The sequence below is a fragment of the Triturus cristatus genome, chromosome 2_1 (genome assembly GCF_964204655.1).
Source record: "Triturus cristatus chromosome 2_1, aTriCri1.1, whole genome shotgun sequence".
NCBI lineage: Eukaryota > Metazoa > Chordata > Amphibia > Caudata > Salamandridae > Triturus > Triturus cristatus.
This window is the reverse complement of record NC_140581.1, coordinates 721216767-721288855: the sequence shown is the minus strand read 5'-3', so window position 1 is coordinate 721288855 and position 72089 is coordinate 721216767. Positions and strand designations below refer to the sequence as shown.

The 72089-nt window shown below is 41.7% G+C and overlaps 1 protein-coding gene across 1 annotated transcript; it reads right to left on the bottom strand.

The window, feature by feature from the left end:
- Positions 1-25203: 25203 nt before the first annotated feature.
- On the bottom strand, positions 25204-64990 carry LOC146865799 (uncharacterized). Its single transcript, XM_085640195.1, has 3 exons — positions 64881-64990; positions 56380-60034; positions 25204-25812 (listed from the first exon to the last, which is right to left on the bottom strand). Exons 2-3 carry the CDS (start codon positions 59989-59991, stop codon positions 25204-25206), a joined length of 4221 nt encoding a protein of 1406 aa, XP_085496321.1. The 5' UTR covers positions 59992-60034; positions 64881-64990.
- Between the last annotated feature and the right edge of the window lie 7099 nt (positions 64991-72089).

Here is a 72089-nt window from a genome sequence, read left to right as displayed (position 1 = left end):
CATTGAACCATCTGGGGAGTCACTAATTGCTAGTTTACCCCTTGGAGAGCCGCAGGTGAGCTCTTCCATCACTACCCTCCTCCCTTTTCTTACGCCTAGGGGACATTTACAGGCGTTGTCCCAGCTTAGCTGGGAGACACCTGTTGAAGGCTTTCAAACTCCTTTTTCTGTGGTATCACCTGTCGGCGATAAGGACATTGCCATGGATTATACTCCCATTATAGGAGCATTGGCTTTAGGGCAGGGAGAGACTCCCAGCATTCCTCTGAAGGTAGTAAGCTGGAACATTGCCGGCCTAGCTCGGAATATAAGCATCCCAGACTGGAACATATTTATCGAATCTTTTGCGATTTGGTTGTTCCAGGAAACCTGGTGCATGGATCCACAACATAAGCTGGGATACACTACTTATTTTGCACCAGCAGTTCGACCGAACGGAGGCAAAGGGCGCCCCTCCGGAGGCCTGCTAATATGGGTAAGCATTTCCCTGCGGTATTCTATTAAATGTACAGCCACTAATTCCCCGGACCTTTTGAGACTATCAGTAAGAGGCCCGTCTGGTGGAGGAGTGCTTGAAATATTCAATATCTATGTTAGAAGCACTAGATGTGGTTTATCTATTCTTGCCCCATCTGGCATCTATGAGGAACTTAAGCGCTGTGGTCCAGACTCCCTTGTCTTATTAGCTGGGGATTTTAACTGCACATTCGAACCTCTTGCTGTGGACGATGTGCTGGGCATTAGTGACGATGATGCAAGGAGAGGCATCCCTCCGTTGTCAATTACTCCTATTAGAAGATGGACCCAAAATGCAATTGACCTCAATGCTCTTTGTTTGGAGCATGGTCTCAGAGCAACTAACGGTAGATCCAAATCAGACCAAATGGGGGCACATACGTTTAACAGAATAGGGCATTCCTCTAGGATTGACTACATTATGCTGAATTTTCGGTTGTGGTCTTTCCTGGTGGACATGGAGGTTCGGCCTTCTATTGATAGCGACCACAACCCTCTAACCCTGTCTCTGTCCCCACTGTGGAAGGGTTGGTCTCCTCTCCTAACCCCGCATGTGTGGAAAACAACCCATGAAGTGTGCCCCTCTAACTGTGGTAGGCGCCTGAAATGGAAAAATATCATTGGTAATGAGGCCAAGATGCTGGAGGTACAATCTGTAATGGCTAATATTATACCTTGCCTAGACTCCCCCTCATTCAGTGTGCAAGAGGTACCTGCAGTTTTTAAATGAACCACAAAGGCTATAGGCGAATTATTCATAGCCCCCACTGGGGGGAAGAGGGTCAATAAGAGTGGTGGCAGGAAGGGCCCTGCTGGGTGGTTTTCAGCTGCATGTCGTATGGCCAAACGGGAACTTCTAAAGGCAGTAAAATCCAAGAATAGAGTTCTGATTTGTACCGTTAGGGGCAAATACAGGAGGGTATTAACAAAGGCAAAGACAGAATGGGAAGACCAGTTTTGGTGTGACCTGAAGGCCGCTAGTCTAAGGAAGGATGCAAAGGGATTTTGGGACCTACTCAGAACTAGAGAGAGACCTGTGGACACAATGATTACCTGTAACGTACCTGAGTGCGCGTGGGTTAATCACTTTTCCCAACTCTATTCAATGGCCCAGGACCAGGGGGAAAGTTTGAGAATATGCCACCCTCATGCACCTTCTCAGTCTATGGACGAGCTTGTGTTCACATCTAAGGAAGTGGTGGAAGCGATTAATACCCTTGCGCCCAATAAAGCTGCTGGCCCGGATGGCATCCCAGGAGATTTGCTACGCATCAACCCAGACGAATGGGGAAAACTTATCTCCACCCTACTGAATTCCAGTCTTGAAGGGGCATCCCTTCCGACTTCATGGAAGGGTGCCAAGGTCGTTCCAATTTTTAAGAAAGGCTGTCGCAACGACCCAGCTAACTATCGCCCAATAAGCCTCTTAGATACTTCACAAAAAGTGGCTGGAAAAGTGGTTTTGGCAAGGATACTGCAATGGGTAGAGGAAAAGGGTATTCTCTCAGACTTTCAGGCTGGTTTTAGAACAGGAACGGGGACAATAGAGCAATCCTTTCGTCTTCTGATGCTATACTGGAAAGTGGTTCTACTGGGCAAAGGCAGTCTGTATCTTGCTTTTATAGATTTGCGGACTGCCTTTGACCTAGTTCCCCGTAGCCAACTATGGAGTGTGCTCAGCGAACAGGGTATACCACCTTATTTGCTGAGCTTGTTGATAAACCTCCATTCTGATAATTTTGCCCAGATTAGGTGGGGAAATCAGGGGCAAAAAACAGCACGTATACCTGTAAATAGAGGGGTACGCCAGGGATGTGTCCTTGCCCCCACTCTGTTCTCATTGTATGTCAACGGAGTGGTGGAGCACCTGCTACAACACCCTGCAGATGCACCATCCCTGGCCGGTAGAAGAATACCCACCCTTCTATTTGCAGATGATACCCTTCTGATTTATAAAACCCCGGTGGGTTTGCAGAGTCTATTAACTAACTTTAAGTCTTTTTGCGATACGAGAGGATTAGCTATTAATACAGCTAAGACCAAGTATTTGGTCCTTAACCCCCCAAAAAGGTTGGCCAAACCACCGTCTTTGGACTCAGCTACCCTCGAGAGAGTGTCAGAGTTTGACTACCTCGGTATTCGCCTCTGCGACTCCATGAGCTGGAAGTGTCACCATCAAAAGATGTTGCTGACCCATAAGAGGGTGGTGGGTGCCTTGCTTAAGGAACATCGTGCCTCATCCCTGAAACCTATTGCTCCTGTCCTAGATATATAGAGGGCAAGGGGGGTTAGCGCCGCTCTCTATGGGGCTGAACTTTGGGGGGTCTATAAGGTGGACCATTTGTCCCGTTCTGAAAATAAATTCCATAAAGATCTTATGGGGCTCCCTTATAGCACTCCAACTCTCCCACTGCTTTTGGATCTGGGCACACGGCCAATTAGTGATCAGGCTAGGCTCCGCCCTCTCCTCCTATGGGCGAGAATTTGGAGAACACCAGAATTATCCAGTTACGCGGATGGCCTAACCGAGGTGTTGGGGTCACCAGGCTGGTCCAAGATCCATTGGCTGAGGGAGGTCAAGCGTCTCCTCTTCTGCCTTGGTCTTGGCGAGGCCTGGATTAATAGAACCGCACCTCCTAAGTCTGAGCTGAAAAAGATTTATTGGAGCTGGGTGGCGGGCATCAGAAGCAGTAATGTCAATCTGTGCAGGTCCACTTTGGACTTCCTTTTGGTCAAAGAAATTCACTTCTGTGAACCTTACCTGGACGTCATCTCCAATCGTAAAGACAGGGCCCTATATTTTCAATTCAGAATAGGTTTACTCCCTGTTGGAGAACTAACATCCAGGTGGAAGGTTCCATCTCAAACAACTTCCCTTTGCCCATTTTGTGATAAAAGGTCTGAGTCTGTTCCCCATTTTTTGTTTGAATGTCCGGCTTATGCAGCCCCCCGGAGTAGGTGGTTAAAACCACTTTGCAGAGAACTTGGAACCAGACATTGTATAGAAGCCCTACGAATATTAAAAAATGACCCAAGGCCCCTCTTTGCTTGTGGTTTAGCCAAGTTCCTAGGATGGGCTTGGCGCATCAGGTCATCTAGGCTTTTGTATGTTGTTTAATCTGTTTTTTATCCAATATTCGTACCTGTTTTTAGCTAATTTATTGGCATCAGTAGCAGTATGAAATGTTTGTTTATCTCTCCATGCACTGATTCCTTTTTATCTTCTTATTGTACAATGTTGTAGTTTTGCTTTTTAAGATATATTCATATCGAAATAAAGCCTTTTTGACTGACTGATATGTATCTACATAATCAGGATTGCAATCTATGGGGGCCCTTTTAAGAATAGGAAGAATGGGACTATTACACATATTGGAGGTTGTCTCTTCCACCACTCCAGATCGGATCAGATCCTGAATAATGGACAACAAGGCTCGTTCACCTGCAGGGACAATTTTGTATTGCGGTATTTTCGGTAACCGAGCATTTTGCTTCAAGGTAATTGAAATTGGGGTTATCCTCAACAAACCCACATCAGTGTCTCCGGTAGCCCAAAGGGTTCTTGGAATCCTTGCGAATTCAGGGGGTAAGGTGTCTGTCTTGGAAAAATACTGCACCGAAGGTGGTTGGACAGTCAAATAGACACCATCTGGGGAACAATATATACGAGCATACAATTTTTTCAATAAGTCTATGCCTAATAAATTCTCTCCACATTGCGATGTTAAAAGGAATGGTGAATCAATAGAAATAGGGCCCAAGGTAAAAGAAAGAGGTCGGGAAATGGGGCTCACCACCGGAGTTCCAGAGAAACCTACGGACACATTATCCTGGCCAGACAGAGCAGCCCCAGGGACAAGGGCATGTGAAACCGAACTGTTCATAGCTCCTGTGTCAACTAGAAACTTACCCGATGCGCCCATTAAATGTGCACTAACATAAGGTCCGTTCTGATCTATAGGAATTGACACACGTCCCCTACTCTGCCTTTGGCTGTCCTATGCGCGAGGATAGTGTGTCAATGCATCGCTGCCACATTCTTCATTGAAGTACTGCTTTCCCTGACCATGATCAAAATAGTTCTGACTACTCCCACCTTGTTCGGGCTCCTCCTGTCGTGTATGTCCACCTCGACTACCACCACCGCGTCCTCTCCCTTGGCCTCGTGTATTGTTGTTTTGCGCATATAACAACGGACACTGGGAATGCCAATGCCCTTCCTGTTTACAAAATGCGCATTGGTTTATGCCTAAATCAGTTCATCCTCCACCCGGGACTTGGCCCGCCCCTCGTGGAGCATAGCTCGGCCCTCCCCGACACCTTCCGCGGCCTCTCTCAACCTGCTGTAACAGGACCCGCGTTTTCAAATCCTTTGCTTTCTTTTCCGTCTTATCCTTACTTTCATTCTCTCGGTGCTCATAATATTGAGCCATACTTAATATAATCGAAGGAGTAGACGTTGTCCAAGTACTTTCTGCGGCCTGGAGTCGGGTCGAGATTTCGGGCAGTAAATTAGTCACAAACCTATTGACAAACAGGCGTATACCACCCTCCTTGGATACGTCCTGGCCACTGAAGTCAATGAAAACACCTTCAAATTTAGTGAAAAAATCCGACACACTCTCATCTTTCTTCTGTCGGCATGCAGTCAATTTATCCCAATCCACTTTCCTAGGCGGGATGAGCGAATGCATGTATGTAATTATTTTGTCAGGTAACGTTAATATTTCAGCCCTGGGCTTATCTCCAGGTTTTCGGTCTTTATCCCAATCTTTCAATTGATCCCATGTTCCCCCAAATTCAGTCACATGGTCTTGGTCATGTACCTGACGCCAGATATCCACTGGTACTAATAAGGCAAAGAACAATTCTATATCGGCCAATGTCATTACCGCCGATGAGGCGGCTTCAGTAAGTTCTTTATAATATGGCGTAGGATTTTTCCTAGGGTCAGGCAAATGAGCCTTTAATGACAGCACTTCACTACGTTTCCACGGGGTGTACACCCACTGCTCCTGAAAGCGAGCATCAACTTGCGGACGGGTAACCACTCCCGTAGCATCTCTTATTTCGGTAATTTCTGGATGATAGATGGGGTGGACCTCACGCATTGGAAAATGCGTGGAATCCGCAGGACCAGCAGTTTCAAGTCGGGTTCTATAACTAACCAATGTACTAATATTTTTGAACACCTCGTCTGGGGTTAATTGAAATTTGTGCGCATGATCATGAATGGTATACAATATTGCCGGAGCCTTCCCCCTCGCATGAACTTGTTCTCATAGTGATATCAGGCATGCAGCCATATGGTCTAACGCATGCTGTTGCATCAAGGCTCAAAATTTTTCATAGTGCTCCATATGTCGGGCACAGTGTAAATAGGGTGTCGCATCCATTGCGATGCTTGTAACGCCACAACCTCTCTTTCCTCCAGTGTTATGGCTGACCGGGTAAATAGTTTCTTGCCTTCAAGAAGACCGGGGGAGCGTATCGGAGTGGAAGCAGCTGGTAAGGGAGTTGCGGTTGCCGAGGAAGAGGTCAACATTGGGGGAGAATGGGCTGACCCCGGCGACAGCTGAAGGACAACAAATTGGGCAATAAAGTCATAATCTCTGTAACAGACGAGGACAACCGGGACAAATTGGTTTGGGGTGCAAGAAGGGAAGGGGCTGGAGGTGCCGACGCAGTAGGAGCTACCGTCGTCACAGCTGAGACTTGCGCAGGGGCCGCTGGATCTGCAACGGCTGATACCGGGGCAACCGGTGCTGCCGGGTATAACCGTTGTGGGACATATGGGGGTGGCGGGCGTAAGTCCAATAAATCTCCGATTTCATCTTCGGCGTCGGGCCGAGTCACGTAACTTTTATCGGTCTGTAATCTGAACTCACGATTCACACATTCAATCCCTTCTTCTGTTCGGGCTCTGTCGTAGGAAATAGCCTTCTGAGTAACTGTTTGCCCTGCCTTAACTCTAGCTAGTTTCTCTTCTCTCATTCGCCTCCGCTTAGATTCCTTCTGCCAGGTGTTTAATGCATCAAACATAGACTGCCTACTGCATCTGGAAAATAACTGGTCCTGTAAAAAGGCAATTTTCTTTTCATCAAAGGAACCCGTTTGGGGCCATTGCAATTCTTTATTACCTCTGGTATACTTATGCCACAAAGTATTAAACAATAGAGGAGTTATTCCATGTTTTATGTGCATGAAATGGTTGGGACTGCCCTCCGGTGGGGCAGGCTGGCTTTCGGCCAGACGGGAGCCACCAGTCCGACAACAACAACCAAAACAATTCAATTTACTGAAACACGGCATTGTTAGTTAACAGACAAACACCAATAACGTACAAACAAATTCTTGTATCACATATAACACAGATTGATTGTTCCTATATAACGTTTTCTGCAGTTCAACCTCCACCTACTTATTCAAACTTGATGCATCCAAACAAACGAACCGAGCCCGTCGACTCCCGTTCGTGGAGAATTATTCAAAATACCGGACCGACAGAATCACAACGAGCAGTCTTCCAAAAAGACTGGCAAGAGGCATTCAGACAGGTGCGACCACGGACTGGACTACAGACCATCCTATGACCTCCTTGGTTCACCACAGAGACCGTTCTGGTGTGGTGCAAGCATCCATCACCTCAGGCATGTCTCATGGCTACCCAATTACAGTCACAGGCTTTTCTGAATACAATCCGGCCGTGTGTTACACACAGGTAACAACTAGGCATCTGAGCAGTGTCTCCAAATCACAAAAGATCCCCGGAGTCTCTACAGTCAGCCCCTACCGGACCACCCTGCAAGACCTCCGTAATCCTCCTGGGGTACTCATGACCCCCAAATCAAAACACAGTTAACTGTTCCAAATGCACCGCTCAAAAGCGTGTGTCAAACAAACAAATTACTCACCGGGTGCACCCTGATACGGACGTTCGTTCTCCGCTGCCAACTTCTTGGGACCAACACGGTCAGCTCCTGGGTTAAGCCCGTAGGACCCCGGTGAAGGGCTACCAGCAGCAGAGGACACCCTGATCGGGAACGCGGAGTGGAAGCGTCAAAAGTCAGAAAAAATAAAATCCCTCCTCTCCACCAACCCGACCAGGACGCCCTCAATCCTGCCACCCGAATACGGGGGAGGAAAATACCCTATCACGGGGTCCCACCAGAGTTGCCAACTGAAGTACTCGAATAAATATCCCAAGGGCCACACTTACCAGTGACCCGCAATATATATATAATAATGGTCATTCGGAAACGGAGAAGGTTAAAAAGCTTTATTGGCCAAAGCGAACTCTATATAGAGGAGCCTCATCGATCCACACCCATCAGGTGCACCGAGGAAGACTGCTGGCTCCTTGACAAAACCATACTTATATACATAACAGATCCAGCATTCAAAGCCATACAAGTGGAAAAGTACCAGTTAGTCCATGGGCTCCTGAATGAGCTCATACAGTGTTAAGTTTCAGTTTTACACAAAGAGTTGCTATCTATACAGAGGAGGTCGGCAGGGTGACTCCCTTTTCATCCCAGGGCCTGAAGGAATTTGCTTGATACTCCCTGCAGCAGATGTGACCTTGGGCCTCGGCCGTAAATACAACTAACCTGTCCCAGGGCTGGTACAAACTAAATCATGAAGATGGTAGGCAAAGGAAACCACGTGATCTGACACATGGTCTATCGCAAACCAAGATGGCTACAGTATGGTTTTCGGCCCTTTTTGTCGTGTAGGAAGAAACGAAACAAAACGCTTCTCCTAGAACATATCAATAGGCGTTTATGCGCTCAGAATACTATCATAGATACATTGTGCTAACTTTAGATGGCGCAAATAAACCGAACGAATGATTTTTATCCTTCACAACACTGCACTACCCTAAACCCTACAACACTACCCCCAGCATGAAACACTACCCCAAGCACGACCCCCTACACTACCCAAAGACCACTCCACTACCCTAAACCCTAAAACACTACCCCCAGCACGACCCCCTACACTACCCAAACACCACTGCACTACCCTAATCCCTAAAACACTACCCCAGCACAACCCACTAAACTACCCAAACACCACTGCACTACCCTAAACCCTAAAACACTACCCCCAGCACGACCCCCTACACTACCCAAACACCACTGCACTGCCCTAAACCCTAAAACACTACCCCTAGCATGACCCCCTACACTACCCAAACACCACTGCACTAGCCTAAACCCTAAAACATTACCCCAACACGGCCCCCTTCACTACCCAAACACCACTGCACTACCCTAAACCCTAAAACTACCCCCAGCACGACCCCCTATACTATCCAAACACCACTGCACTACCCTAATCCCTAAAACACTACCCCAGCACGACCCCCTACACTACCCAAACACCACTGCACTAGCCTAAACCCTAAAACACTACCCCAACACGGTCCCCTTCACTACCCAAACACCACTGCACTACCCTAAACCTTAAAACACTACCCCCACACGACCCCCTACACTACCCAAACACCACTGCACTGCCCTAAACCCTAAACCACTACCCCCAGCATGACCCCCTACACTACACGAACACCACTGCACTGCCCTAAACCCTAAAACACTACCCCAGCATGACCCCCTACACTACCCAGACATCACTGCACTGCCCTAAACCCTAAAACACTACTCCCAGCACGACCCCCTACACTGCCCGAACACTACTGCACTGCATTAAACCCTAAAACACCACCCCCAGCATGACCCCCTACACTGTCCGAACACCACTGCACTGCCCTAAACCCTAAAACACCACCCACCTGCACGACCCCCTACACTGCCCGAACACCACTGCACTGCCCTAAACCCTGAAGCACCACCCCCCTGCATGACCCCCTACAATGCCCGAACACCACTGCACTGCCCTAAACCTTGAAACACCACCCCCAACACGACCCCCTGCACTGCCCGAACACCACTGCACTGCCCTAAACCCTGAAACACTACCCCAGCACGATACCCTACACCGCCTGAACACCACTGCACTTCCCTAAACCCTAAGACACCACCCCCAGCACGACCCCTACACTGCCAGAACACCACTGCTCTAAACCTTAAAACACGATCCCCAGCACGACCCCCTACACTGCCCAAACAAAAGTTTCTATGGTTTTCAAAATGGCCGTCTGAAATTTTGAGTCAGTGTATCGAAGGTTATATTAGGGTGTGAGAAGATGCACTAATTTATCACATGGATGATATCATCAGTGATATCATCAGTGATGTCATTTGAGATGTCATCAGTGATGTCATCAGTGATGTCACTGACCATGTCATGAGTGATGTAATATGTGACGTCATCAGCAGTGCATTGCGGGGGTGCGAGTTATAGTTAGCTGAACTAACTATAATGGGGGAATTTCTAGGGTTTTGTACGAGGGAAATGTCCAGCTAACTATAACGCCCCTGAAACCTATGGTTTTTTCAGTGAATTTCTAAGGTTTTTTAAAGGCCAATTCCTAACTATAACTATAACGTGCATGAAACCTATAGTTTTTCAGTGAATTTCAAAGGTTTTCTAAATGCTAATTCCTATCTATAACTTATCTCTAAAGTTATGATGTTTAATCATTTTCATTGGATTTCTACATTTTTCTATTTCAGTGTGTCAATTCCTTTAATTATGTTTTTTTTAAATACTTTTTTATCACCATTTTTTAACTTATTTTTTCAATTAATTCTTTTAAAAATTAAAAAATATTATTTGTTTTTATTGTTTTTTTTTTTAAATTTTGTAAATATTTTTTAAAATATTTTGTAAACTATATTTGCAAAACTTTATTTGTAAGTTTTTTTCCCAATTTTTTTAGGATCCGCGCACCCTAAGTGCAACGTTCTCGATCCCTACACGAAAGCATCTGCGTACGGTATGCGTTGGGTACGTGTTTGGTGCGCGATTGCAATGCGACCGGTACGCGACTCCAAGCCTATACGGGTCACGTACTATGCACGTTACGCGACGCTTGCGCGCTTCCGCGATGCGTCATGTGCGTGTATGATACGGTGGGTGCGCGAATCCCGCAAAGTATTTTACATTTAAAAAAACATATATATATATGTATTTCATGTGAATATTAATTGAAGACAAACTCTAAACTACTCATAAAAGTAATATATTTTTACTTCTAATCCTATATTTCTTATTCCTTTTAAATTCAATTTCGCGGATGCGCGCTGGGTGCGTGCTGCGTATGCGCACGGTGCGCGGATCCCATGTGACCTGAAAAAAGAGATTTGATTGGTTCATTACACTTCCTGTTCTAACTATTGAAAGACCCCACCCATTTCAATCATTCGTCTTTGACCTTCTTTGGAGGAGCATCTCTTTGCAGAGAAGAAGCTTTTTTGACTAAGTTTTCACTTAGCTCAAACTTTTTTTTTTACAAACAATGGCTTCAGGGCAGCAGGCATCTCCAGGATCTCCTCATTCATCTGAGGATGATTTTTTGGAAGAGCCACCATGCCCACCACGTTTTCATCTGTGGTGTGGAAATTTTTCACCTATCCTGAGGGGCAAACAAAAACCAATGCCACCTTGGTGACCTGCAAGATCTGCCAGAGGGTGCTGTCCCGTGGGGATCCAAACAAAAAATATTCCTGCGGAATTGCCAGCATGATGAAGCATCTGAAGACCCTTCATCCGGTGAACCTTGCTCGGGAAGAATGCCGCAGAATGAGAGTTGTTCCTGCTCCTCCAGATCCATCACAGCCAAGCACTTCAAGGGTGGATCCTTCTGTACAAAATTTGGACATCCGTCCACAGTTTCAATACCTGAAAGTGCTCTGCATAAAATGCAATGCTGTTTTATGCTATGGGGAGCAGTCAATCGATCTAATATGCCGAAAGCAAGAGAGTCACCATTGCTAGTTTTTTTTGTTTTTTTCCCTGAAGTTCATTGTTTTGTTCCTCCAGTTCTGTTTTTTCCTTTTTTTTTCAAGAAAAACCAAAATAAATTAAAAATTGTTAAAAAAAAACACAAACAAATATAAAAGAAAAAAGAAGTAAAAAAAAAGTTCTTCTAAGAACTAACTTTCCTGGTTTAAAAAAAGAGCTATATTTGTTTGTTAGTGTGTGAAAGTTTAGATGAATGTATGTGTAGTATGTAATTGACTGAATGAATGCATTAGTAGCGTATGGTGAATGTAAAAGTGCAGAACTATGAGGAAGTGCTGCAGCATCACACAGTAAGCTCTTGAACTGAAGTGTGCTGTAGTACTTCCGAAGCACAGGGATGCAACATATGTATATAAATATGTTGCAAGTCTATGCCTCTCTCTGCACGGCTGCTTAAATTGCAGCCATGTGGTGACACAGGCACCCTTGCACCATAGTGCAAGGATATCTGTCTCATGTTTGTTTTTGTGCAGAAAGATACACCTTCCTGCACAAAAACAATCAGAAAACACATTTTTCTCCTTCAATGCATGCTGAACATTTTAGCATGCATTGAAGAATAAAAAATGAGGAGAAATGAAAACAATTCTCCTTGTTGTGCTTTCGTACACCAATTGGAGAATGGTGCAGCATTCACACACATATCGAGATTTATGATTTCTGATAAATCTGGAGATGTGTCTTGTTCTATGAGTATTCAGTGCAATCATGCACAACAACACTTATAGAACACCCTTTCAACGCAAAGTGGTGTGTATGATGAGGTTGTATTTACATGGAGTAGAAAAAGTACACAGAGTGCCTTTTCCTCTCTTTGTAAATATGAAAGAGTGTCTTGTGCAATAACTATGTTACAAAAAGTGACATATTTCTGTTTTAAAATTGCTTGCGAATGATAGAAGGTAAGCACAGAGTTTTGTCTGCAAAGATGCTCAAAGAAGAATGATTGAAATTATTGTGGTCCTTCAATAGGTACAATGGGAAATATTATGACCACTCAAATCAGTATTTTTGGAGGTCACATGATATCCGATAACCGAGAGATTTCAAAACTACATAGGTATAAACAGAGTGTTTTTAAAAACTTGTTCAATCTTTGTAGCTTCTAACAGATATGCCCATTCTGCATATTAATACTTAGTTAAACTTACCTTCACAGTAATAGACATTAAAAATGGTATACATTTTGTTTCAGATTTTTTTGCAATGTAAATATATGTAAATTGCTTATTTTAGAATTAGGATCTGTGAAAGAAAAGAAAAAATAGTTATAACATGTAATAATACATTTTTTACAACACAGCATAATTTCAACAAAGTAATTTGTTTTCCTTTTCTTGCTGTTCTCAGAATATATTGAATTTCACTAGAAATAGTGATTTCAATCGTACTCATCAATTAACAGCGGGCAACAAAAAAACAATCAAAAAGATTGTTTAAAAAAAAACAACATGCTATTCTCAGTAAAATACCAGAAAATACAAATCACACATATATGAAATGCTTATGCCTAACAACATTTTATAACTTTAACTTATAAAAACTGTAAATGTTGTCGCTTTAAAATACTCACAGAGTCAATGAGCACAAAAAAGTCCATAATTCAAACATATACCTTTCCTTGAGGCCAATTGGTATTTTTGCACTTCCTTTTATGTAAATTGCCAATGGGGGATTTACTCTGTGAGGGCAAAATGGCTTCCTTTACATTTCTACAAGATAAATATGCTTTGGCTTCCTGTGATTTTTTTAAGTATTTACAGTTACGCAGCTACATAGACCGCCTCATGAGTAATTCCTCTAATGCACTAAGTAAGAATGCCCTCATGGAGGCAATTCTAAAGAGGAACCGTCTGAGCATCCTTGATCAAATCCTTTTAAAAGGTCTCCCTGACGATCTTTTGTCTCAGACGGCTAAAGTGGGAGGTAAATTTGGAAAGGCAAATATAGATATCTCCTATGACCTGGACCTCTCTAATTCTGTATTAATTTCTGGCAGCTTACGCTCACAAAGTTACATGGCTATGTATGATTTATATTTTACTCCAGCTAAGATTTTTAAATGGGGAGGTGGTGGCGTTCAGGGTTGTCCAAGATGCGGTTTGGAGGCAGCCAATGATGTTCATATGTTCTTTTCATGTGCTAAACTGCATAGCTTTCTCTATGACATTCAAGTGTTTATTAATAATTCACTTAACATCCAGGCAGAACTTTCTTCTGAATTAGTAATTATGGGGTGTGTGACGGATCCAAGCTTGGATAGATCATTTTTTGAATCTGCCTTTCTTTGCATTGCAATGTCTGTAATTCGCTTATGTATAACTTCTGAATGGATCAACCATTCACCCCCGTCTTTTTTGAATTGGAGAGCGAGAATTCTTGCCCTCTATAATTTGGAATCAGCAGTTCTTTTAAAAAGCGGGAGAAAGAGGCGGGATAAGGGTTTAAAGATTTGGGCCCCTCTCTCGGCTTGGCACAACAAGTAATACCGTTTGGGCCTACTGTAACTTTTTGTTGAGACTGTATGCTTTTTGTGTTCTGGACTGTGATTTCCTATTTTGTCTTGAGAACCACGTTTGTCTAGGTTATGTGCTCTTCTTCTTGCTTTTTGTCATGTTAAGCGAAAATTAATAAAAAAAAAAAAAAAAAAAAGTAAATTGTCCAATGGTAGTCCTATTAAATTATAATAATAAATTCCTCAGAGAGTGAATTATCTTCCGAAAACTTTGACTTTAAAAATATTAGGTAGGAATTTGGTAATTCTCTAGGCAAACGTTGTTTGAAAACCAACTGGGAATCATTACAAAGGGTCCAGCCTTTGTCACATTTTAGATAGGCAGTGTAATGTCCAGATGTGATGGAAGGACCATCATGGAAAATGTTTGCAATTGCTACAAAAGTCCTTCCTGATATTGATAGTTGTGTTGCTGCAAATTGCTTTATGAAAGTATCCAATATTCTTCCATCAGCTGTACAACGTTGCAGCATTAAAATGATGTATTGTCCATATTTTGTTAAAAATAATGTGGATATCATTTCTGATTTACATTGGCTACACTCCATGTTTTGATTTGCACCTTTAACTAATTTATCGAAAGACACTGATTTACAGTCTGGTAATGTTAAATACAGAAATCTTTCAGTGACTACATTAGTGGTACATGTATACATGCAATTTTCACAATGATGTTCCCATTTGTAAGAAAGGCCAAAAATATTTTCTATTTCTACACCTTCATTTTAAAAAATGGTAAGCATATACATTAAAAATTCCTGAGCATCTTGTTGGATTTTTTGTGTAAATTGTGTAGAACCAGAACACACATCCAAAAGATTACAAACATCTGAAACAGATTGTATTTTACTTGTATCTGTTGTCAATTTTTCATAAACAGAATGCAACAGAGAACAAAATCTTTTTTGCCGATTCGGCATTATTTGTTCTTGCAAACCTTCAAGATAAAAAACAACATTGACCACTACATTAGCATAGCAGTTGACACCTGAACTATTTTTAAACTGATAACCAACAATCTCTTCAACAGTGTCCGATTTCTTTTTACTTGCAATCACAACATTATCTTGTTCTTTTCCCTTCTCGACACCTTCAGAACAGATATTCTCAAACCTTCTTTTTCGACCAACCACACGCTTTTCAAATACAGGATATTGACCTAAATTTGGAGCATACACCCTCCTTAACCTATTATACTCTTTTACACAGTTTGCACCTGCAGTAACCTTTGTCTCATCAAAATAAATCAAAAACAAACCAGATAATGTTCTGACTCGCGACAAAGCAACATATGCCATACCCTCTTTAAATACGGTAGATCCAATGTTCACCAATGCACTGTCTACACTAAATCCTTGAGATTTATGAATAGTCACTGCATATGCCAGAGAAAATGGAAATTGTTTCCTACGGACATATAAATCTTTAACATGCAAAAAACGAACTGAACAACGACCAATTTCTTTAACTTCTTCAATCTGATCAAATTTAATTTTTAAAAATTAAATTCCTTCTTTTTTCTGATAATTAACAAAATCCGCCACTTTACCCATTGCGCCATTAACTAAACCTTTTTCTACATCCAAATTACGCCTTACAATTACCCGACAGTTTACACATGCATAGTGTCTTTTCTAAACCAGCTGTTTTAGATATTTTTTTTCCAAAGAATCCAGTTTTGTTTTCAACTTTCCCGTCGAAATAGTAGTGATTCCTTCATGCTCTATTTTGTCGATGGTTTCCATTTTTATAATTTCTTCATTTTCCAGTTTCAATAGTTCTTCGTTGAATATGGAACACTCGCGCAGTGTTGGCATTAAGCAGATCACTGATTTATTTTCTGCAATTTTCATGTACACTTTTGCAGGAACTACATTTTCATTTGGAAACACATTGCAAAGTAATCGACTCTCCAAAGCTTGTTTGCCATGTTTCTGTAAGAATTCCAATTCTTATATCTTGAAGAATACTTCCATATTCAGCATCATTTGCCTGTCGAATATTTGTTGTCAGATCTTTGTATTCAAAATAAGTCCAAATGTTCACATTACCAACACTACCAAGAGACTTTCTGGTATCTTCATGTGCAAGTGTTTTAAATACCGGTTGTCCTTTTACCGGAGTCAGTTGCAGTAGATCTCCAAAAACGATGACGTGTTTTCCTCCAAATAACACGTCATACTCTGTTTTAAGAATTTGCTGCATTCTTAAATGCACAAAGGCAACCATCAAGTTTGAGACCATGCTCACCTCATCAATAATGAGAAGTTTCATTTTCTTCAGGACTCTTGAAACTTCACAACAAGCTTCTCCAGATAGCTTGTGGTATTCCAATTTGTTCTCATGCTCTACTGGTAGCATTAGTAAACGATGTAAAGTAATTCCTTTAAAGTTATGTGCTGCCAACCCAGTTGGAGCAGTGACAATACAAGACAAATGCGACTCAGTTGTTTTCTGCAGATAACTTGCAATTACTTTAATTAAGAAACTTTTTCCTGGTCCAGCTTGACCACTCACATACATTCGGATAGGTTGAAATGATGTACATGAGCACCCTTTCTTTTCATGAAGTAATCCATGGTCAATGTGCTCTTTCACTTGTTGATATATTTGTTTCTGTTCAACATTTAGTTGTTCTTCCAAGTTTCCTAACTGTATTACATCTTCTTGAGCTTGATACATTGCTGTTACCACCTCATTCATGGCAGTCGCTGCTTCATTTTCAACAATTATTGTCCAAGTGGATCTTGACTCAGTGCAGCAGAACTTTGACTGTCTTGAGAACTGTCTCTAGCAATCTCAGCTGCAATTGTAGCTTCTTGATCAATTTCATCATTCAACATTTTTACATAATTTGCAAAAGCACTGCATTGTATGCTATCTTTACAAGCATTAAATGAATCTTCATATCTCTGAAAATCTCCAAGTAATTCCAATTCTGAACGCCACGGTTTGAACATTTGCAAAAGGGCTAAATAGTAAAATTCCCTTTTGTCAGCAGTGTCGCAACTCAGTTTCCTGTGATTACATTTCCTTTCCTTTGTTTCACCAGACATCCTTCGGAACCAATCACTGTATATTTTCCATCATTGATGTTCTCTGTAGTATTCCGTTTCAAAGTGTAGTTTTTCAGCACTTCATAGAGACACATGTTCTCAAGATGATGACTTCTGTTTGGGTAATATGTGTCCAACATATTCGTTTTCAAAATATCTGTACTTTCTGGTTCTTTTTCTGATAAATATTACATTTCTTGAACAGATTTCAGTACCCGATGTAGCATTCCTGCAAGGCCTAGACTCACCCAAATGATTCTTCTACTTTTATAGACTTGCAGATGATAACCGATCTGAACATTCATATGCTCCAATTTCAAGATGCGATAACATCTTCAAACTGAAACTGTATAATTTCTTACTTAGAGTCTTCTCGTGAGAAATTTCTTCCCACATTTCTTTCAATTCAGTCTTTTCTGATTTAGTAATGTAGGACGTTACATATCGAGCAACAGCAATGGAATTGTCCGCAACATACTGAATATCCATGTTAGCGTTCCACATGGATAAAATAACTGGATTGTAGTCATATTTCGCTTCTTCTTAAGTTATAGGGATTTTTCGGAGACTTTCTTGTGTATGGTATGTCGCATAGCTGACATAAAACTGTTCACTCTTCCTTTGGATAATACAGGATGTGGAAATCCAAAACGAAATTTAGTATAGAACTTATCCTTTGACTTGTACTTTCGTCAACAGTATTTTCCACACCTATGGCTTTGGAATCGTAAGACTTGTTGTTTTAAGTTTTTATCTTCTCTGCTATTGGGTACAGCACATGTGGCATAATCTTCAATGAAAGACAAAACAGTTTCATCTGAATCTGTTCCAAATTTGGGGGCGTCCTTGATCCATAACAACATATGTATATGAGGAGCACCTCTTGCTTGATACTCCTTTCTCCAAAAGAAATCCACAACTTCTCCAAGAGGAGGATTCTTTTTATTGCAGATGAAAGACATCATAGCTTCAAATCTATGATTGAAATATCTGCATGCATTAACAGGATCCAAGGAGCACAATTCTCCAGGTGTCTTGTATTCAATATTTTTTATATTGGAATTTGCCTCTCAAAGAAATTCAAGTAAATCATCCCAAGCATACTCAGCACAGCTTAGTGTAACAAACCATGCAGAAGTTCCGTAGCATACATTTCAGTTCTCCATGACGACGGTACCAATATTCATTAGTCCCAAGCTGACATGCCATCAGATTAATCAACTGAGATTCTAAATGATCATCTCTCTGATGCACTTTATCCATAAAATCCTTTGCAGTTACATTTTGCAGATGCATTCCAGTTTTTAAAATGTGATTTACTGCATATGAAAGTCCTGACAAATCACTTTCAAACAGAAGATGAAAGATATAAGGGATACATTGTCGAAATCTTGGCTCTTCTGCATATAATCTTGTTGTCCGATATTCAGATGCAGGAATCTGCACAGGACGTTCATCATATCGTCCACCTTTTCCTGTTGGAAACAACTGCGGGAAACAACGATCTTCCAAGCTCTCTTCCCATACACTCATGGGACTTCCTGTTGCTTTTTTTATTTGAAACAACTCACAATCGTATTCCCCATCACCTCTTTGGAATGAAGTGGATGTACACTCTAATGTTCATAGATTTCTTCACACCTGGACATGTCCACTTTTTCAATTTGTCCACTTAATGTTTCAGAATCTTCTGCTAAATCTATTTCTTCTTCTCCTACAAACACAGTACTTTACTTTTTCTACCATCCACTAACTCTTGCCAGATTTTCTTCATCTTAGTAGGAACACCATTAACTGGAAGAACTAGTGGCTCATTTTCAGCATGGTCTACACCAATAGTTTCAATATTTTTCCTTAAATATAACGGTAAATACACAACTCTTCCTATCAATCCTCTTTGCAACTCTGATGGAGGTAATTTACCTGTTTTAGGCTCCATACGAACAATAGCCTGAAACGGGTGAACACATTGAATGAGAATAGACTCATACGTATTTAAATCTATCAGCTCTGGAGGAATAGCAACCAACTCTAGATTATTATGAACATCTCTAGCAGGCATTTTATTCTCATCTAATTTGTTATAACAATATTTGCAAATACGCTGCTCAGATCCCAAATCAAAACAATCCTCTACCAACAAATAAGTTGCAAATTCCATCCACTTATCATTATCTTCTATTTCACTTTTTAAATATAGATTGACACCCCTAGTCTGATTTTTATAGTGACTTCGCCGACAACAAATACAAGAAACATTTGGTCTTTCACCTGAAATTACCTTAAACTTTGTGATTTCATCCCCAAAGTTTTTGCAATTACGGGTTCTACATTGTCTTCAACATTTTGTTTTACTAATGTGTCAGTTTCTGCACTCTCTTGCTGAGGACCAAAGTAACAAAACTCAATACATCACAAACCTTCTTCACATCTGATACTGACCCACGCAAAAGAGCACTGTTCAACTCATTTAACTTTAGTGCTGGACTTTTTGCATAATACAATCTTTTCACTAACTTCCGCATTTGAGTATGATGTACTGCCAGCATTCTGAAATGATGGAAAACACTTTGACAAACTTTCCTAGAAAGACAAGCCCGAGAATGACCTTGCAAACCAGTATTTTTTCTCACTTTGTAAGGGTCTAGTCCTTGCAACACCTTAATCTTTTGTTTAACACTTTTTCTACTATATGCTCGTAAAAAACTACATACAATTTATCAATAGATTCCTGTCGTACACTACAAATACTACTGCAATCCCAAGTGTACACAGGGTGTTTAGGATGTCTCCCTAGAACTTCATCAGCTATCACTTCTTCTGCATTTCTTTCAACCAATTTCTCTTTCTCAATTGGACAACCATCTCTAACCTCATAACCTCTACCCCTGGTGTCAACTGCATACAATAATTTTTTGCTCTGTAAATAACTCTCTTCATTAAAGAAAGGCTCTGAACTGGAACTGTGTTTCCATTCTCCCAAAAAAACATCACAACATTTTTTTCTATTAATTACTCTTTTCCTCCTACTTTTGGCTTTCATTAAATGGATTGGTTTATCTAGTGATTGAATTCTGTTTAATACTAAAATGAGTAGTTTCCTTTTTACTTCAAAAGCCTTTTCAACAATGTTTTCAGTATGCTTCTTCTTTTTATAACATAGAGCTCTCTTTTTATATTTCTTCACATCTTTCAGCAAATTATATACTACTCTCTTGTAAAATATTTTTTTGCGTAATTCCTTATACTGATTTTGCCTTCTTTTACCATACTTTGTCTCCTTTGACTGACCATTTGCTTTTTTGCTATTCCTCTTATTTTGAATTTGTTTTTCTAGTTGAAGCATTCTCAGTGGTTTCAGCATTCTGTACATTCTGTTTGGTCCTACAAACATTTTTAATAAATTGCTTTGTGATCTTTACAGAAGATTTTTTCTTTTTAGCCACATTATCTTGTTCATTCAATACTTGTAGTTGATGTTTCTTCAAGTAATCCTCCTGTCTCTGTTCTTTTCTTTTTCTTCTTTTTTTCTGGCATGATTTCTCTATTTTAACATTGAAAAACAGTATCTGTAAGAAAGAATCACAAATAAATGTATATTAATAACTTTCAAATGTATACTATTCTATTACTGTAGAAACACATTTTATATAAAAACTGACTAAGAAACTATAGCCCTGAAGCACAAGTGTGTCGATGGTTAAAACACTACATGCATAGTGCATACTACTTTGAAGCAGTTCATGCCCTACAGCCTGCCTCACTAAAACACTACATGCTAACTGACTGAATGATTACAGTACTATAAGGAGACACACTAGGTGAGTGACAGGGTGTTTGCTAGAAGTGTATGAATACTGACATGGATATTGATGGTGTGAAAGACACATGTGTAGGTGATTAGAGACCTACATGCATAGTGGACACGTGTTTGAATCCATCCATATGTTAAGGCCTGTCTCAGTCCAATAGTACTTGGATACTGACTGAATATTTTGAGTATTGCAAGGAGAGTGCCAGGATGAATTTATAAGTATTTGTATTTTGGTGCCATAAATACATTAATACATGGTGCTGAATAAGTCACTGGAGAAGTATAAGGGGAGTGACAGAGTGTTTGCGGGAACTGTATGAATACTGTCTGGGATATTGAAGGTGTGAAAGACAAGTGTGTAGGTGGCTAGAGACCTACATGCATAGTGGATCGACGTTTGAAACAGTCCATAGAGTAACACTTGGATCACTGCAAAACTACCTGAGTACTGACTGAATCATTAGAGTACTACAAACAGGGTGACTGGGTGAATCTTTTTAAGTTTTTGGATTCTAGTGCAGTGAATAGATTAGTACTTACTGCCAAATGAGTCAGTGTAGGTGTGCAATTAAAGTGACAGAGTATTTATTGGAGTTTATAGATACTGACAGACAAATTGAAGGTCTGAAAGGCAATTGTGTTGGTAGTTAGAGGCCTCCATGCATAGTGGAAACACGTTTGAATCAATCCATGTGCTAAGGCCTGCCTCACTCTATTAGTACTTAGGTACTGACTGAATGATTAGACTATTGCATAAAGCGTACCTGGGTGAATTTATAAGCGTTTCAGTTTTGGCGCAGTGAATGCATTACTACATGGTGCTGAATAAGTCACTGGAACAGTGCAAGGGGAGTGACAGGATGTTTGCTGGAAGTACATGGATACTGACTGGGGAATTGAAGCTGTTAAAGACAAGTGTATAGAATGTTAGAAGACTGCATGCATACTGCATAGACATTTGAAGCAGTTCATGTGGTAATGCATGGTTCACTACATGAGTACCTGAGAACTGACTGAATAATTAGACTACTGCTAGGAGAGTGCCTGGGTAAAACTTTTACGTTTTTCATTTTTGCCACAGTGAAGAGATTAGTACATGGTACTGGATCAGTCACTGGATGAGTGCAAGATGAGTGACAGGATGTTTATTGAAGTATATAGATACTAACTAGTTAATTAAAGAAGTTAAAGACAAGTGTGTAGGTGACTAGAGGCCTGTATGCATACTGGATAGATGTTTAAACAGTTCATGAGCTAAAACCTCAGACACTGCATGATTACTTCGGTACTGACTGAATCATTACACTACTGCAAGGAGAGTGCCTGGATTAATCTTTTTAAGTTTTTGTGTTTTGGTGCAGTGAATAGATTACTACATAGTTCCAGATGAGTCAGTAGAGGTGTGGAAGTGGACTAAAAGAGTGTTTACTGGAGTTTCTTGATACTGACTAGTTAATTGAAAAAGCGAAAGACAAATGTTTAGGTGACTAGAGGCCTACATGCATACTGGACAGACATTTTAAGCAGTCCATGGGCTAAGGCATGGGTCACTGCATGAGTACCTGGGTACTGACTGAATCATTAGACTACTGCAAGGAGAGTGGCTGGATAAATCTTTTAAGTTTTGGGGTTTTGGCGCAGTGAATAGATTAGTACATGCTGCTGAATGAGTCACTGAAGGTGTGCAAGGAGAGTGACTGGGTGTTTATTGGAGTATATAGATACTGACTGGGCAAATGAAGGTGTGAAAGACAATTCTATAGGTGGTTAGAGGCCTGCATGCATAATGGATAGTCATTTGAAGTAGTCCATGTGCTAAAACCGGGTTCACTACATAAGTACCTGGGTTCTGACTGAATCATTAGAGAAGTACAAGGAGAGTGCCTCAGCGAATTTATAATTATTTGGCGTTTGGCGCAGTAAATGGATTAATACATGGTACTGAATGGGTCACTGGAGAAGTGTAAGGGGAGTAACAGGGTGTTTGTGGAAACTGTATAAATACTGACTGGGATATTGAAGGTGGGAAAGACAAGTGTGTAGGTGGTTAGAGGCCTGCATGCATAGTGGATAGGGGTTTGTTGCAGTCTATGTACTAAGGCCTGCCTCACTCCATTAGTACTTGGATATTAACTGAATGTTTACAGTATTGCAAAGACAGTTCCTGGGTGAATACATAAGCAAGGACTGCCTTCTACTATTACCAAAACTTGAGAACAGGAAAGGTTTTTAAGCAGTTATGCGTATGCAAAGATGTCAAGTACTTAAATGTTATGTTATGTTATGTTATGTTAAAATGCGTTTATATAGCGCTCGGCTACTCTAAAAGAGCGTCCCGGCGCTTTCCACATACAACTACAGTGTATAACAACATAACAATAAGAGCAGAGGCGCAAAAAAAGAAGAAGAGAGTCCGCTTAAACAGAAAGATTAAAAAGCCAAGTCTTCAAATTCTTCCTGAATTGAAGCAGGTTGGAGGTACTGCGCAGTGCCAGTGGGAGCGAGTTCCACAGCTGGGTGGCCTTGTAGCTGAAAGAGCGCCCCCCGATCCGTGCCTTCCTCACGCGTGGAACCACAACCGTGAAGAGGGATTCCGAGCGCAGTGAGCGGGCAGGACGATAAAAGGCCAATCTCTTCTGGAGATAGCCAGCACCCGAGCCGAACAAAGCTTTATGTACCAGTGTCAGGGATTTGAACATAATCCGCTTTCGGATCGGGAGCCAGTGCAGCGTCTGCAGAAGACCAGAAGCCCGTGCGCGTCTATGTAAGCCAAAAATTGCGCGCGCCGCACAGTTCTGTGTCACCTGCAGACGCTGGACCAAATAGTCAGGAAGACCCAAAAAAAGGGCATTAGCATAATCTAGTCTGGATCCGATAAGCGCCTGCACCGTGATCCGTCTATGCTCCGCAGAAAGTAGTGGAAGAAACCTGCGGAGCATTTTCAGAACCCCGAAAAAGGCGCCAGCCAGGCCAAGAACATGAGATCTAAGAGAAAGCTGGTTATCAAGCTTAACGCCGAGATTCTTGGCCACCAAGGAAGACTGCGCTGGGGGACACATGGCAGCCGGCCACCACTGCCGCCACTCGGGATCGATGACACAGCCGAAGAATAGCACCTCCGACTTGCTGGAGTTGGCCTTTAGGCTGTTCCGTTGGAACCAGCCAAAGACCATATCCAGACAGTCCCGTATTCTCTTCCCATCAAATGGCTGATCTTTAGCACATGTGAAAAGGAGTTGCGTGTCGTCAGCGTAGGACACGATCTGGGCTCCGTAAGCCTCCACCGCAGCCGCCAGGGGGGACATAAAGATGTTAAACAATGTCGGGCTCAATACAGACCCCTGGGGAACCCCCACTCCCAATGACGGCATCTCGGCGGAGCTCTGGGACACCCAGACCGTCTGGCGGCGGCCCTCTAGAAAAGATGAAAACCATCTGAACACCGTCCCCCTAAGGCCGATGTCATGAAGCCTGGCAAGGAGCGCCTCATGGGGGACGGTGTCAAAGGCCGCCGACAGGTCCAACATGACTAGCATGGCCTTGCCACCCACATCCAAGGTCTCCCTGATGATCTCAGAGACCTCCACCAACGCCGTTTCCGTGCTAAAATTAGGACGGAACCCGGATTGGGATGGATGGAGCAGTTTATTAGATTCCAAGAAGCTCGACAATACACCATGCACATGCTTCTCGGTGATCTTAGCCAAGGCCGGGAGCAGTGAAATTGGCCTGTAATTAGCCAGAACCTCGGCATCAAGGCCAGGCTTTTTCAGAAGGGGGATCACCATCGCCCTTTTCCAGGTGCGAGGGACACTCCCCTCCCTCAAGGAGGCATTGAGGATCGGGTTAACCAAGGGATTCACCACTGCCGCCATCCCGGCCAAGAATTTGGCAGGGCAGGGGTCCAGTGGGGAGCCAGATTTAAGACTGGCCAGCAGGGCCCGGGACATATCACTGGAAACAGGAGGAAAGTCAGCCAGAACTGCCGTAGGCAGGGACGATGTTCCGAGTCCGGCCCCACGGCCACAGCAACCCTCCGCCACGCTCTCCGAGAAGGAGGCCTGAATTGCCTTGATCTTATCTGTGAAAAAAGTGGCAAGATCACATGCCCACGCGTCCGAAGGAACAGGCTGGGATGAGTAGGAGGAGGGGGCCGTGAACTCCTTCACAATCGTGAAGATCTCCTTACAGGAGTTCGCCGCCACCTCAATCCTCCTAGCAAGATAATCCCGTTTGGCACCCAAAATGTCGCGATGGTAGGCCTTCACCGCCGATCTATAGGTAAGTTTGGCCTCCCCGTCATAGTGAAGGCGCCAGGCCCGCTCGGCAACCTTGCATTGACTGCGAGTCAGACGCAACGCCTCCGTAAACTACGGCGCCGACTGCCGTATCACCGAGGACCGGGGGGTTCCCCTTGGTGCAAGATCGTCTAATCTCTCAGTAAGCCATAGCTGCAGGGCCTCTGTGTCTGTTTCCGGATCCCCCGAGAGGGGGCAGGGATGTTCCGTGAGCGCCTGCTCCAACATATCAGGCGTCACTCTGTGCATCGCTCTCGAGGCCGCTCTGGGCACCGTGGGGGCGCAGACGTCAAACCGCCCATTTTCCAACACGGAAAACCCAATCAAGCTGTGATCCGACCAGAGCACCGGCCGTATTTCGATGTCAACAATAGGGACAGAGGAGAACACTTGATCGAGGGTATGCCCTCTCTCATGTGTAGGCCCTGACACAAACGGTGCCAAGCCAAGCGGAGATGTAATATCCAGCAGTTTAACCCCATTCGGATCATCCGTGACATCGAGATGAAAGTTAAAATCGCCTGCCAGCAAACAGTGCTGTGCAGACAGCGCCAGCTCCGAGATGGCTGTCTGGAGGTCCTCCCAGAAAGAGCCCACCGGGCCAGGAGGCCTATAAACCAACAGACCCTTGAGTGCTTGAACTGGAGACAGTCTAAGCGTGAAGCCGAGGGATTCAGAGCCCTCAATGGAATTAACAGGAAGAACAGAGCAAGAGATGTTCTTCCTCACCACCACAGCAACTCCGCCCCCCCTACCCTTTGCCCTGTCTTGGCGAAAAATGTTATAGGTCGGAGGGATCGCAGAAAAGATGTCCGGATTGGACGCCTCTCCCAGCCAAGTTTCGGTCAGGAGCAGGCAGAGGGGATTATCCCTGACTAGAAGATCGTAGATAAACTGCGCATGTCTCCCTACCGATCTTGTGTTCAACAACAGGCAGAGATGTTTAGTATGTACTTTAGAAGCCCTAGGGGCACAGCAGAGTGACCTAGTGGGCAGCCAGCCACACGCTGGGCAGCGGCGTTTGCCCTTGTGTCGACCGGGGAAAACAGAACGACACAGGCTAGATGTAGTGCGCAATCCTCGAAGCGTGGCTGAGGTATAATGTAACATACTACCCGCTTCCGATCAGAGTCCTCAGCCGCCCCGCCGCCTCCGAGACGCTGACGAGCGCAGACGGGCAGGACTCTGGCACGACTCAGGCTAAGCGAGGGCTACCACCTGCGCGTACCGCTGCGCGGGGGAGGCGACTTTAAGCAGGCTCTCCCGTCACCCAATGCGCGCGAGTCCGATCCAAGATGGCGTCCGCCGCTGAGAGTGATGCCCCAAGCCAAAATGGCAGCCAAGATCGATCCCCGGATCCCGGACCCACCAAAGTGGTGGTGCTTTGAGGCGCAGAGTGCGCTTTTTTTAAATGCAGTGAGGGGCCAGAGGGCACGCGCTACAAACAAGCAGCCGCACGAGGCAATGCAATTAAAAGCAGGGGTAAGTGCAGCAACAAAATACAAACCCAAATACAAAAACTGGACAGTTGTTAAGAACACAGCGCTAGTGCAGCGCGAGCTATGCAAAGTGGTCGGTGGTCAGGGACACCGCCACGCAAGGAGCCGCCTTAAGTAGGCTCTCCCGTCACCCAATGCGCGCGAGTCCGATCCAAGATGGCGTCCGCCGCTGAGAGTGATGCCCCAAGCCAAAATGGCAGCCAAGATCGATCCCCGGATCCCGGACCCACCAAAGTGGTGGTGCTTTGAGGCGCAGAGTGCGCTTTTTTTAAATGCAGTGAGGGGCCAGAGGGCACGCGCTACAAACAAGCAGCCGCACGAGGCAATGCAATTAAAAGCAGGGGTAAGTGCAGCAACAAAATACAAACCCAAATACAAAAACGGGACAGTTGTTAAGAACACAGCGCTAGTGCAGCGCGAGCTATGCAAAGTGGTCGGTGGTCAGGGACACCGCCACGCAAGGAGCCGCCTTAAGTAGGCTCTCCCGTCACCCAATGCGCGCGAGTCCGATCCAAGATGGCGTCCGCCGCTGAGAGTGATGCCCCAAGCCAAAATGGCAGCCAAGATCGATCCCCGGATCCCGGACCCACCAAAGTGGTGGTGCTTTGAGGCGCAGAGTGCGCTTTTTTTAAATGCAGTGAGGGGCCAGAGGGCACGCGCTACAAACAAGCAGCCGCGCGAGGCAATGCAATTAAAAGCAGGGGTAAGTGCAGCAACAAAATACAAACCCAAATACAAAAACGGGACAGTTGTTAAGAACACAGCGCTAGTGCAGCGCGAGCTATGCAAAGTGGTCGGTGGTCAGGGACACCGCCACGCAAGGAGCCGCCTTAAGTAGGCTCTCCCGTCACCCAATGCGCGCGAGTCCGATCCAAGATGGCATCCGCCGCTGAGAGTGATGCCCCAAGCCAAAATGGCAGCCAAGATCGATCCCCGGATCCCGGACCCACCAAAGTGGTGGTGCTTTGAGGCGCAGAGTGCTTCTCTCACAGTGGTTCCCAAATGCACACAGACTCACAGTGTGATTCTAGACAAGCAACACTATCCTAGGAGTTTACCAAACTCATTCACTAGTCTGGAAGGGGTAAGGGTACTGCACACAATCTACATATCTGAGTACTGCACTTTAGTGTCAAAGCCTGACTCATTTTATTAATGCATAAGCAAAGACTGGCTTGTAATGCTAGTAAAACTTGACAACATGACGGGTTTTAAAACAGTTATCTGTCACCAAATACATGATGTTACCAAATGCTTCTCTCACAATGGTTACCCAAATGCACACAGTCACACAATTTGATTCTAGACAAGCAACATTATCCTTAGGAGTTCATCAAAACTCATTCACTACTGTGGAAGAAGTAAGAAGACTGCACACAATCTATATATTTCAGTACTGCACTTAAGTGTCAAACCCTGACTCATTTTATCAATGAATAAGAAAAGACTGGCTTCTAATGCTACTAAAACTTGACAACATGACCGTTTTTAAAACAGTTATCTCTCAGCAAATACACGATGTTACCAAATGCTTCTCTCACAATCCTTACCCAAATGCACAAAGACTCACAGTGTGATTTTAGACAAGCAACACTATCCTAGGAGTTTACCAAAACTCATTCACTAGTCTGGAAGGGGGAAGCGTACTGCACACAATCTACATATTTCAATACTGCACTTTAGTGTCAAAGCCTGACTCATTTTATCAATACATAAGCAATGACTGGTTTCTAATGCTACTAAAACTTGACAACATTACAGGTTTTAAAACAGTTATCTGTCAGCAAATACATGATGTTTCCAAATGCTTCTCTCACAGTGGTTCCCAAATGCACACAGACTCACAGTGTGATTCTAGACAAGCAACACTATCGCTAGGAGTTTACCAAAACTCATTCACTACTGTGGAAGGGGTAAGGGGACTACACAGAATCTGCATATTTAAGTACTACACTCTAGTATCAAAACCTAACTCATTTTATCAATGCATAAGCAAAGACTGGCTTTTAATGCTACTAAAACTAGACAACATGACAAGTTTTAAAACAGTTATCTGTCAGCAAATACACAATGTTACCAAATGCTTATCTCACAATCCTTACCCAAATGCACACAGACTCACAGTGTGATTTTAGACAAGCAACACTATCCTAGGAGTTTACCAAAACTCATTCACTAGTCTGGAAGGGGTAAGGGTACTACACACAATCTACATATTTAAGTACTGCACTTTAGTGTCAAAGCCTGACTCACTTTATCACTGCATAAGCAAAGACTGGCTTTTAATGCTACTAAAACTTGACAACATGACAGGTTTTAAAACAGTTATCTGTCAGCAAATACATGATGTTTCCAAATGCTTCTCTCACAGTGGTTCCTAAATGCACACAAACTCACAGTGTGATTCTAGACAAGCAACACTATCCCTAGGAGTTTACCAAAACTCATTCACTACTCTGGATCGGGTAAGGGTACTGCACACAATCTACATATTTAATTACTACACTTTAGTGTCAAAGCCTGACTTACTTTATCAGTGCACAAGCAAAGACTGGCTTTTAATGCTACTAAAACTTGACAACATGACCAGTTTTAAAAAAATTATCTGCAAGCAAATACATAATTTTACCAAATGCTTCTCTCACAATGCTTACCCAAATACACACAGACTCACAGTGTGATTGTAGACAGCCAACTATCCCTTGTACAAAATACATTTACTAGTCTACAGGATCTTAGGTGATTGTACATATTGCACAAAATCTACTACTACAGATTAGTACCAAAATGTTTCTCTCAAAATGATTTCTAAATGCACACAGACTCACTGTGTGATTCTAGACAAACAACACTATCCCTTGCACTATACCAAAACACATTTCTTAATCTACGAATACTACATTTTAGTGTAGAACCAAGACTCATTTTGCAAATTCATAAACAATGACTGGTTTCTAATTGTACCAAAATATAAAAACAGCACAGTTATCTGTCTGCACACACACTGTCAATAAGATTGTAGACAAAAAAAAGTACTCCCTGCACTTTAGCAGGAGAAACACATTAGTTTGATTATAATCAAAATAGACCACATACATCCCCTCACAATTAAATAACTCACCTTTCAAGTTGTTTTGTAAATTAAGAAGTATATCAGTCACACACCAGATTTTCTTATACATAATCTCTGCACTGTGCATCTGTCAGCAAAACCAAAGAATGGCAAAGTTTCCCTCTCATTTTCCACACATATACATGTAAACATCAAATCACATTCCTTCCCACATAAATTCAAAAGCTAGCACACAATTCTATTGGTTAAACATTTCAACCCTTTCCAAATGACATAAATTTGAACCCTATCCCCAATCTGCCTTCTGCCTGTTACCATAGAAACAGATCATGGAACACTTAACTGAGCACACAGGTCACAAGTTCAGCACACAATGTTGCTAATCAAAACAGCAAGTGTGCTTGACTTTTCAACATATCAGCTTATCATATATAATGTTCCTTTTAATCAGTTTTTGTTAACCAATAAGAATCATGCGTTTAAAAAACAGAAACATGCACCCTACCTTTCAGTGTAGAAGGTTGTCAAACAACCAATGATTTCTTGTCTTTTTTCAAAACTGCATCTTAGCCACCATTTTATAAAAATCTTACTTTTCAAACTGCCATTTCATTTACAGAAACCATCTGAGTGCATCCAGACCTCCCTTCAAGATGCTTAGAGTGTAGATTGTGGGACACAGCTATATTTTCTGGAGCCAAAGGTATGCAGAAAACAAATGCATTCACAAAGACCTAGGTTTGCCAAATATAGACATTAAATGGATTGGACAGAGAGGGTTAAAGCGGCACCAATTGATGCCATTGGTAAAATCGTTTATGCATATCCAACACCCTGACCTCATAATAGTGCACTGTGGTGGCAATGACCTAGGCACTTTGACTGTGGTAGGTCTGGAAATGCTTATGAAGGACACCTTTGCAGAATTGATTACACTTTTTCCCAAAACTGCCTTTGTGTATTCTAACATATGCCTAGGGCAGAAATGGAACTGGTCCAATCATTTTTGTCCACAAATTGAGAAAGCTAGGAAAAATGTGAATAAATCTGTTTCTGCTTTTCTCCGAGACTATAGAATGGGGTCCATTTACAATAACAATCTGCGCTTTCATATGCAAGAGATGTATAGGAGAGATGGAGTACACTTTACTGATGAAGGAAACAGAGTCTTCCTCAACAACTTTAGGCTCTGTATAGGTACTTACTTATAAGTACCAAAAACTCTCAATGAACACAACGGCTCTTTTTGGAGCCACTCAAGAACAAAACACTTAAGCTTGATGTTTATCTCCCAAAAATTTCAGGTTTTTTTCCTTGGATCCGCGCACCCAAGGCGTTAGGAACCATGCACCCAACACAAGAGAAACTGTGCACCCAAGGCGTTAGGATGCGCGACTCCTAATTAGAAATAATAAGAAAATAGCCCCTATCACTAATTTTTATTATCCCCGGGGACCCCATCCCCGGGGTTTATTAAACAACATTGGAGACTGTGGGGGGAGCCCCAATGCCCCCACGGTCCCAGCCGGCTCCCCACGTCCTTCGGGAGCCGGAATTGCTTTTCCACATGGGGAGCTGCTGATATGCAGCTCCCCGTGTGGAAAAGCAATATCGTTTGGATTTTGAAAGAGAGAGTAGGTCTCTCTTTCAAAATCCTAACAAAGTTTGCCTTGGGAGGGTGGGAGACTCCCACCGTCTCATAGCAAACAACAGTGTCCTGGGGGTGGGCACCCCAGGACACTGTAGGAGCCGGCCCTGGGGAGTGGCGGTCCCCAGGGCCCTCAAGGGCTCCAGGAGGTGGGCCACGCAGCCCCCCTCCCCCATTAACTTATAAAGATTATGCCCCCGGGATTTGGTCCACCCGGGGCTAATTATTAATGAAGCGCAGAAGCCCGTGCTTCGGGGTTTTTTTTTCCGGTCGGATCCGCACACCCTGCGTACATTTTGCCGTTTAAAAAAAAAAAAAGGGGGGGCCCCAGGGTGATCTTCTGGGACCCCTAAGCAACACTAGAGTGTCAGAGTATTTCTACCCTGCCCCCTTTATATCTTTCACACACTTATTTCCCTTACTTAACAGCCTCGCTTCTCACTAGATTTAAGCAAGCCTGGCTGAAGATGGCTGAAATGCCAGAAACCAGTCCTTGGAAGCTTGTTTCCAGTCCAGGGAAGGCATGGCTTGACAGTTCAGGCTGGACTGTTCCCATGAGGCACAGGGTCAGACTGATTTGCATATGGCCATGTCTGAAATGGGGTGGCAGAGTGGGCTAAAGAACGGTGATGGATCAAACCCAGATCTGTTGACTGGGTGTGAGTGTTTGATTGGTTCTGATGCTCCGTCCATCACCACACCCTTTTGTACCGCTTTGTGCGCCATAAGTTGGCAGGGTATGCTCAGACGTTGAGTCCCTTGCTCACTTTGCCACTGGATTCAAGCAAGCCTGGCTGAAGACGGCTGAAATGCCAGAAACCGGTCCTAGGAAGCTTGTTTCCGGTCCAGGGAAGTCATGGCTTGGCAGTTCGGGCTGGACTGTTCCCATGAGGCACAGGATCAGACTGATTTGCATATGGCCATGTCTGAACTGGGGTGGCAGAGTGGGCTAAAGAACGGTGATGGATCAAACCCAGATCTGTTTACTGGGTGTGAGTGTTTGATTGGTTCTGATGCTCTGTCCATCACCACCCCCTTTTGTGCCGCTCGCTTTTACCGAGGCACAAAATGACTGCCAACAGTTCCTGGTTTTGAATGTAGACAGACACTTGACAGCCAATTAGCATTCAGCATGTGATCGGGAGGGTGCGCGCTCGGTTCGCAGAGGGTGCGCTTAGGGTGTGCATAGGGTGCGCGGATCCTCCGAGGCCATAGATATATCTATCTTTTTTACTCTAATTTTCTCAGGAACTACTGAACGGATCTACACCATTTATGCAAAAGGCACGAGTCTGAACTGAGGACTGCCTCTTTGCCAAATTTGGTGTAATTCCGTTCAGCAGTTCGGGCTGTAGCTGCGTCAACAGGTCCTATGGGAAATTGCATGGGGCAAACGCATTTTGGGCCCCCCCTTTTTTCTCAGCCCCCACTTGACGAATCACCACAAAACTTTCAGGATAGGGACGGACCGGAGCTGGCCAAAAGTTTGGAAAATTTCACAAAGGTTCGTCAACCGGCGCCAGCCTTATTGGGAATAGAATATTGCGGATTTCCTATGGAAAATAGGTCCTAACTATACCTACCTACTGCCGACCGCCAGTAGGTAATATATATATATGTGATCAAGACTGCCGTGGGCAGTCGAAACGCGTCAGGCTGAGCTGAGCACTTGCTTGAGAATGCACTATGCACTATAATTTGCACCGTCAATAAAAAGAAAACTATCTCCACGAAGTGGTCCGTACCTGCTTTCTTTGGATCCTATCGGATTGTTCCAGGACTTGTGGCTGTTATATATATATATATATATATATATATATATATATATATATATATATATATATATATATATATATATATATATATATTATCTACTGGCGGTCGCCAGTAGATAGTTATAATTAGGACCGTGTTTCCATAGGAAATCCACAACATTCTATTTGAAATAACTTTGGCGCCGGTTGACGAATCCTCGCGAAATTTTCAAAATAGGTGGGGCGCTCCGCTCCGCTTCTACCCTGAAAGTCTCGGGGGGATTCGTCAAGCAGGGGCTGAGAAAAAAGGGGGGTCCCAAAACACATTTTCCCCATGCAATTTTCCATAGGGACCTTTAGTCCAAGGTACAGCCCGAACGGCTGAACAGAATTACTTGAAATTTGGCAAAGAGGTAATCCTCAGGTCAGGCATGTGCCTTTTGCATATATGGTGTCAATCTGTTCAGTAGTTCCTGAGAAAATCAAAAGTAAAATCACATACATATCTGGGCGGAGCCTAACCACACATCTCATCGTGAGATCTGATTGGCTGTCAGTACTTCATCCAAGAAGTGTTGGCAGCCATCTTGGGACCAATATACATGATAGCACCTCATTAAAAAGCATTGCAGTTAATAGAAGGTTTTAAGACTTTAGTTACATTAGAAATCATTTGTTGATGGTACCATACTCATTTTAGGAATTGTGGTGTGTTCTAAGGTGATTTTACCATGTGAAAAAGCCTTCTGCTGTGATATCATGAATCATGTTTGAGAGAAAACTATTTTCTCATGCTTTTCCCACAATAGGTTTGGAAGGTGATCTATAAGCTAAACTGAGAGCATATTTTCTGTAAATTCACATTATCTTTCTCATTCATGTGAGAATGAAGTCTGACCATCTCAGTAAAACATGTACATCCATCAAGGGCAGAGACTGTCGGTTGATGCCTTTGTGTTCTACTGCAGCTTCCCAGAGTGTTCTAAAGAACAACTAGAGCGCTAACAGTCCTACTTATGACAAATGTATTGCACACCTGAAGCCATCTTGATTGGAATAAAGTGGTAACTCTTAAAACATTTAATTTAAAAAGGAACAAAATGAGGGGGTTCATTTTGCCATAGAAAGTATGATTAGTGCTGCAGAAAGAAAAATTAGAGCACATTTTGAGTGACTTCTCAAATCCTCTTCTATTTCATTAAAACATTCTGACATGCAGACTGAAACATGCACTTTCAATACCAGCGGCAGACTTCCCTGGTGAGCAGTAGCTTTACTACAGTCATCTAATAAGCAACTAGAGTGCTAACATTCTAAATTTATGGCAAATGTGTGACACATCTGAATGCCTTCTTGATGGAATCAAAGTAAAAAACTGAAAGTATTTCCTACTGAGGAGACTGTAGTAAATGAGGAAATTAGGAAACTTCTTAACAAATAAGTCTCCCAAAATGGCCACCAGAGACAAACGAGCCCAAATGTAGCACAAATATCACCCAGATGTATCCCAAGTATAGCCCACTGTCAGAATGTCCCAGAGTGTTCTAACGAACAACTAGAGCGCTAACAGTCTTACTTATGACAAAAGTATGACACACCTGAAGCCATCTTGATTGGAATAAAGTGGTAACACTTAAAACATTTAATTTACAAAGGAACAAAATGAGGGGGTTCATTTTGCCATAGAAATTATGATTCATGCTGCAGAAAGAAAAATTAGGGCACATTTTGACTTCTCAAATCCTCTTCTATTTCATAAAAAAATTCTGACATGCAGACTGAAACATGCACTTTGAATACCAGCAGCAGACTTCCCTCGTGAGCAGTAGCTTTACTACAGTGATCTAATGAGCAAATAGAGTGCTAACATTCAGAATTTATGACAATTGTGTGACACATCTGAATGCCTTATTGATTGAACCAAAGTAAAATACTGAAATTATTTCCTACTGAGGAGACTGCAGTAAATGAGGAAATTAGGAAACTTCATAACAAATAAATCTCCCAAGATGGCCACCAGAGACAAAAGTGCCCAAATGCAGCACAAATATCACCCAGGTGTAGCCCACATGTAGCCCAATGACAGAAGTGTGCAAAACACTTATTTTTTGTGTATTTGCAGTTTTATATAGTGCAGACTTGTCAGGTATTGGAGTGCTTTACATGAGCATTGGTTACATCACACAAGATCAAATTCATTTTGGTTGTAGACATGGGGAGATTAAGTGATTTGACCAGAATCACAGAATGTTGAGCTGAAACAGAAACTCCAACCTGGTTCCCCAGTTGCAAAGTGTGCAGCTCTGGAAGTAACACCACATCCTCTCCCCTAAGTGCAACATTTAATCAAGTGGTCAACTGGATAAAAAAACATAAAGATTACAAGTTCTTTGTCGCTATTTGAAAACTCCGAAAATATGTCTTCATTTTAGTTTTTTAGAGCACTAACCATAATTTTGATGCAAATAAGTCCCTCTCATATATGTAATTTCTAAAGGAAATGTTCTAGGTATTACAGTTTTGATTGCATCAAGATGACGTCAGGCGTTCCACACTTTTGTAATAAATATAGAATGTTAGCAATCTAGTTGTTCATTGGGATACTGTTGAGAGGCAGAGGTTAGGGGCACGGACTCTGAAAATTGAAGGCAGGTAGGAGAGTGCAGAGGCAAAAATTTGACCACACTGGGCAGGCAGGAAGGGCAGTGGCAGCACAACAGACTATGGAGGGCAGTGGAAATGGGGGCTAGGGCAACAAACCAACAATACAGGACTGGCTAGCGAGGCTGTGGCAATATAATAGACCATTGTGGGCAGAAGGAGGAGGCAGAGTAGTACAACCATACATGCCAGCTGACCAGTTTCAGCCAGGAAACGTCCAATGTTTTTAAGCTCAAATGGGCTTTATTTGATCTGTCTCCTGTCTACAATCTCCTCTTTTTCAATGTAACTCAAAGGGGAAAATCAATCCCCCAACTTTTGTTTCAAAATCTCCCTCTTACCAAGTTCAAAATGTTCGCAAGTATGGTACATTGGATCATGGTAGGCAGGAGGAAATCTGGTAGGGACATGGACTCGGATAACAGAGTACAGGCGGGACATGGAGAAGTGCACCAAACTGACCCTACAGGGCAGGCATCAGGGTTTGCAGCAGCACAATACACCACACAGGGCATGCGGGACGGGAGTGCAGCACAACAATCCATAGAAAGCAATAGGGAGGGGACAGGACCATGCACATGGACAACAGAGAACAGAGTGGAAAGAGGCAATGGTAGCTAGCTGACCATAATGGACAGACAGGAGAGAAAGCTGCAGCATAACAGACCATAAAGGGCAGGAGGGACGGATCAGGGGCATTACAATGGAGCAGACAAGCCAGGAGGGAGGGAATAGGGGTCTGCACATGGAAACAGAGGGCTGGGGGCAAGGGGGCAGGGCAGGAGCAGCAAGATGACCATGGAGGTCAGGCAGGATGGGCACTAGAAACAAGACACACCATGGAGAGCAACAGTGAGACTATGATGGCATACACACAGACCATGGAGGGAAGGTGGGAGGGGGTCAGGGGCAGCTAGCTGACCACACAGGGAAGGTGGGAGGGGCCATGGCAGCACAGAAGACCATGCATGGCAAGCGGGAGGGTTAGCGGCAGCACAATGGCTATGATGGGCAAGAAGGAGGGTGCAGGGGCATGCATAAATACCATGGAGGATAGAAGGGAGGGTCATGACCTGGGTACAGACAAGAGAGTTCAGGGGAAGGGGCCTCACAACAGACCGCACGGGGCAGGCAGGAGGAGCAGTTGCAGCACAACAGACCAGGGAGGGCAGAAGGGTGTGGCAGTAAAATGAACCATGGAGGACAGGAGGAAGGGGATAGGGGCATGGCATGTGGACAGGCAGGGTGGAGGTGGCAGGGACAGGTTACAGTCATCTCACAATGCTAGGCAGGTGGGAGGGGAGTGCAGCTCAACAGAACACTCAGAGTAGATAGGAGTGGCAGGTCCATGGAACATGGTGGGCAAAAAGGATGGAGCAGGGGCATGCACAAAGAGGGCAGGGGGAAGGAGAATAGGGGCAGCAAGCTAAGCACAGAGGCTAAGCAGGAGGTCAATGATGGGCCATAGAATTGGGCACTGGAGGGCAGGAGGAGTGGACTGGTACATCATGCTAAATGGAGGGCAGTGGCAGCACATCAGACCATGCATGGCAGGAGGGAGGAGGCTAGTCCGTGGATTCAGACAACAGAGGATAGGGAGGAGGTGGATGGGACAGCAAGCTAACTGTTCAGAGAAGGTGGGTATTAGGAACTTTATTTTTTTTTAAATGTGTGTCTGTGCGAACTACTTAAAATATGCAGCATAATTTCACTTTTATTCAGGAAGAAGAGGACTTTTGTGACTGTGACTCCGGGCTCACTTGGCAGAAACACCCCCTGACCCTCCACCCCATCGCAAAATGTAATGCCCGTGAAAAGGGTAGGTGGACGCAGTGTTATATAGAACATAGTCCTGGGAGCACGATTGAAAATGAAAACTAGATATAGTATATGGTATAAACTATGCACCAAAAAGTGTGATATAAGATGAACTGGGGCGTGAAATATAATATGCAATACATTGTGCGCAATGACAGATTCATTGGAGAGCACGAGATAGCACAGGCACTAGCGTGTGCTATGCGATATGCGCCTTGGAGTGTAATATGCACAGGGCAGTGTTGTGTAACCTAACTAGTCTCTAAAGTTGTAATATAAAATATGTGCTGGGGAGTGTAACGTTGCATATGCATTGTGACAAAGATATGGATCCCAGATCCCAGATTGTAATATGTATGGCATAGCACTGTGCGTTATAACATAGGCATCGAGGAAGGCACGTTAGATGGGGCAATATAACCCGTGTGAAGGCAAGTGTGGCATGACATATTCATGGGGTGGTGTAACAGTGCACATGGGCTAGAGAGTGTCATAGCATACGCACTAGCTGGTGAAATACAACACAGAGGTGTAAGGCACTCGGCGGGCACTGGTGGGTGTAACACAGCATTGGGCTCAGCCAGGAGCACGCTGTGACTCTCAAGTGAGGTTCGTCTCCTTTCCAGAGAGTAAAATAAAAAGTATTCCACATCCGGCGGTGGATGTGTGTTTTATTAACCGTGAGGGGAGTTTCTTGCATAGTTTAGTCACATTTTTGTCGAATCCCCTTTGAATGGCTTAGTGTGCGTGTATATTAAATGTGCCCGTCAATAGCTACCCATGTTTGTATAAATAAACGCCAAGGGTGTCTACTTGGAGAGTACCCACTGGCAGGGGCACCGGAATTAGGCACGGTAGGGCGTCAGACATGTCAGAGCTTCACTAGCGGTGTAAATACATTCCATGTGGATTCATTCTATGCATAGTCGCCTTTTAATGAATATCACGCAAATCGTCATGGTGATAGGTACATACGGTTTGTCCAGCATGTCCTAGGTGTTTCTATAAATATATATTTTTTTTTTAAATAATAAAAAACAAAGGCCGGCCCCGGGGTATGGGGTCCCCGGGGCCATAAGTGGCCTGAGGAGGGAGGCAACGCAGCCCCCTACTAAAGAATTAAAAAATGACCCGGGCCGATTAAGGCCTTGGGAGGGCCACATTTATTTTTTTCAACAAAAAAAGTTAGGGTGCAGGCCCTGGGGGATGGGGTCTCCAGGGCCAGTAAATTAGAAAAAGAAGGGGGGCCACACAGCCCTCCTTCTTAAAAAAATAAAATAGATAAAAGACCGGCATCACGCCGGAGGCCACGCCCCCTCCTTGCAGCACTCTGCAAACGCGCCCCCTGGCCAGTTGTAAGTTGGGGAATTAATTCCCCTTCAATACTGAGGGTCCCTGAGGGCCAACTAGCCCAACAGGTATCTCCAGTATGCGCCAGGGAGCTGCGTTGCAGATAGGTGTTCTGAGGCCACGCCCCTCTTTTTCACCTCTATGCAACGCAGCTCTGTGGCGCTTACTGGAGGTACCTAGTGGGCTAGTTTGACCCTAGGTACCCTTAGGATTCAAGGGGACTTAATCTTTCAACTTAGAACGGCCACAGGGCGGGTTTACGCAGTGGTGAAGGGAGGGGACGGGGCCTGAGGTGACGTGTGAAAACACACCCTGTGGTGCATTTTAAGTTGGGGAAATTATTCCCTTTCAATCCTGAGGGACCCTGGGGGCCAACTAGCCCACCAGCTGCTTCCAGTAAGCGCCACTGCTCTGCGTTGCAGAGAGGTGGTCCAGGCCGTGCCACTTTTTACACCTCTCTGCAACGCAGCTCTGTGGCGCTTACTGGAGGTACCTAGTGGGCTAGTTGGACCCTAGGGACCCTCAGGATTCAAATGAACTTAATCTCCCAACAAAAAACGGCCACAGGGCGTGTTTACACAGTGGTGAAGGGAGGGGACGGGGCCTGAGTTAACATGTGCAAACAAGCCCTGGGGTGCGTTTTAAATTGGGGAAATAATTTCCCTTCAATCCTGAGGGACCTTGGGGGCCAACTAGCCCACCAGGTGCTTCCAGTAAGCGCCACTGCGCTGCGTTGCAGAGAGGTGGTCTAGGCCGTGCCCCTTTTTACATCTCTCTGCAACGCAGCTCTGTGGCGCTTACTGGAGGTTCCTAGGGGTCTAGTTGGACCCTAGGGACCCTCAGGATTCAAGGGGACTTAATCTCCCAACTTAAAATGGCCACAGGGCATGTTTACACAGTGGGGAATGAAGGGGACGGGGCCTGAGGTGACGTGTGCAAACACGCCCTCTGGCGCGTTTTAAGAGGTAGTTTTAATCCCCTGCCCTATTATATACTAGGGGCTTACAGAGGAGGTCATGCTAATCACAGGGGGACCCCAAAACATAGTGTGCCCCAGTGTATGTAGGTGTTTTCACTGTATTCTGAGTGTCTTTTAACATAGCACTGGCTCTAGGACTGGTTGGTCAGACTCAGTTTCCACCAGTATCCGTCTGAAAAAGTTGAGGGTACAGGATGATTTTGCAACAAGGCTTCTTTCTGCTCTTCTGTTTGTTCTTTCTGCATGTTATCCTTCTTCCTGCACTTTTCTTCGTCTTTGAGGACTTCTCTTGCTTCTTTCTGCATTTCTTTTTTTTCTTTCTGTGCGTTTTTTCTTCTTTCTTCACATGTCCTATCTCTGTAGGCATAGTTAGAAATTAGCATTTAAAAAACTTTTGAAATTCACTGAAAAAACCATAGGTTTCAGGCACGTTATAGTTAGGAATTAGCATTTAAAAAACCTTAGAAATTCACTGAAAAAAACATAGGTTTCTGGGGCGTTATAGCTAGCTGGACTTTTCACTCGTACAAAACCATTGAAATTCCCCCGTTATAGTTAGTTCAGCTAACTATAACTCGCGCGCCCACAATGCACTGCTGATGACGTCACATATTACATCACTCATGACATGGTCAGTGACATCACTCATGACATCACTGATGACATCTCAAATGACATCACTGATGACATCATCCTTGCTGATAGAGTGACAGACCTCCTCTCCCCCTAATATAACCTTTGATACACACATTCAAAAATAGAAACTAAAATTTTCAAAACAATGGACATACCAATATCAGTTACAACAACCTATTCAGTAATTCTAAGATCCACATACACATCCACTCATTCACCAACAGTCCTATACAGTCACTCATACATGTACTCACTCATCATATGTACTCATACACCTATACATCCTGTTACACAACACCACTCATCCATAGAGTTACTCACACACATAGTCACTCATGCTAATAAAGAATCAAACATCCATTTACTTACATATACAGTTATACACACACCACCACACTTACTTCTACAGAAACTTACACATACTTAGTCTTTTAAACAATCACTTATAGAAACACATACATATTCATACAGGAACTCTTTCAATCTCTCACATATACTCACTTATATACACCAATAGTCACATATACTAGTTTAAAACATATGTAGTTACTCATAAAGACACTATTGAGACAGTCATTCACTCACTAACACACCCATGCACACACTCATCCACCCATACAATCTTGCACACATGCTGTCTTCAACACATACAAATAGTGAATCACTCATTCATGCACCTATGCACTATGTAATACCCCCCACCGAACCATACAGACACTCAGACACTCATACTGATACTCAAAAAACCAACTAATAACCTATATAGACACTCATGTAGCTACTCACCAACCCATGCAGCCACTTATACACAAAGTGAGAGACTGATACAGATATTTACATAATTAAACATTACTCACTAAGCAATGTATTCACTAAGATACACTTAATCAGTCAGTTATACAATCAATTTTTCAAAAACAAATCATCCATTTAGACACTTATATACCCATTTATTCTTCCATCGACCTTGAGATATACATATATAAAACATATGTCATTTTCAGAAAAACACACATTCACTGGATGATGTCATCAGTGATGTCATCTGTGATGTCATTTGAGATGTCACTGACCATGTCATGAGTGATGTAATATGTGACGTCATCAGCAGTGCATTGTGGGCACACGAGTTATAGTTAGCTGAACTAACTATAATGGGGGAATTTCAATGGTTTTGCACGAGGTAAAAGTCCAGCTAACTATAACGCCCCTGAAACCTATGTTTTTTTCAGTGAATATATATATATATATATACACACACATATATATATAAATCCTCCTTTGGCTCCTTGAACTGTCACGGCGCTCTGCTATCTGTGCGTTACCTCGTGACCGAGCCCGGCCGCTGAAAATTACCACACACTTCCCCAAGGGAAATAATTGGTCGCACTCCAGTATTTCCTTTCAAAAAAGCTTTGAATGCTTTGAAAGCATTCAAATCTTTTTTAAAAGGAAATACCGGAGTGCGACCTATTATTTTCCTTGGGGAAGTGTGTGGTAATATATATATATGGCTGCTGCATCCATTTGGGAGTTCCAATAAACATTGCAGTGTGACAAACTTCGGTGGTCCGCGCTCTTCCTTTGCGCCCTGGAAACTGGCAAATCGAGGAGTATGGTTGGATATATATAATATATATATATATATATATATATATATATATATATATATATATATATATATATATATATATATATATATATATATATATATATATATATATATATATATATATATATTTCACAGCTCAAGCATGTGCAATTACAGCACACGTAGGCACTCTCGGGATGGATTTAAATCAGCTTTATTAGTGCAGACGCGTTTCAGCCTGTAGCCATCATCAATGCATAAAGTTGAAATTCTTAAAACACAGCGCGCAAAAGATGACGTTTAAATGATCACTGCTGTTTCCTTATTGGTAAGTTTCTAATGATGGTAATCAAGAGAGGACTGCAAAAGTTATTTCTCGCAATACTGGCTGCCATGTAAGCAAGGTAATTTATTCACAGTATTCATTATATTGCAAATGTCACCTTTATTTTCATATCGAGTTCTTACTTCCAGGAATAAGAGGACACAATTCCTTTACCTTGCTTGTCAGGCATGCCAATGTTATTTGCAGTTCCTTGCGCTGTGAATGAATACTCCCTCGCCAAGCCTCTCGATGTTATACCAAGATGTGGTTCCGTGGGTAGCAGTACAATTCCTGCGTTCCCCAAATTTGAATAATTTGCGATGCTCTCATCGACGGAGGTCTCTTTTAGAGGCGGTTCTGGTCACTGCTAATAAATCACGGCTCCAAAGTCCCATTAAATGCAGCTTTGCCGAACTCTTAAGGCGGGTGCCTTTCTCGTGAGAACGGGGACTCACGTAAATATCACAGCTCAAGCGAGTGCCTACGTGTGCAGTAATTGCACATGCTTGAGCTGTGACATTTCCTGGCCAAAACTCACCGCCAAAGGGACTAGGCAAGTCCTTGCAGGAACGCGGATATTTCCTTCCCTTCCCCCGCTGCCGCTGCTCCAACTACGCGGTCGCCGAGCGGGGAAGGATAAAGTCGACTACACCTCCCAGCGTCCCCTGGGACGGGGGCGCCGACTGCCACCTCCCACTTCCTGCCTGGAGGCAGTTAAGAACAAGCAGCCGCTCCGGCTGAGTGGGGGACATTTCCTGGCCAAAACTCACCGCCAAAGGGACTAGGCAAGTCCTTGCAGGAACGCGGATATTTCCTTCCCTTCCCCCGCTGCCGCAGCTCCAACTACGCGGTCGCCGAGCGGGGAAGGATAAAGTGGACTACACCTCCCAGTGTCCCCTGGGACGGGGGCGTCGACTGCCACCTCCCACTTCCTTCCTGGAGGCAGTTAAGAACAAGCAGCCGCTCCCGCCTCGCAGGACGCGCGCGGGCGGAGCCCGGGCAGAGGGCGGGCCGTCTGTGGCCGTCCGGGGCAGACCGAGGCATGGCAGGGCCACATCTCTAACATCGCCACCTCTACGCCCATGGTAAGACAGACATAAACATAAGTTTTGTGTGCAGGTCTACATTGACTATAGGTGCACGTATACCTGGGCCATGGGAAAACGAAAGTCTATGGAGGCCGGGGGAGGAGACGGAAAACCCCCTAAAAAAAGGAAGGGTAAGAAATCTAGAAAAGTGGCCAGCCATGCATCCGAGGATGTTCTGGAGCGAATTAATGTTCTTGTCGATGAGTGTAGGGAGATCATCGACTCCGATTAGCATCAGTGTAGCGGGGAGGTCCCAAGTGAGAAGGGGGACACACAAGAACCCCAAGAAGCCAACAACATTTTACCAATAATACCAGCAATGTTTCGGGCCAAAAGAAAATCTAAAACATTGGCCAATAATGACATTGAAAATAGGGACTGTGTGATCATACAAAACAACAACCAGGAACATGCAGCCAAGGATCAACTGGAAGGCGCGACCAGTGATATTTTACCAGCGGTTGTTGTCCCTGTAACACCCTGTCATAATAGGTTCACAGTCCTGGCTGACATTCATAATGTGCCCCCCGCCGATCAATCAATGTCACTAGAAACAGATACTACCCCAGCTGAAGGCGAGATGGCTATCTTGGACGCTGTCCTCAATCACAGCAGTAGAAAGGGAGTAGCTGTGAGCGAAGAAGTATCCAACTTAACAAATCTTGTCATCCTTCTCCGAGATGAAATAGAGTCACTAAAATCATTAGTGAAGAACCTAAGCATATTAGTAAGTGGTGAGGGCGAGGGAGGAAGAAAAATCCAACCGAATGCAATAAAAAGTCTGCAAAATAGCTTCCCCCTGAAACGAAAAAACAATCAAGCCTCAGCTAAGGGTAATGGTAATGACTTAATCGTACCACACTCGATTGATCCGAGTGAGAATAGACCTGCCATACAGACAAGACCACAAGAAGCACTTATATCTAATGCTCCTAGAGTCAAAACTAATGCCCAAAATACCCAACAGAAGTTAAGAAATACGAAAGAAGGAACAACCGTAATGCCTAGAGCTTGTGAAAATAATAAAATACCAGCTGCTAGCATCCAGGGGAAAAGAGGGACTAGCGATACTAACAAAGGACACCCTTCAAATAAAATCTACATGACCAGTGTCCCCAAACTTGCTAAACACAATAGGGAGTTACCCGACTCGCTCACAAACAAAGCCATCCATTGGTTGCGTCATGTGAGAGGTTGTCGGTCAGTGATAAGGGAAGATATCCTGCAGGCAAAACGTATTAGCGCCCCTAATCACAAATATGACTCCATAGAACTTACAATGAAGCATGCCTCCCTTGCTGAAAACCTCTTTGCCCTAGAATTCAGGACTAGTGCCCCTGCACAATATAAGATCCAGTTAAGAAAATCTTGCCCCCAGCTCCAAGAGCTCACCTCTCGAGTCATGGGTGGAGTTCACGAGAGAAGCTGCTCAGGACTGGATTGCAATGATTGACATCAAATATACCAAACTGATGGGATTGGGATCACTGAGGAGCTCGTGGACCAAATAGAAATAATAGGGACCTTAGAAATAGAGAACACCACAGACGTGAATGAAGTTTACCCCCCAAAACCTAATATCGAACTGGGTGTAACCTTCGGGGATACTTCTGAGACTAGTCCAATAGTAAGACCTGTCAATGTAGAAGAGCTGGGTCTGTCTGCAATTCCGGTTGTATCTTCCGTTAATGGAATCTCAGAAGATTTATGGGGAGGTAATGGTACGCTAGTCTCCTGGAACATAGCGGGGTTAGGCTCCAAGCATGACTCACAGGAATGGAGAAGTTTTGTAAACTCATACGATGTGTGTATCTTCCAGGAGACCTGGCTCTGTGAGCCATGCTTTAATGAAGGCTTCCTGAATTATTACATCCCAGCAATAAAAGGTGTCAAGGGACGTCCAATGGGTGGCCTTACTATTTGGGTACGCCAATGTTTAGCGCTTACTGTTAAAGTAATTGACACTAGAAGTAGAGACATTCAACTTATTAGAATCGACTCGGGTCCTAAGGGTTGCTTTGACATCTATAATGTCTATGCCAGGGGCAATAGGGGAGGAAGGTCAGAAGTTTGTGCAGCTTTGGTTTCCCTCCTAGAAATTCACTCGCTTGATAACATAATTGTGGTAGCGGGTGATTTAAACAGAACTTATGAACCCTTGGCTATTCAAGATGACTGGGCTGGAGATGAGGAAGATAGGCAATGGGGTGTCCCCAAATTACATCTGAAACCTGTCACCCGATGGTCTGAGGATATCATTTCCTTAAATGCAATTTGCTATGAAAATAGCTTGAGGGCATTAAATGGAAGGACAAGAAGTGACAGGTTGGGGGCTTGCACTTTTGACAACGGGAGACACAGTAGCCGAATAGACTACGTTCTATGTAGTCTAAAGCTTTGGGGACAAGTGATCGATATGGAGGTTAAAACTAGAATAGAAAGCGATCACAATCCGTTATGTGTTAAACACAAATGGTGGGCTCCATATAGTATGGGGGAGGCCTGTGAGGTAGTTAATGCCCCTTTGATTGTCCCAACCGATGATATGCGCAGGCTGAAATGGTTGCATGTTAAGGCTAACCAGCAAACTATAAACAGCATTAATTCCCAGGTTGATGAAGCGGTAACACTTCTTGAACAATCAAACCCTAAATATCAAGGGAGTGATAAAGCAACCAAAATCCATGAGAACCTCTTCATAGCTATTAAGGACTATTTCCAGAAACCAGCAAAGAAAGGTGACATAAGAAATGACAAACCAGTGAAGTGGTATAATGCTGAGTGTAGGCAGACTAGAGTAGCCTTAGGAGTTGCGATCAGGGAGAGGGATATGGTGTCTATTCGTCTTGCCAGAACTGCGTACAGAAAAAGCATAGCCAATGCGAAGAAACTGTGGGATGAGCAGCATTGGCGAGAGCTAAAGGAAGCAAGCGACAAAAATGACTCTAGACTATTCTGGAACATTGTCAAATGGGGCACGGGGGGTTCACCAGAGCCCCCTGATAATAATGTATCCCAGGAGGACTGGATCAACTACTTCAAGCCGCAGTATGCAGACACCCAGTCCAATAACTTGATGACTGAACATAGACCTTCTTTTTATAAAGACAATTTATTCTGCAGTAATGAGGTTATGATGGCCTTGAGTACAGTTTCAAATGGTAGAGCCCCGGGTCTAGATGGGGTGCCGGCGGACCTTTTCCTCAACGACAAGGAGCGCTGGTGTAAATACATCCTTCTCCTATTGAATGTGGTTGCTCAGGGCGCTAATATACCGGCGTCATGGCAATGTGCAATTATAATTCCTATCTATAAGAAAGGAGACAAATCACAACCAGGAAATTATAGGCCCATAAGCCTAATTGACACCATCCAAAAGGTGATAGGTAGGGTGGTTGTCAACAGACTTTTGGACTGGGCCGAGGAAAATAACGCCTTATCACCATTTCAAGCAGGCTTTCGAAAATCTGTAAGCACAATGGATCAGGTCTTTCGTTTTTCCCTTCTACAATGGAAAACCATGCTACTAAGGAAGGGTAGCCTGTACGCTGTCTTTGTAGATTTACGGGCCGCCTTCGACCTCGTTCCAAGGCCCAAACTGTGGCAAGTGTTGAAGAACCTGGGCATCCCTGAAGAACTTTTAACGATGTTAATGAGGCTCCATGAGGCAAATTACACGAAGATTCAGTGGGGAGGGCATGGTAAGGTAACCTCTGACTTTCCAGTGAAGCGTGGGGTACGACAAGGATGTTCTATGGCCCCCACTTTGTTTACACTGTATATTAATGGAGTTGTTTCCCGCATGTTGGCTGAGAATGTTGATGCCCCGTTACTGGCTGGTACCAAGATACCGATTTTAATGTTCGCCGACGACACTCTGATTTTATCCAAGACCCCAAGTGGTCTACAACACGCTTTAATAATCTTTGATCAATTTTGTAAGGACCACAGACTAGAAATTAATGTGTCTAAGACTAAGTCAATGGTTTTTAACCCTCCTCGTGGCCATAAACCTCATATTGTTATGAATGACTGCCCATTGGAGATTGTCAATGCTTTTACATATTTGGGAATCCACATATCAAACGATTTAAGTTGGACCAAACATATAGATACTGCAAGTATAAAGCATAGGCAAATAGTTGGTGCACTTGGCTCTGAGCACAGAAAATCCCTAACAAAACCAGTAAAACCTGTGCTCCAGGTATATGAGGCCAAAGCTTTAGGATCATCACTTTATGGTGCAGAGTTATGGGGCTATGAGAACCTAGGGAAACTACAAACTTCGGAAAATAAGTTTTTTCGACTTATTACAAGTCTTCCCAAGAGCACCCCCCTGCTGCCATTAAGGTATGATCTAGGCAGAAAGGCATTAATTGACTTAGCAAGATTAAGACCTATTATGTATTGGCGTAGACTTTGGACTACACCCGAACTCTTACACTATGCGGAAGGATTTAAGGATATAATCAATGCAGATGAGTACCACAAAATAGGATGGCTAAATGAACTAAGGAAAATGCTGGGCAAACTAGGCCTCTACATGTTATGGGAAAATCCGGAGGTGGTCACTTTTCCAACAAAGACTAAACTTAAAGAGATCTATTGGGAGAAGGTGGCAGAACGGACTTGGAATGAAATCAACCAAGAGACTATGGCTGGAAAATTTCTGCAAGCAAAGTTCCTCCCAAGCCTAGCACCATACTGGGACACTATCACTAGCCCAAGGGATAGGAAGTTGCTTTTCCAGATTAGAGCAGGTTCTCTCCCTCTTAAATCCCTAACAGGCAGGTGGGGAGGCCCCTCAAACAGTTCTTGCCCATCCTGTGGAGCACATGACGAAACAATCGGTCACTTTTTATTTGCATGCAAATCCTATGTAGAGCCCAGACGCATCTGGCTTACTCCCATGTGTAAGAACTTAGGTACGACCAGCAGTGTAGTGGCACTAAGAATTATTTGTACTAGTTCTTCATTGTTTATACTAATAGCCACTTCTAAATTTATTGGCTGGTCATGGTCCATTAGACAAAAGTTTTTAGATAAATGAATGAACTGGAGGTCATTAATCAGAGTGTACATATTTTATCTGTAAATTTTATGTGACAATGTATGTGATACATTTTTTATTACACTTTTTCTAACTCTTTTTTAACCGATTTAAATGTTTTATAACAGTTTTTTAATGTTGTTTGTAAAGCTTTTATGAGTTTATTCTCGAATAAAGCTATTTTTAAATTGAATAAAGCTGATTTAAATCCATCCCGAGGGTGCCTACGTGTGCTGCAATTGCACATGCTTGAGCTGTGATATTTACGTGAGTCCCCGTTCTCACGAGAAAGGCACCCGCCTTAAGAGTTCGGCAAAGCTGCATTTAATGGGACTTTGGAGCCGTGATTTATGAGCAGTGACCAGAACCGCCTCTAAAAGAGACCTCCGTCGATGAGAGCATCGCAAATTATTCAAATTTGGGGAACGCAGGAATTGTACTGCTACCCACGGAACCACATCTTGGTATAACATCGAGAGGCTTGGCGAGGGAGTATTCATTCACAGCGCAAGGAACTGCAAATAACATTGGCATGCCTGACAAGCAAGGTAAAGGAATTGTGTCCTCTTATTCCTGGAAGTAAGAACTCGATATGAAAATAAAGGTGACATTTGCAATATAATGAATACTGTGAATACATTACCTTGCTTACATGGCAGCCAGTATTGCAAGAAATAACTTTTGCAGTCCTCTCTTGATTACCATCATTAGAAACTTACCAATAAGGAAACAGCAGTGATCATTTAAACGTCATGTTTTGCGCGCTGTGTTTTAAGAATTTCAACTTTATGCATTGATGAAGGCTACAGGCTGAAACGCGTCTGCACTAATAAAGCTGATTTAAATCCATCCCGAGAGTGCCTAAGTGTGCTGTAATCGCACATGCTTGAGCTGTGATATTTACGTGAGTCCCCGTTCTCACGAGAAAGGCACCCGCCTTAAGAGTTCGGCAAAGCTGCATTTAATGGGACTTTGGAGCCGTGATATATATATATATATATATATATATTCAGTGAAAAAACCATAGGTTTCACACATGTTATAGTTAGCTGGACATTTTACTCGTAAAAAACCAATGAAATTGCCCCGTTATAGTTAGTTCAGCTAACTATAACTCGCGCGCCCGCAATGCACTGCTGATGACGTCACATATTACATCACTCATGACATGGTCAGTGACATCACTCATGACATCACTGATGACATCTCAAATGACATCACTGATGACATCACTGATGACATCATCCTTGTGATAGAGTGGCAGACCTCCTCTCACCTTAATATAAGCTTTGATACACACATTCAAAAATAGAGACTAAAAATTTCAAAACAATGGACATACCAATACCAGTTACAACAACCTCTTCAGTAATTCTAAGATCCACATACACATCCACTCATTCACCAACAGTCCTATACAGTCACTCATACATGTACTCACTCATCATATGTACTCATACATCTATACATCCTGTTACACAATGCCACTCATCCATAGAGTTACTCACACACATAGTCACTCATGCTAATAAAGAATCAAACATACATTTACTTGCATATACAGTTATACACACACCACCACACTTACTTCTACGGAAACTTACACATACTTAGTCTTTTAAACAATCACTTATAGAAACACATACTTATTCATACAGGAACTCTTTCAATCTCTCACTTTCACATATACTCACATATATACACCAATAGTCACATATACTAGTTTAAAACGTATGTAGTTACTCCTGAAGACACTATTGAGACAGTCATTCACTCACTAACACACCCATACACACACTCATCCACCCATACAGTCCTGCACACATGCTGTGTTCAACACATACAAACAGTGAGTCACTCATTCATGCACCGATGCACTACGTAATACCCCCCACCGAACCATGCAGACACTCAGACTGATACTCAAAAAAACAACTAATAACCTAAATAGGCACCCATGTAGCTACTCACCAACCCATGCAGCCACTTATACACAAAGTGAGAGACTGATACAGATATTTACATATTTAAACATTATTCACTAAGCCATGTATTCACTATGATACACTTAATCAGTCAGTTACACAATCATTTTTTCAAAAACAAATCATCCATTTAGACACTTATATACCCATTTATTCTTCCATCGACCATGAGATATACATATATAAAACATATTTAATTTTCAGAATAACACACATTCACTAGATGATGTCATCAGTGATGTCATCAGTGATGTCATTTGAGATGTCATCAGTGATGTCATGAGTGATGTCACTGACCATGTCATGAGTGATGTAATATGTGACGTCATCAGCAGTGCATTGCGGGCGCGCGAGTTATAGTTAGCTGAACTAACTATAACGGGGCAATTTCATTGGTTTTTTACGAGTAAAATGTCCAGCTAACTATAACATGTGTGAAACCTATGGTTTTTTCACTGAATTTCTAAGGTTTTTTAAATGCTAATTCCTAACTATAACGTGTGTGAAACCTATGGTTTTTTCAGTGAATTTCTAAGGTTTTTTAAATGCTAATTCCTAACTATAACGTGTGTGAAACCCATGGTTTTTTCAGTGAATTTGCAAGGTTTTTTAAATGCTAATTCCTAACTATAACGTGTGTGAAACCCATGGTTTTTTCAGTGAATTTGCAAGGTTTTTTAAATGCTATTTTTTTTTTATATTCTTCATTTTTTTCAAACATATTTTTATTTTAATTTTCTTATCTTTTATAAAGACTATGCTTTAATTTTTAAAATCCTTAAATATTTTTTTTATATATATTTTTTTTAAATAAACATGTAAAATTTATTTCCTGATTTTTCTTTTTTTTTTTTTATAGTACGCGTACCGTAAGCTCACGGTAAGCGTACGGTTTACGCAACGTCCGTAATCTATCTACGCTGCTTGCGTATAGTTACGCACTTTGCGTAGCCGCGCGTACTGCGCGCGGGACGCGTGCGCGCTTACGCAACACGCGCACGTTACGCGGAAGTGCCGGGAAATGACTGTTATGCGCATGTGCGCAAGCGCGTGTCTTTTTTACGCGCACGCGTACTTTTTGCCGTAAGCGCACCGTAAGCGTACCGTAAGCGTACTGTAGGTCATGTGATCTTGAAACACAACTTTTGATTGGTTGAAACTACTTTCAGTTCTAGAACTCTCCTACACCACACCCATTCCCCTCATTTCTGCTTGTGATCCCTTGGGAGAAGGAGCTGGTTTGTCTTTGGGATACGATGGCAGAACAGCAGAGCTCTTCTGAGAGTGAGGCTAGCACCAGCAGCACTGTCTTGAGGCAGAGAGCGAGGAAAGTAAAACCTTCTTATGTTTGGGATTATTTTACTTTTCCAGAAGGCCAGCAAAAGGTGAATGCACCCTTAGTTACTTGCAAGCTGTGTCAGCGTGTACTTTCTAGAGGTAATCCTAACAGGAAGTATTCCTTTGGGAATCACACCATGAAGAGACACCTCCAGGAAGTACACAGAAGGACACATGGTCATCTTTTTGGAGGTAACTCTTCAGAAAGACGAGCCAGTACATCCACAGCAGCTCAGCCTGGACCATCACCTGCAGGGCTTACTCCTTCTTCTGCAGGTCAGGTGAGCCCTTCATCTGTGGGGGGAGAATCTCCTTTTGCTGGCCCTCTGGAAATGAACCCTCGATTTCGGAAGGTTGATATTCATTGCACATTTTGTAAAGCTCTAATTTGTTATAGGGAGACCAGTGTTTCCCTAGTGAATAACAAAATAGATCAGCACATTTGTAGCTTTGAATGATTTTCCCATGGTTCCTTTCCTCTGTCCCTGCATGAACACAACGGTTCTTTTAAGAGCCAACCTTATCTTTCATCTTTTTTTTACATTTTTTTTAAAAAACTTTTTTTTTTTTTTTTACCGTACGCGTACGGTAAGCGTACCTTTTTTTTATTTTTTAAAAAAAACACTAAAAATCATTTTTCACATTACAAGGTCCTTGAAAGACTACAATTATTACTATTGACTTACCATACTCACTGGAAAAAATATTTATTCATTTGTTTTTTTAAAAAATAGTTTTTAAAATGGTTGTAGTTTACGAAAATTTTCTATATCGATCTGAAAAAAAAGAAAAAAGTATTAATATTTTTAAAACATTTTATAATACAGTACACATATTTACATTTTTTCCCAAAAAATATTTTTGCCTTATTTTTGCTGTTTTCAGAATATATTGCATTTCACTATAAATTGTGAAAGCAATTGCATTCATCATTTTACAGCGGGCAAAAAAAAATAACAATCTCAAAGATTGTATTAAAAAAGCCCAGAATCTCTTCTCACTTAAACTTATCATTACAGAAATGCATATTATTCTTAAAAAATGTCATCTAAAAACAATACTTTTTTCTTTAAAATACCGTCTGATATTTTTGTTTCAGAAGTACATTCACAATAATATATCTCAAATAACTCCAAAATACATCTGATTTTATTTCCTTTAGGCCAAATAGTATTTTTTATTCTTTCCCTGGAATAAATTTCCAAGGGAAAACCATTAAAATTCTAAAGTTTAATCTGTCCAGATCTCACCGATTATCTGTAACATTTTGGTTCACGAAAATTTTTCGAATAATTTATTTAGTCCACAATAGAATTGCTTACTTTTCCACATGGCCAAATAGTAATTTTTGAAATTATTTTTGAAAAAATTTCCAGTGGCAGTCCAATAACATTCCAAAATTTAAAATGTGCAGAAGTTACCGATAATCTCTAAATTATTGGTTTTTCAAAATTGCATTAAAAATTTAAAAAGTCCACATTACAATTGGTTATCTTTCCTTTAGGCCAAATGATAATTTTAAAAATCTTTTTTCTACAAAATTGCAATGGTAATCCTGTAAAATGGTAAAATTATTTTGTCCAGATCTTGCCAAGTCTCTCTAAAATTTAGGTTTCAGGAAGATTAGATAGGAATTTGCTAAATCAAAAGGCAAACGTTGTTTGAAAATCAATTGGGAATCATTACACAGTGTCCATCCTTTTTCACATTTTAGATAAACTGTGTAATGTCCAGAAGTAACAGTAGGTCCATCATGGAAAATTATTGCAACAGTTACAAAAGTTTTTCCTGAAATTGATAATTGCTGTCCTGTAAACTTCTTTATTAAAGTATCCAATTTTGATCCATCAGCTCTACATCGTTGCATCATTAAAATTACATACTGTCCGTATTCCCTTAAAATTAATGTTGATAACATGTCAGAATTACACTCACCACATTTCATGCTATGATTAGCATCTTTAACTAAGTTTGCAAAAGTGACTGTTTTACTCTCTGGCAATGTCAAATAAATAAACCTTTCATTATCAACAATAGAACCACTTATATTATAACAATTATCACAACTATGTTCCCATTTATAAGAGAGACCAAAAAAAATGTCAATGGGAACTCCTTCTTCTTCCACTACCTGAAGAAAATACATCAAAAATTCGTGAGCATCTTGCTGTTCATTTTGAGAAAACTGTGTTCGTCCTGAACATACATCTAAAAGTTTTCTAATATCAGTAGCACTTTCTATTTGAGTTTTATCTTTACTCAGCTTTTGAAAAAGGAGACTGAGCTCTGAACAGAATCTTTTTCCCTGATTTATTATTATCTGCTCTTGCAAACTTTCCAGATAAAAAGCAACATTCAGCACTACATTTGCGTAGCAGTTGACACCAGAGCTATTTTCAAAATGACATCCTACAACCTGTTCTTCATTTTCCTTATTCTTTTTGCTTGCAATTACATCACTCCTCTTTTTTTTCCTCTTCTCTACATCTTCATTACAGATATTCTCATTTCTCCTTTTACGAGAAACTACACGTTTCTCCAACACAGGATACTGACCTAAATAAGGAGCATAGCTTCTTCTTAATCTATTATACTCCTTTACACAGTTTGTATCAGCACTAACTTTTGAGTCATCGAAGTCTATCATGAATAAACCTGATAATGTTTTGACTCGTGACAAAGCAACATATGCCATACCTTCTTTGAACACACTAGATCCAATGTTCACAAATGCACAATCTACAGTCAATCCTTGAGACTTGTGAATAGTTACAGCATATGCTAGAGAAAACGGAAACTGCTTCCTACGTACATATAAGTCTTTCACAAGCATGAAACGAACTGAACAACGACAAATGTCTTTAACTTCCTCTATCTGATCAAATTTTATTTTTAACCATTCAATTCCATCTTTTTTCTGATAATTAATAAAACCCACAACTCTTCCCATCGCTCCATTTACTAAGCCTTTTTCAACATCCAAATTTCTCCTTAAAAACACTCTACAGTTCATGCAAACATATAGATTTTTTTCTTATCCTGCTGTTTTGGAGATGTTCTTCTCTAGTGAGTCCAATTTATTTTTCAGTTTGCCTGTTACTGTGACAGTAATTCTTCCATCCTCAATTTTGTCCACTGCTTCCAATTTCATGATCTCTTCCTTTTCCAATTTCAAAAGCTCCTCATTGAATATTGAGCATTCACGTAGAGTTGGCATTAAGCAGATGACACTTTTGTTTTCTGCAATGTTCTTGTATATCTTCTCTGCAACTATTTCTTCCTTTGGAAATAAATTATGTAGCAGCCGAGTCTGTAATGCTTTTTTGCCAGCTTCTGTGAGTAGTCCAATCCTGATATCTTTCAGAATACTTCCATATTCTTCATCGTTTGCTTGCCTCATATTAGTTGTAAGTTCCTTGTACTCAAAGAAGGACCAAATATTTGTATTACCGATGCTTCCCAATGACTTCTTCGTGTCTTCATGTGTCACAGTATTAAACACTGGTTGTCCTTTAACCGGAGTAAGTTGCAAAAGATCCCCAAAAACGATGACGTGTTTTCCACCAAATAACACGTCATAGTCTGTCTTCAAAATTTGCTGCATTCTTAAATGCACAAAGGCAAGCATTAAGTTTGATACCATGCTCACCTCATCAATAATGAGAACTTGCATCTTCTTCAATACTCTTGAAACTTCCAAGCATGCTTCTCCAGTTAGCTTGTTGAATTGTATTTTGTTCTCATGCTCCACTGGTAACATTAGCAAACGATGTAAGGTGATTCCTTTTATGTTATATGCTGCTAACCCAGTTGGAGCAGTAACCACACAAGACAAAGTAGAATCTGTTTTTTGCTTTAGGTAGCTTCTGATGACTTTAATTAGGAAACTTTTTCCAGTGCCAGCTTGTCCGCTTACATACATCCTGATTGGATGAAATGATGTGCATGAGCACTCTTTTTTTTCATGTAGAAATCCGTGATCAATTTTGTTTTTGATCTCTTCATAAATTTGTTGCTGCTCTTGATTCAGTTGTCTTTCCAAATTTTCTAAGTCTATAAATGCTTCTTGAGCTTGATTCATAGCCGTTTCCACTTCATTCATGGCTATTGATGCTTCATTTTCAACGATTGGTTGTCCTAGGGGATCTTGACTGTATGTTCCTGAACTTTGGCTGTCCTGAGAACTGTCTCTAGCAATTTCTGCTGCAATTGTAGTTTCCTGTTCAATTTCTTCATTTAACATTTGCAGATAAGTTGAGAATGTACTGCATTGTATGCTGTCTTTGCAAGCATTAAAAGAATCTTCATAGCTCTGGAATTCTCCCAGTAGTTCATCCTCTGAACGCCATGGTTTAAACAACTGTAAAAGAGCCAAGTAGTAAAATTCTTTCTTGTCGGTAGTGTCGCAACTCAGCTTCCGGTGATTTATCAAACTTCCTTTGGTTTGCTTCACCAAACATCCTTCTTCACCAACGACTTTATATTTTCCATTATTGATGTCTTCTGCAGCTTTCCGTGAATAAATGTAGTTCTGCAGCACTTCATAGAGACACATGTTCTCCAGATGATGACTTCTCTTGGGATAATATGTGTCCAACATGTTTGTTTTCAATATATCTGTACTTTCAGGTTCGAACTGTGCCAAATATTCAATTTCTCCAACAGATTTCAGTACCCGATTTCTCATTGCTGCAAGGCCTAAACTTGCCCAAATTATTCTTCTTGACTTCGAGTAGAGACTTGCAGAAGATAATCTATCTGAACATTCGTAGGATCCAATTTCTCGATGCGATAACATCTTCAAACTGAAACTGTACAGCTTCTTACTGACAGTCTTCTCGTGAGAAATCTCTTCCCACATTTCCTTCAATTCTGTTTTTTCTGATTTCGTAATGTAAGACGTTACATATCGAGCAACAGCAATGGAATTGTCAGCAACATACTGTATATCCATGTTAGCGTTCCACATGGATAAAATGACTGGGTTGTAGTCATTTATATTTTTTGATTCTTCTTTTCTTTTAAGGTTGTAGGTATTCTTAGGTGATTTTCTTGTGATAGTATGTCTCACAGCTGACATAAAACTGTTGACTCTTCCATTTGTAAGAACAGGTCTAGGAAATCCAAATCGACATTTAGTGTAGTATTTTTCTTTGCTCTTGTATTTCCGTCGACAGTATTTTCCACACCGATGACTTTGGAAACGTAGAACTTGCTCCTTTAACTTGTACTCTTCTGTGCTTTTAGGTATAGCACATGTTGCATATTCTTCAATGTAAGATAACACTGCTTCATCAGTATCTGTTCCAAACTTTGGGGCATCCTTGATCCACAGCAGCATATGAATATGAGGAGCACCTCTTGCCTGGTACTCTTTTCTCCAAAAGAAATCCACTACTTCTCCAAGGGGTGGATTTTTTTTATTGCAGATGAAGGACATCATAGCCTCAAATCTATGATTGAAATATCTGCAAACATTAACCGGATCCAATGAGCACAGTTCTCCTGCTGTCTTGTATTCGATGTTTTCAATGTTTGAATTGGCCTCTCGTAGAAAATCCAGTAAATCATCCCAAGCGTACTCGGCGCAGCTTAGGGTAAGGAACCATGTTGGTGTTCCTAAATTGCGTAACATGCATTTTAGTTCACCATGGCGTCGGTACCAATATTCATTTGTCCCACGCTGACAAGCCATCAGATTGATCAGTTGTGTTTCCAAATGATCATCTCGGTGCTGCACTTTCTCCATAAAATCCTTAGCAGACACATTTTGTAAATGTACTCCACTTTTTAAAATGTGATTTACTGCATAAGACAGTGCAGACAAGTCGCTTTCAAATAAAAGATGGAACAAATAAGGGATACTTTGTCGAAATCTGGGATCTTCAGCATATAGTCTTGTAGTCCGATACTCAGAAGCTGGAATCTGTTCCGGACGTTCATCGTATCGTCCTCCTTTTCCTTTAGGAAACAGCTGGGGAAAACATCGAGCTTCCAAGCTCTCCTCCCATACACTCACGGGATTTCCTTTTGCTTTCTTCATCTGAAAGAGATCAATATTGTCTCCCATAACTTCTTTCGAATGGAGAGGATGTATGCTAAAATGTTCATAAATTTCTTCTTCCTTTGACTTGTCCACTTTTTCAATTTGTCCACTTGGTGTTTCTGTATCTCCTTGTAAATCTTCTTCTTCTTCTTCTTCTACTATATAAATTGATTCATACCATTTGTTATTTTTTTTCAAATACAAATTTGCTCTTTGTACTTTCCGCACATCTACCAGCTCCTGCCAAATCTTCTTATTCTTTGTAGGTACACCATTAACCAGAATAATTAATGGTTCAGTTTCCAAAGTATCCGCATCAATAGTTTCCATATTTTTTTTCAAATCCAAGGGCAAATACACCACTCTACCTTTTAAACCTCTCACTAAATCTGAAGGAGGTAATTTACCAGTTTTGGGCTCCATACGTACTATGGTCTGGAACGGATGAACACATTGAATGAGTATAGACTCATATGTATTTAATTCAGAAAGTTCAGCAGGAATAGCATCCAATTCTAAATTATTATGTACAGCTCTGGTCGGCATTCTATTTTCCTCTAACTTGTTGTAGCAGTATTTACAAATACGCTGATCTTCACCCAATTCAAAACAATTTTCAAGAAATATATATGTTGCAAAATCCATCCACTTATAATTATCTTCATTTTCACTCTTTCTGTAGAGATCAACATTCCTAGTTTGTTTTCTATAATGAGTTCTGCGGCAACAAATACAAGTAACATTTGGTCTTTCATTAGAGACTATTGCAAATTTTGTTATGTGATCATTAAATGTCTTACTTACACAAGGTTCTACATTCTCTTCCACTTCTGCCTCATTTACTGTGTCCTTCTCTGCACTGTTTTGTTCAGGACCAAAGTAACAAAACTGAATTTCATCAACAACCTTCTCTACATCTGATACCGTTCCTCGGAACAGAGCCCTATTCAATTCATTTAACTTTATTGCTGGACTTTTGGCAAAATACAACCGTCTCACAAACTTTCTCATTTCAGTATGATGAACAGCCAGCATCCTAAAATGATGGAAAACACTATTGCACACTTTTCTAGATAGACAAGCAAGAGAATGACCCTGCAAACCAGTATTCTCTCTCACTCTGCATGGATCCAGACTTTGAAGCACCTTAATCTTTTGTTTTACACTTTTTTTACTATATTCTCTTAGAAACTCTCGAAATCTGTCAATAGATTCCTGACGCACAGTGCAAATACTACTACAATTCCAAGTGTACACTGGGGCTTTAGGACGTCTCCCCATTGCCTCATCTGCCATCACTTGTACCTCATCTCTTGGAACCATTATCTCCTTCTCCATTATGCAACCATTTTTTACTTCGTATGAACGACCTCTGGTGTCAACTGCATGCAGCAAACTATTACTTTGAAAATAGCTCTCTTCATTAAAAAAAGGTTCACTACTTGAGCTATGCATCCACTTTCCTAAAAACACTTTACAAAAATTTGTTCTGTTCACTACTCTTTTGCTTTTGCTTTGTGATTTCAGTACATTAACCATTTTATCTAATGTACGCATCCTATTCAAAATTAATATGAATAGTTTCCTTTTTAATTCTAATGCCTTTGCTGCAATGGCTTCAATTTCTTTTTTTCTCTTATAATATTTAGCCTTTTGCTTATATTTCTTTATATCCTTTATCAAATTGGACATAACTCTTCTCTGAAACATTTTTCTACGTATCTCTTTAAATGCTGTTTTTCTGTTTATGTTAAACTTTTCAATTGCAGAAGGTATATTTGCATTAACTAAATCCTCAATTTTTTGCTGTTCTGTAGGTTTTGTTACATTTTTCCGAGAACAGACATTTTGTACATTTTTGTTTGTTTTCAATATTTTGTTTAGGAATTGTCTTTTTTGCTTACCAGAAGATTTTTTCTTTTTCCCAACATCAGCATCTTCTACTAACTTTGGTCCTCCAGTTGTCCTCAAATATAGTTTTTTTTTTAGCGTTTTTTGAACTCGAGATTTTGTAGGCATCTTAAATTTTGTTCACTGTTCTTCAGCAATACCTGCAAAAAAACTAAAAAAAAAATTCTTTATTGTATTTAAATATATTACTACATTTCTTTTCACAATAGTCACAAAACGAAATTTCTTTGCCAATTTGAATGCACACAAACTCCTCTTTTTTTTTGGGCAAGTGAAAATCTGTATAACAAACTGTCACATTATGAAACCAAGCTGTTTTTTTTTCAGACCACCACCGTGTGTATTCTCTGTGACTGCCTACACTCCAGCAGGGGCAACCAGCCTTAGTGATGCTGAATGTATTTGCATTACAGACTTAAACCTGAAAACCCCACTCGCTTCTAATTACTGTGCATGACTATACATGGCAAGCACATGGGTGTGTGCTAAACCTCTGCTTCTTCCCCCAAAAATTCGCTCCTCTTTTCCATCTACTGCAACTGTGAAATCACCAGAGCAAGACGCAATACATTTCTGCCTATAATTCTTCTATGCACACAGAGTCATGTTTTCACATTAGTGCCAAAACGAAATTTCTTTGCCAATTTGAAAGCACACTTACTGCTCTTTTTTTTTTCGGGCCAAGTGAAAATCTCTTTTTACACTTTGAAATCACTTTTACAGACTGACACATTCTGAAACCTTTTTTTTTAAATTTATTTAAATGCACATGTCCAAGCTGTTTTTTTTTCAGACCACCACCGTGTGTATTCTCTGTGACTGCCTACACTCCAGCAGGGGCAACCAGCCTTAGTGATGCTGAATGTATTTGCATTACAGACTTAAACCTGAAAACCCCACTCGCTTCTAATTACTGTGCATGACTATACATGGCAAGCACATGGGTGTGTGCTAAACCTCTGCTTCTTCCCCCAAAAATTCGCTCCTCTTTTCCATCTACTGCAACTGTGAAATCACCAGAGCAAGACGCAATACATTTCTGCCTATAATTCTTCTATGCACACAGAGTCATGTTTTCACATTAGTGCCAAAACGAAATTTCTTTGCCAATTTGAAAGCACACTTACTGCTCTTTTTTTTTCGGGGGCAAGTGTATATCTCTTTTTTCAATTTGAAATCACTTTTACAGACTGACACATTCTGAAACCTTTTTTTTTAAATTTATTTAAATGCACATGTCCAAGCAGTTTTTTTTTCAGACCACCACCGTGTGCATTCTCTGTGACTGCCTACACTCCAGCAGGGGCAACCAGCCTTAGTGATGCTGAATGTATTTGCATTACAGACTTAAACCTGAAAACCCCACTCGCTTCTAATTACTGTGCATGACTATACATGGCAAGCACATGGGTGTGTGCTAAACCTCTGCTTCTTCCCCCAAAAATTCGCTCCTCTTTTCCATCTACTGCAACTGTGAAATCACCAGAGCAAGACGCAATACATTTCTGCCTATAATTCTTCTATGCACACAGAGTCATGTTTTCACATTAGTGCCAAAACGAAATTTCTTTGCCAATTTGAAAGCACACTTACTGCTCTTTTTTTTTCGGGCCAAGTGAAAATCTCTTTTTACACTTTGAAATCACTTTTACAGACTGACACATTCTGAAACCTTTTTTTTTAAATTTATTTAAATGCACATGTCCAAGCTGTTTTTTTTTCAGACCACCACCGTGTGTATTCTCTGTGACTGCCTACACTCCAGCAGGGGCAACCAGCCTTAGTGATGCTGAATGTATTTGCATTACAGACTTAAACCTGAAAACCCCACTCGCTTCTAATTACTGTGCATGACTATACATGGCAAGCACATGGGTGTGTGCTAAACCTCTGCTTCTTCCCCCAAAAATTCGCTCCTCTTTTCCATCTACTGCAACTGTGAAATCACCAGAGCAAGACGCAATACATTTCTGCCTATAATTCTTCTATGCACACAGAGTCATGTTTTCACATTAGTGCCAAAACGAAATTTCTTTGCCAATTTGAAAGCACACTTACTGCTCTTTTTTTTTCGGGCCAAGTGAAAATCTCTTTTTACACTTTGAAATCACTTTTACAGACTGACACATTCTGAAACCTTTTTTTTAAATTTATTTAAATGCACATGTCCAAGCTGTTTTTTTTTCAGACCACCACCGTGTGTATTCTCTGTGACTGCCTACACTCCAGCAGGGGCAACCAGCCTTAGTGATGCTGAATGTATTTGCATTACAGACTTAAACCTGAAAACCCCACTCGCTTCTAATTACTGTGCATGACTATACATGGCAAGCACATGGGTGTGTGCTAAACCTCTGCTTCTTCCCCCAAAAATTCGCTCCTCTTTTCCATCTACTGCAACTGTGAAATCACCAGAGCAAGACGCAATACATTTCTGCCTATAATTCTTCTATGCACACACAGTCATGTTTTCACATTAGTGCCAAAACGAAATTTCTTTGCCAATTTGAAAGCACACTTACTGCTCTTTTTTTTTCGGGCCAAGTGAAAATCTCTTTTTACACTTTGAAATCACTTTTACAGACTGACACATTCTGAAACCTTTTTTTTTAAATTTATTTAAATGCACATGTCCAAGCTGTTTTTTTTTCAGACCACCACCGTGTGTATTCTCTGTGACTGCCTACACTCCAGCAGGGGCAACCAGCCTTAGTGATGCTGAATGTTTTTGCATTACAGACTTAAACCTGAAAACCCCACTCGCTTCTAATTACTGTGCATGACTATACATGGCAAGCACATGGGTGTGTGCTAAACCTCTGCTTCTTCCCCCAAAAATTCGCTCCTCTTTTCCATCTACTGCAACTGTGAAATCACCAGAGCAAGACGCAATACATTTCTGCCTATAATTCTTCTATGCACACAGAGTCATGTTTTCACATTAGTGCCAAAACGAAATTTCTTTGCCAATTTGAAAGCACACTTACTGCTCTTTTTTTTTCGGGGGCAAGTGTATATCTCTTTTTTCAATTTGAAATCACTTTTACAGACTGACACATTCTGAAACCTTTTTTTTTAAATTTATTTAAATGCACATGTCCAAGCAGTTTTTTTTTCAGACCACCACCGTGTGCATTCTCTGTGACTGCCTACACTCCAGCAGGGGCAACCAGCCTTAGTGATGCTGAATGTATTTGCATTACAGACTTAAACCTGAAAACCCCACTCGCTTCTAATTACTGTGCATGACTATACATGGCAAGCACATGGGTGTGTGCTAAACCTCTGCTTCTTCCCCCAAAAATTCGCTCCTCTTTTCCATCTACTGCAACTGTGAAATCACCAGAGCAAGACGCAATACATTTCTGCCTATAATTCTTCTATGCACACAGAGTCATGTTTTCACATTAGTGCCAAAACGAAATTTCTTTGCCAATTTGAAAGCACACTTACTGCTCTTTTTTTTTCGGGCCAAGTGAAAATCTCTTTTTACACTTTGAAATCACTTTTACAGACTGACACATTCTGAAACCTTTTTTTTAAATTTATTTAAATGCACATGTCCAAGCTGTTTTTTTTTCAGACCACCACCGTGTGTATTCTCTGTGACTGCCTACACTCCAGCAGGGGCAACCAGCCTTAGTGATGCTGAATGTATTTGCATTACAGACTTAAACCTGAAAACCCCACTCGCTTCTAATTACTGTGCATGACTATACATGGCAAGCACATGGGTGTGTGCTAAACCTCTGCTTCTTCCCCCAAAAATTCGCTCCTCTTTTCCATCTACTGCAACTGTGAAATCACCAGAGCAAGACGCAATACATTTCTGCCTATAATTCTTCTATGCACACAGAGTCATGTTTTCACATTAGTCCCAAAACGAAATTTCTTTGCCAATTTGAAAGCACACTTACTGCTCTTTTTTTTTCGGGGGCAAGTGAAAATCTCTTTTTACACTTTGAAATCACTTTTACAGACTGACACATTCTGAAACCTTTTTTTTAAATTTATTTAAATGCACATGTCCAAGCTGTTTTTTTTTCAGACCACCACCGTGTGTATTCTCTGTGACTGCCTACACTCCAGCAGGGGCAACCAGCCTTAGTGATGCTGAATGTATTTGCATTACAGACTTAAACCTGAAAACCCCACTCGCTTCTAATTACTGTGCATGACTATACATGGCAAGCACATGGGTGTGTGCTAAACCTCTGCTTCTTCCCCCAAAAATTCGCTCCTCTTTTCCATCTACTGCAACTGTGAAATCACCAGAGCAAGACGCAATACATTTCTGCCTATAATTCTTCTATGCACACAGAGTCATGTTTTCACATTAGTCCCAAAACGAAATTTCTTTGCCAATTTGAAAGCACACTTACTGCTCTTTTTTTTTCGGGGGCAAGTGAAAATCTCTTTTTACACTTTGAAATCACTTTTACAGACTGACACATTCTGAAACCTTTTTTTTAAATTTATTTAAATGCACATGTCCAAGCTGTTTTTTTTTCAGACCACCACCGTGTGTATTCTCTGTGACTGCCTACACTCCAGCAGGGGCAACCAGCCTTAGTGATGCTGAATGTATTTGCATTACAGACTTAAACCTGAAAACCCCACTCGCTTCTAATTACTGTGCATGACTATACATGGCAAGCACATGGGTGTGTGCTAAACCTCTGCTTCTTCCCCCAAATATTCGCTCCTCTTTTCCATCTACTGCAACTGTGAAATCACCAGAGCAAGACGCAATACATTTCTGCCTATAATTCTTCTATGCACACAGAGTCATGTTTTCACATTAGTGCCAAAACGAAATTTCTTTGCCAATTTGAAAGCACACTTACTGCTCTTTTTTTTTCGGGCCAAGTGAAAATCTCTTTTACAGACTGACACATTATGAATCCACCATGTGTAACTACAACAAAAACAATTCCCATTTCTATTATTCATTTCTTAAGTTACCACATACATCCCCTCTCAAACTGTAAACTCACCTTTAAAATTAGTTAGTTGTGAAAGAAATGTGTCACTCAAACAGCAGATTATCAGAGCCAGGATCTCTGTTCTGTACACCTCTCTCCTCTCAGCAGAACCAGATAATGGCAAACTTTCCCTCTATTTTTCCACACATATACATGTAAGTTTCAAATCTCAGTGCTTCCCCCTTTTTTTCAAATGTAATGACACATTTCTATTGGTTGAAAACCAACCCTTTTCCAAAAGTACCCTGCCCCCAACTTGACTTCTGCCTAGTACCCTTCCCCCAACTTGACTTCTGCCTGCTACCATAGCAACAGCTCATGGAACACTGCTGTGTGCAGTTAGGTCAGAAGTTCGACACACAATGTTTCAATTCCACAGAGCAAGAGTGCTTGACTTTTCAAACCTAACTGCAAATCCATAGTACTGTTCTTTGGTTACACATTTTTTTGTACCAATACAAAACATGCTTCTATTAATTTTCACATACAGCCTAGTTTTTTTTCTAGAATGGTATGAAACAGCCAATCAGTTCTTTTTGTTTTGTAAAAAATATGTATGCCTCCATTTCCAAACTGTCTTTCTTTTCATATTGCCATTCTACTGAAAGACACCTCCTGAGTGCATCCAGTTCTCCTTTGAAGATGTTCACAGTGTGGATTGTAGGGCACAGCTATGTCTTCTGGAGTGAAAAGTTTGCAGAGAAAACAGATATGGTGAGAGACCTTGCTTTGCCAAATGTAGACATTAAATGGATTGGTCAGAGAGGGTTAAAGTGGCACCAATTGATGCCATTGGTGAAATCCTTCATGCAAATCCAACACCCTGACCTCATAATAGTGCACTGTGGTGGCAATGACCTAGGCACTTTGACTGGGGTAGGTCTGGAAATGCTTATGAAGGACACCTTTGCACAACTGTTTTCACTTTTCCCTAAAACTGCCTTTGTGTTTTCCAACATATGCCAAAGGCAAAAATGGAACTGGTCCAATCATTTCTGTCCACAGATTGACAAAGCAAGAAAGCACGTCAACAAATCTGTTTCTGCTTTCCTCCGTGACTATGGTATGGGTGCCATTTACCACAACAACTTGCGTTACGACATGCAAGACATTTATAGAGGAGATGGTGTGCACTTCAATGATGAAGGGAACAGAGTCTTCCTCTTGAACCTTAGACTCTGCATCGGTACTTACTTGTAGGTACCACTAAAAAAATGACTCCATAAACACAACAGCTCTTTTTAGAGCTCCCTAATTTCTAAACTCTTAAATCTGATTTTCATTTATTTATTTTTATTTTTTTTACCGTACGCTTACCGTGAGCTTACCGTACGCGTACCCCGTGATTTTTTTTAAAATCAATAAATGTTTTCTTTGTACTTTTCTGTCCTTCTTTGACCCCCTTACAATTGTTAGGGGGTCTGTAACTCTCCTCATTGCCCCCTTTCCTTGTTTTCACTCTTTTTTTTCAGAGTGAAATACACAAAATGGCGGCCGCCGCTTCCTGGTTTCGGCCGATTCGAATGTTTACTAAGATCTAAGAGCCAATCAGAATCGCGCTCGCGCACGCCACCGTACGCTTACCGTAAGCGTACGGTAAGCGTACCGTAAGCTGGCTCAGATATATATATTGATTTAAAGGCTATTTTCTCAAAATCAACTGAACTGATTTACACCAAACCTACAAAAGGCACTTCCTTGACCTACGGACTACCTCTCTGCCAAATTTCTAGTAATTCTGTTCAGCCGTTCGGGCTGTAGCTCGTTCTAAAGGTCCTATGGAAAAATGCATGGGAAAAACGCGTTTTGGGACCCCCCTTTTATCTCAGCCCCCGCTTGACGAATCCCCCCGAGACTTTCAGGGTAGGAGCGGAGCGTAGCGCCCCACCTATTTTGAGAAATTCGCGAGGATTCGTCGACCGGCGCCAAAGTTATTCAAAATAGAATGTTGAGGTTTTCCTATGGAAACGTGGTCCTAACTATAACTACCTACTGGCGACCGCCAGTAGGTAATATATATATATATACACACACACACATATATATATACACACACAGACATATATATATATATTACCTACTGGCGGTCGCCAGTAGGTAGTTATAGTTAGGACCTATTATCCATAGGAAATCCGCAACATTCTATTTGGAATAACTTTGGCGCCGGTTGACGAATCTTCACGAAATTCTCAAAACTGGTGGTGCGCTCTGGTCTGCTCCTATCCTGAAAGTCTCGTGGTGATTCGTCAAGCGGGGGCCGAGAAAAAAGGGGGTCCCAAAACAAGTTTTCCCCATGCAAATTTCCATAGGAACCGTTAATCGCAGCTGCAGCCCAAACCGCTGAATGGAATTACACAAAATTTGGCAAAGAGGTAGCCCTTGGTTCACACTCATGCCTTTTGTTTAAATGGTGTAAATCCATTCAGTAGTTGCTGAGAAAATAAAAAGTAAAACCATAGATATATCTGGGCGGAGCCTAACCACACATTTCATCGTGAGTTCTGATTGGCTGTCAGCACTTCATCCAAGAAGTGTTGGCAGCCATCTTGGGACCAATATACTTGATAGCACCTCATTAAAAAGCATTGCTGTTAATAGAAGGTTTTAAGACTTTAGTTACATTATAAATCATTTGTTGATGGTACCATACTCCTTTTAGGAACTGTGATGTGTTCTAAGGTGATTTTACCATGTGAAAAAGCCTTCTGCTGGGATATCATGAATCATGTTTGAGAGAAAACTATTTTCTCATGCTTTTCCCACAGAGGTTTGGAAGGTGATCTATGAGCTAAACTGAGAGCATATTTCCTGTAAATTCACGTTATCTTTCTCAGTCTGTGAGAATGAAATCTGACATTCTCAGAAAAACATGTTCATCCAACAAGAGATTGTCAGTTGATTCCTTTGTGTTGTACTGCAGCTTCCCAGAGTGTTCTAAAGAACAACTAGAGTGCTAACAGTACTACTTATGACAAACGTATGGCACACCTCAAGCCATCTTGATTGGAATAAAGTGGTAACTCTTAAAACATTTAATTTCAAAAGGAACACAATGAGGGGGTTCATTTTGCCAGAGAAAGTATGATTAGTGCTGCAGCAAGAAAAATTAGGGCACATTTTGAGTGACTTCACAAATCCTCTTCTATTTCATTAAAAAATTCTGACATGCAAACTGAAACATGCACTTTCAATACCAGCAGCAGACTTCCCTGGTGAGCAGTAGCTTTACTACAGTGATCTAATGAGCAACAAGAGTGCTAACATTCTGAATTTATGGCGAATGTGTGACACATCTGAATGCCTTCTTGATGGAATCAAAGTAAAAAACTGAAAGTATTTCCTACTCAGGAGACTGTAGTAAATGAGGAAAATAGGAAACTTCATAAGAAATAAGTCTCCCAACATGGCCACCAGAGACAAAAGAGCCCAAATGTAGCACAAATATCACCCAGATGTAGCCCAAGTATAGCTCAATGACAGAATGTCCCAGAGTGTTCTAAAGAACAACTAGAGTGCCAACAGTCTTACTTATGACAAAAGTATGGCACAGCTGAAGCCATCTTGATTGGAATAAAGTGGTAACACTTAAAACATTTAATATGCAAAGGAACAAAATGAGGGGGTTCATTTTGCCATAGAAATTATGATTAGTGCTGCAGAAAGAAAAATTAGGGCACATTTTGACTTCTCAAATCCTCTTCTATTTCATTAAAACATTATGACATGCAGACTGAAACATGTACTTTGAATACCAGCAGCAGACTTCCCTGGTGAGCAGTAGCTTTACTACAGTGATCTAATGAGCAACTAGAGTGCTAACATTCAGAATTTATAGCAAATGTGTGACACATCTGAATGCCTTCTTGATGGAACCAAAGTAAACAAGCATTGAAAATGCAATAGGTCTCACCCTCGTTTCAGTTAAAGCAATTCTGTTTGTAATTAGGTGGCTTTTTAGCTTTGCTTTTATAAGTGTTTTTCAAACGTTCATGTACATAACATGCATATGTATGCATATATGTATAAGTATATGTATGCATGCATTTATATTTGTATTTATATAGATATGCAGATTATATATATGTTTATATATGTATGTTTATATATATATATTCACTGAAAAAACCATAGGTTTCAGGGGCGTTATAGTTAGCTGGACATTTCCTTCGTACAAAACCCTAGAAATTCCCCTGCTACAGTTAGTTCAGCTAACTATAACTCGCGCCCCCGCAATGCACTGCTGATGACATCACATATTACATCACTCATGACATGGTCAGTGACATCACTGATGGCATCACTGATGACATCTCAAATGACATCACTCATGACATCACTCATGACGTCATCCATGTGATAAATTAGTGCATCTTCTCACACCCTAATATAACCTTTGATACACCGACTCAAAATTTCAGACGGCCAATTTGACAACCATAGATACTCCAATACCAATAACTACTCACCCACTCATTGACTTTTAGGTCTACATACATGTCCACTCACTCACCTCTACAGTCACTCATACTTACAGTCACTCTGTGCATTTATACACCTATATAGATACTCACACACCGCCAATCATCCATTGAGGTACTGACACATCTAGTCAGTCATGCAAATAATTAATCACGGTCCAATTTACTCACCTATACAGTTAAACACACTCAAGTTCACTTACTCATAAAAATACTAACAAATTCTGTGTCTTCCTGCAGAAAAAACAAACAGCACATGACACAGATATCCTTGCACTATGGCGTATACAGCCACTCTCAAAATCTCACACACTCAGATATAGATAGTTATATACTCTTACACACATATACACTGCGTTTCACATATGTAGTTACTGACACATGTACAACTGAGATATACATTTAATCACTAACACACCCATACATACACTCACCCAACCATACAGTCCATCACAGATGCACTCTTAAAACCATGCACCCAGTGAATCACCCACTCACACATCTAGTCACAGAGTCACACACACCCTACCCACACAAACACTCAGGCACCCATACAGATACTCAGACAACTAATCAATAACCCATATAGACACTCATATAGCTATTTACAAAACCATGCAGCCACTTATACACCAACACACAGACACATACAGACATTCACACAGTTTAGTCACTAGTCTGCAGTAAGATACATTTAATGACTCACTTATAGAGTCAGTTACACACCTAGAACATCATCCATTCACACACTTGTACACCCACTTATTCTTCAACAGGCCTTTCCTATATATATTAAACATAATACAACTGTTCAGAAACACATACTCAATGGATGATGTCATCAGTGATGTCATCAGTGATGTCATTTGAGATGTCATCAGTGTTGTTATCAGTGATGTCACTGACCATGTCATGAGTGATGTAATATGTGACATCATCAGCAGTGCATTGCGGGGGCGCGAGTTATAGTTAGCTGAACTAACTATAACAGGGGAATTTCTAGGGTTTTGTACGAGGGAAATGTCCAGCTAACTATAACGCCCCTGAAACCTATGTTTTTTTCAGTGAATTTCTAAGGTTTTTTAAATGCCAATTCCTAACTATAACGCCCCTGAAACTTTTGTTTTTTTCAGTGAATTTCAAAGTATTTTTAAATGCCAATTCCTAACTATAACGTGCATGAAACCTATGTTTTTTTCAGTGAATTTCAAAGGTTTTTAAAATGCTAATTCCTATCTATAACTTATCTCTGAAGATATCATGAAAACCATTCTTTTTTAAAAGTAGGGTGCACATTAGTTTTGTGGACAAGCATCTTTGTGATTGGTTAAGAAAAAGCCGTTTCAACGTGGAGTATATGTCATAGGATAAAATTTGCTCAGCTCAACCACACCTGCTACTTGCATTTGGAAGGCACTGTTCGAACTTAAAACAATCGTCAACTTTTAACCTGCACGTGTCGTTAAATGTTCAAGAAAATGTTACAAAATTATATCATAAAGTTTTAAAAAATTGATGAACTTTTAACCTGCACGTATTGTAGAATGTTCTAGAAAGTGTGTTGATAGAATACGTTGCACTTCTGACTTCTATGTGTTGTTGAATATTTTAAAAAATGGTTCATATGGAAAATTAAAAAGAAACCAATAGAGAAGTTTTGAAACCTAAAAGAATCAAGGAACTATTCTAATTCATTTGTATTTATGTGTGCAGCAACAAAATTATAGACACAACAGCACTAGGAAGAGGAAGAAGCAGGGAGTGGGGGGAGGGGGGGAGATGGGCAGAATGGCACACATGCACAATTAAGTACAACACACATATAGACTAACAATGGCCAAAATGAAACACACCAACAAGGAGCACAAGTCACACAACCTGCCAACATCACACCACTGAACGAGTATAGAAGTGAAAACCACGCGGCATTCATACAGGATGTGTACAAAGTCCAGTCATTGGTGTTGTGGGATGTCTGCGACAGTGCTCATCATGGAGGAGATGCCCAGCATGTGGCACATGGTCGAGTTCACTGTGTGCTATGTTGCCAAACGGCTGCTCCTCCCTCCCACGAGCCCCCAAACTTTTGTACGGTGAGCTGTTGTATCTCGTGCACTCATACGGCACGCCATTGTAATGCCTATTTGCGCATGTCCTGCTACATTCCAACTACAACATCACAGTGCCGTTTGGAGGTGGTGCATGCCACTTTACAACATAGACTGCTGCGGCTCTTGTAACAGGCCACACCAGAACACAGAGACACACTTACCGCACTTCCTGTACACAGACATGTCTGAGACACCCCGTTCCCCTTGCCAGATAGGCACACCCCTGCACTGACCTGTGAACAACAGACCAGCACACACCAGTTGTGCATGCAGGAGGATGCATACGTAGCTACACATCCAGGCTCACTGCCAACACTGAGGTGACAGCACACTGTGATGTTGCAGGGCTCGTGCCTATCATGCTATGACAATGACCACAGGGACACACTTACTAAGATGTGGGTTTGGGGGCATTGGCGGTCCTGGAGTTGTTGAGATGAGTCTTCTGGCCCTCATTGGTATCCCTGTATCATGCTGATTGACTCTATGGCACCTGTGGGTGTTCTGGTGTGGCTCTTGGCTGTGTTCCCTTTCATGGTGCAGGTAGTTGTCCTGCTTAACACCAGCAGAAAGCAGGTGTAAAATCCCTGGTGCTAACTTGTCTTATCGCCGGAATTTGTTTCGCATTGCAA

What these genes read in the sequence shown, in the direction of transcription:
- LOC146865799 (XM_085640195.1), bottom strand. Translation starts at nt 59,991, where the DNA reads ATGCCTACAAAATCTCGAGTTCAAAAAACGCTAAAAAAAAAACTATAT. An exon ending in TTGGTGAAGAAGGATGTTTG is followed by an intron (nt 25,813 to 56,379) that starts GTGAAGCAAACC and finishes AATTCCATTGAG; the next exon opens with GGCTCTGAATCCCTCGGCTT.